The sequence below is a fragment of the Chlorocebus sabaeus genome, chromosome 12 (assembly GCF_047675955.1).
Source record: "Chlorocebus sabaeus isolate Y175 chromosome 12, mChlSab1.0.hap1, whole genome shotgun sequence".
Classification (NCBI taxonomy): Eukaryota; Metazoa; Chordata; class Mammalia; order Primates; family Cercopithecidae; genus Chlorocebus; species Chlorocebus sabaeus.
Window position 1 is genome coordinate 10,084,928 of NC_132915.1, and position 67,737 is coordinate 10,152,664.

At 47.5% G+C, this 67,737-nt stretch overlaps 2 pseudogenes; one reads left to right on the forward strand and one right to left on the reverse strand.

The window, feature by feature from the left end:
- The first annotated feature begins 13,807 nt into the window (after positions 1-13,807).
- LOC103219707 (NUT family member 2A-like) lies at positions 13,808-22,767 on the forward strand (annotated as a pseudogene).
- Positions 22,768-45,695: 22,928 nt separating this feature from the next.
- On the reverse strand, positions 45,696-57,152 carry LOC103219703 (ETS-related transcription factor Elf-2-like; annotated as a pseudogene).
- Between the last annotated feature and the right edge of the window lie 10,585 nt (positions 57,153-67,737).

Below are 67,737 nucleotides of genomic sequence, written 5' to 3' on the forward strand. Positions count from 1 at the left end.
AAATGAAGAAAGGGATTCAAGCTGAACAGAGGCAGACTGCGGTGGACGCGGGCATCAGCCACCTAGATCCCTCCTTGATGAACGACTTGTTTCACCATTTGTTGGGAATACTGTTGGAAGAGACTTGGCTCTCAGGCCCTCTCAGAGTTGCTTCAGCTATGGAGAGCACCCGTGCTGAGTTGTCGCCTCTTTCTGTGGAAGCTTCATATCCAGTGGCTAATTGGAGCAGGTGTAAGGCGGCTGATTAAGGACAGTTCTATTGAGACACTTTAGCACCACAGCAGCATATGGGGTCAGATGAGACTATTTAGGGGCCCGAGTCATGGTTTAACTTCTCCTTCAATGCAACTAGACTCCCTTTCTTCACTTCTTTTAAAAAACAAAACATAAACTCTCAGGGAATGAACTAAGGGCACCCAACATGAGACCACATTCTTTTGATTCCTTCATTCAATGATTATTTATTATTTTATTTTTGAGACGGAGTCTCACTCTGTCCCCAGGCTGGAGTGCAGTGGCACGATCTTGGTTCACTGCAACCTCTGCTTCCCAGGTTCAAGCGATTCTCCTGCCTCAGCCTCCTGAGTAGCTGGGACTACAGGTACGCGCCACCATGCCCAGCTAATTTTTTTGTATTTTTAGTAGAGATGGGCCACCATGTTGGCCAGGATGGTCTCAATCTCCTGACCTCATTATCCACTGCCTCGGCCTCCCAAAGTGCTGGGATTACAGGTGTGAGCCACCAGGCCCGGCCCATTCAATGATTATTTATTAAGCACCAACAAATACAGTGATGACTACTCTTTTATGGAGACTACACCCCATGGAAGTAAACAGATAATAAGTAAATATACTATGAATACAAACACATATACACAGTTTCCTGGAGATGTTCAGTCAGCAATTAGATTAACTGACTGAGGCTCTGTGGAGACAAGTGAGGGGCTAAAAATATAGATTTGAGGAAAAATACAAAGGAGAGAGTACATTCCCTCATATAAAATTGTTTCTGCTGCTGAGGTTTCCTGCTCATGGGGCATCTGCAGTTTTGGCACGAGGCGCACATTCATTTTCAGGTTTATCAGTTATTCACCATGGTAATACTGTAGATCGGCAGATTACTGCAGAATCCAATGGACTGAAGCCATAAGCATTCACATCAGGCCTCTGAGGGTCAGGATCTGGCTTGGCTGTGCTGGGTGGTCCTTCTGCTCCACTCTGTTCCCCTGTTCTTTATTACCTCCTTGGTACAGACACTGTAACAGGTGCCCCAGAGGATTCTAAGGTGAACAGGTCAGCTCCCTGTGTCTGAGGTTTAAATCCTGTAGGAGCAGAGGTTTCCAGCATTAATTTTGCTGTGAGACAGAGGTTGAAGTTGGAGATTTAGGGGCAAGAGAAAGGAGCCCATGCTCCCCTGGGGCCATCAGAAGAGGGGACTCTGAGTGTGGATGGGAGGGGGCCTATACTAGGGAAACGGGCAGTTATGTTCCGTATGGATTAGTAATCACGTTAGCTAACAGTTATGCCATATGTACCTAGATGGGAGGGGGCCTATACTAAGGAAATGGGCAGTATAGACCATGGGAACATGGGAAATGTTCCGTATAGACTAGTAAGCACATTAGCTAACAGTTACGTCATATGCACCTACAATACAGCATTCACTGCTCCAAGCACTTTACATGTATGAATGCCAATCTTTATAACCCTGTGGAGTTAGCACTATTATCCTCGTTTTACAGATAAGTAAGCTGAGGCTCAGAGAGGTTAAAATACTTGCCCAAGGTCACAAAAGTCAGGTATACACTGGGGCTTCTGGGATTTGAGCCAGCAGTCTGGCTCCAGAGCCTGTACCCTTGACCTGACCATGGCTGCCCCTTGAGAAACTTCCCTGCCACTGGGGGAGTGCTGAGTGCAGAGAAGACATTTCATACAGGAAGTGACATTTCAGTTACATCGTCTGGCAGTGAAGCTCCCCCAACATCTTCTGGCAGTGAAGGTCCTCATGGGGGAGGATCACCCAACCACAGCCCCTTTCAGTGCCCGCTGTCAGCACAGCAGCTGTCTCCTCGCTGGGAGAACACCCCATCTCCCACTGCCTGCTTCCCATGCTGGGCCTGGGCTTGTCTCTACTGGGATACCTCCAGCTACATTTGCCTCCACCTTTCATTAGGAACCTGAAGTGACTCCCAAGAGAAGGCCCTGGGCTCCTTAAATACCCCAATTCTAACCTGCAGACACCATGGACATACTTATTACTCAAAGGATGGTTGAATGAAGTCTCGATCTGCAAGAAGGGCCTAGACCACTGAGCCCCAAGCTGACATTCCCCCAGTGTTCCCTACTTACAGCCCCAGGAAATGAGTCTGGGCAAGGAACGAAAGGCTAGGGACTCTTGTGTTGTGGGTAGAGGGACTTCATATGCCCTGACATGCCCCCTCCACCTCTTTGTGCAGCCAAAGACTGCCTCCCACTCCATTCCCGACCCCCAGCTCTCCCTGCTCTGTTCCTAGTGTCTGCTGCGCTGGCCCGTTCTGCCTTCCCTGGTCTTGCCTGCTGAGTATCCTTTCTTTGACCCCAGGCTCCTGCAATGGGCATCAGAACAGCCTCCTTTGAAGGGGCAGTTCCTTCGTGGCCTCACTGTTTCCTTCTGAGTGTCCTCAGACCCACTACTGTGTCACTGTAGGGCACCAGGGCCCTGTGAGGACTGAGACGGGAACAGATCCTTTTTCCTGTCAGCTCCTGGGAAACAGAACAGTCAGGGGCTTCTAAGGGGCTGGACAGAGAGGCCACTCAGCACACAGTTGAGGATATCTTCTGTTCATAGAGAGAAGGGGGTGGTGCAGGATACGTTTCATGACATACACTCCTCAAAAATATTGAGCCCAGAACAAATGGCTCAGGCCGACCTCAGCGATTCTAGCAATTTCCATTCATGCAACCTGCATGGGAGATTTTCTGTGCTGATTCAAGACCAAGAGACACACGTACTTCCCCTCAGAACTCAGGATCCGTGACTTCCCATTTCAAAACAAAGAAATCCAAGAAGATCAACCTGGTATACATTACAGTGCATTTTTATTTAAGACATATTTTATAAAAGCAGACAGAGCTCCATTCTGCCAACAAAACACAATACAACTAGTACAACATACCCTCATTATGTTAGGGCAGGACATGAGGGGGCAGCGAGAGCCACCAGGAATCCATCTGTACCACAGGGAAGTGGCTATTAGAACATTAAAGGAAGTGATGTTGGCACATTTTATTGGCGAGAGGATTCACCACGAGGAAGAAAAGGCCAGAAGGTGACACCTGGTAAGGAGCAAGGCCCACAAATCCTCAGGTAAGTCTGAGGGAGGAGGTGGTAGCTGTGGGGTCAGCAGGTGGGCATGTCCATCACGCCATCACGTGGCTCCCTCTTCTGGGCTTGTGGCCCCATGTGCAATAGAGAAAATATGGAAGGTTGGGTCACCCAATCAGAAACATGAAGCTGGCCAGGCACAGTGGCTCATGCCTATAATCCCAGCACTTTGGGAGGCTGAGGAGGGCAGATCACCTGAGGTCAGGAGTTCGAGACCAGCCTGGCCAACATGGCGAAACCCCATCTTTACTAAAAATACAAAATTAGCTGGGCACGGTGGTGCACGCCTGTAATCCCAGCTACTCCTGAGGCTGAGGCAGGAGAATCACTTAGAACCTGGGAGGCGGAGGTCACAGTGAGCCGAGATCATGCCACTGCACTCCAGCCTGGACAACAGAGGGAGACTCTGTCTCAAAAAAAAAAAAAAAGAAAAGAAAAGAAAAAAAAAAAAAGAAACATGAGGCTGAGACGCACTTGCCACTCCAGGGACATCCTGAGCCTTTGGAAAGAAAGGAGAACCCGTCAACAGGGTTCTCAGAAACATCAGAGCCACGTTTTCTCAGGGGGGTTTCCCTGTCTCTCCAGACCCCAGCTCCCAGCAGCCCTCAGGACAGAGGCTGCCCAGCTCTGCCCACGTCATTTCACTGACTCCAGCCCCTGCCAGGCTTCTCCCACACCCGCAGGGCCAGCACCTAGTGTGCTGAGAGAGTGGGGACCCACAACCAGATGAACACATCAGGGGGAACCGAATCCATTCTCTCTTGGGGTCCTGAGCCTCCCAGTGACAGAAGATCCAGGAGATGTGAGTGGGAGGCTGCCCTAACAGGATGTAACATCATACTCCAGATTGCTTAAGGGACACAGATCGGTGCCTCCTCTCCTTGACTCTACCCTCCTCACTCCTTAGCACCAGGCCCAGCTGTTCATCCCTGCTGAGGTACAACTAAGACCTTCACCTGCAGCTCAGGGGTGCCCCAGACAGGAGCACAAGAGGAGGCTCACTCCCACCCACAACCCAGGCTGGAGCGAATCTGGCTGCCCAGGCTCTGTGTCTGGCTTCTGCCCCAGGACCTAAGCCCATGTAAACTCAGGCTTCCTTGGCCTGCCCTCCCCAGGCCCAGGTTCTCAAAGGTGTGCTCCCCACCACTTCCTTGTTGCTCCTCCACTTTGTCCCTAGAATTACAGCCCAGCTCTAGGCGGGACTGTCAAGCTCTGCCCGATGTCTCCCATGAGAAATCAGATTCAGGCGCTTGTGCCTGAAGACTCCAGATGATACCTTCTCCAAGAGCAGCTAAGGAGTCACCTTGGGCTCCTCAGGCTGAGTATACATTTTCTGTACGGAACTTCAGAAAGAAACGGTCAACATTAATTCCTCACTTTGCCAGAGAAAGAAGAAAATGTCACATGCCTTTGATTCCCTCTTTTTACCATGACTCCACTGAGACAAAACTCCTAACACAGAAACCAACACATATTCTCGACATTGGGTACCTGCTGGAGGTCCTGCCTTAGCCCCGAAGCGTCAGGTTTCCATGGGGACAGGTTGGTTGAGAACCGGCTCAGCTCTCAGCCTGACACCCAACAGTATCCCCACCCAGGGGGTAGATGGTAATGCAGGCACAAGTTCTGCAGGCTTTCATCTTGTGGAAAGTATGTTAGAGGGTGTCCTTGTCACTTGCCATGCCCCAGAGGAATCAGCAGGGACATCAGGACTGAGAGAAGACATGGCACATCTGATCTCCTGTCCTGGAAACCCTACATCTTTCTGACTCTGCCCATCACATGGACAATATCTAGGAAAGTTCTGCTCTGCACAGTGTTATGTCTACCAGGTCCACCCATCTGAGGACCCAGATGCTAGAACACACAGATACTGAAGGAGCAACCACCTGCCTAGGTGCAGGTACCCCTGCATCCATCTGTGGGAAGAGGAGCCAGAAACCACCATTTATAAGGATTCTTTGACCCTAAAGAATGAACCAACTATTTAGGAGTAACACAGTGATGCAGAATGACCCACCCTGGTCATTCTGTAGAATACACGTAGAATCCCAGTATACACACCCATTAAAGTCTCAGTATTCTTGCTTCATACAAACATCTGCTTACAGATTCTGAACACACACACAAACCCCAGTGGTGTGTTGCTAACTGCTTAATAAAATGCTCTCCAGGGGGAAGTAGGAAAGCCTAGATTTCTGATGCTTATGTGGTGTAAATATCTCAGTATGACTAATTTTAAACTACCAACCTAATGCCACTGAACAGAGAGCAGAGAAGAGATGTGCCGTGCCCAGTGGCTACCCCAAGCTAGCACAAGCCAGCTCCAGCACAGCCACATCCTTTCATAGGAATACATGTACACAATGTACCTGCACCCTGAGTAGGACCCTCAACTCTCACCCCAAATATACAAACAAAACCAAACTACATACCTCCAGAACACAACCTCCTCCTGTATCCTGAACAGACATACACAACTGAGACAGGATAGGGTGGTCATGGCCTCCATTAAAGGAGAACAAACTTGCTAAACAGATGAAGAGAACAAACCATCCGGCAGTGCCCAAGGAGGTCCTGCAGTAAGGAGGTGGAAAAGAAGAAGGGAAAATCCTCAAATTCACGCAAGTGCGAAAACCCCATGATTAGTGTCCCTGGGTTGACCAATGCTCATGATAACAGTGAAAAACACACCCTTAGGTAGAGATTTAAGATGTTAATGATTCACATGATATAGGCACTAGCATGTGCAGCAACAGCGCATGCGCGTCCAGAGAACCACGCGGAGACACCCCTTCCCACCCCTTCATGAACAGTCAGAGAATCACCCGGAGTGTGCTTAACAGTGACACCCCTTCCCACCCCTTCATGAACAGTCATGGTAGGCTCCATAAAGGAGCTTTCCCCAGTGTCAGTCAGTGCTGTCTCACCTTTGAGCAGCCCACTCTGATCAACTGTCAGAGCGTACATTCGCTTTGCAATAACCTCTCTTACTTACTTTTACATTAGACTTGCTCTCAAAGTAAGACTTCTTCTGTACGGCAAAGTCAAGAACCTGAAGCAGCCCACCAGCAACACAACTGCTCCCTGTACCCTAAATACACAGATGGACTGCCCAATTACTACTTAAATTTGTAGGCAAAACTCTACCTGCCCCAAATGCTCACATCACTGCTAAAACTATACATGTACATATATATGTGCCCCAATACAAACAGTAACAATGAACACAGTACCCATATATACTATGAACCCTGAAAGGACTAATCTTTCAAGATGGATCAGGAGTGGCTAACTGGGCCTAAACTCAAAATGGAGCCAAGCGGCAATCAGCTGACTGCAGGTCTCACACATGTACCCTGCTTCCTGCAAAAACCACGTACTTGTGTCACCTTGGGACTTTCACAGCTGTCTGTTCCTGTCTATGCCACCTGAATCAAGGGGTACCATTTTGTCATATGGACTTAAGAAATAGATTGTGACTTGCATCAGCCAATCAGAAATAAACAAGCTTGTATCTCTCATTTGCAGAGTGAACCAGATTGGGAATCTGACAACGAAATTTCTCTATAAAAGATAACACTTCTCTTTGTTCTTTCAGAGTGTACCTTTGTTTTGCACTGAAGGCTGGGACTCCTTGATGTGCAAACAGCTCACTGGAATCAAATTTCTAATTTTTTTCTTTTCTTTTTTTTTTTTTTTTTTAAGAAAATCCTTTTTGGTAGATTTGTTAACAGTACATAATGAAAATCCTATAGGCATAGGTGCTAAAAAAAATCACAAGGTATACAACACCTGTGTCATGCATCACCCAGAAAAAGAATCACATACAATCCCACAGCTCTCAACTATAAGAATCCATGATTCTTGAATACAAACACAACCTACACAGCCTCTTTGTTTCCAAATACACGCACTGAACCTCCCACATCTCCCAGAATACAAAATACAGAAGCCACATAAACTGAAATACACAGAGAACAACAAACTATTTTTATCAAGTGCATATACGTCCACCTCACAAACACTGAGAACACACATACGAGTGGCAACACCAAGTTCTGCGAGTATTACATTTCACGACAGGCACAGAGGACCACTAAGTCTCAATATACCCAAAACCCCTAATATACGCACTCACAAACTACCCATGAATACACACCCCACCCTCCCAGACCCAGAGAAAACCCATACAAAAAAAAAAAAAAAAACCATAAAACACCAATACTACTGTAATACACACACACAATTTTCATATACCCATGGGCACATACACACTCACGCAAATATCCCCAATCCCTGAATGTATAAATTCCCCGAAACACTATCCAATCAATATCCTATGTGTCCAGAATACAACCTCCTCACCCCATTTCCCAAACATGCCCAAACACATGTACGAACACCCTAGCATTCTCCAAAGAAATACACTTTAAATACTAACAATCTCATATTTTATAAATAGACTTAGATAATTCATCTATCTGCTGATAAATATACACACAAACCAGAATACACGCTCAAGATGCACAGAAATATCTCCAGCATATCATTTATAAATACCCATAAAAACACTTTCCAATCCCAAATTATCCCAATCTTGTATGAACCACCTCCCACATTGCCATATACTAACCAATAACCACATCACACACCTCTAATACATATAAATTCAACTCTCTTACTTTCCTATATAAAAAGAGAACCCTATCTCTCTGTCAGACACACACATACTAAATTCCCAGAACATATAACCCTAATAACCACTTACTGAAAAATACAAGCACATAGCTCCACAAAACATTCATCCAAACTGCCATCCCCTTGAACACACACACACAAACGCAATACTCATGTAGTTCTCTACATGCCCTAAATATACCCACAATTAACTAATACACCACAAATATACAAACATGCCACCTCATATCCCCAAATACACATACAGTCCCACAATACCTGAACATATGTAATCACACTTCCAAATGCTCATACAGAAATAACTCCTCCATCTTCCAAGACACAGAATCATACAAACTCCACCTCACAACTGCACACATTCACCCTACCAGTCCCCCAATAGACATGGATCTGCCCTCACACATTGAAATAGCCATACACACCCCCTGAAAATCATGAAAAGAAACACACATCACCATGCAACATGTCCTGAGTACTCAAATGGTCTTCCTACATTCCCCAAACATGTAAACTAAACAGAGTGTACATCCACAAAAATAGACACAAGCATTTTCTCTATTATTGCCCATGTGCACAAGGTAATTCTTCCAAATCTGCCCAACATTAGACAAATACAAATCCCCAACATTCATCTGGGAAAACACATGGAAAATACATCTTCACAACCCAAATCCCAAATATCTAACCCCAATTCTTCTGGTATACATATCTTACATCTCATATCCTCTAAATATAAACTCTCTCTCCTACATACTTTCACAAAAACAGTTATGATCTTCTTTTTTGGGGGGCGGGGAATGGAGTCTCACTCTGTCGCCCAGGCTGGAGTGCAGTGGCACAATCTGGGCTCACTGCAACCTCCGCCTCTTGGGTTCAAGTGATTCTTCTGCCTTAGCCTCCCGAGTAGCTGGGATTACAGGCATGCACCACCACACCCAGCTAATTTTTGTATTTTTAGTAGAGAGGGGATTTCACCATGTTGGCCAGGCTGGTCTCGAACTCCTGACCTCGGGTGATCTGTCCGCCTCCGCCTCCCAAAGTGTTGGGATTACAGGCGTGAGCCACCACGCCTGGACCAGTTATGACCTTCTTTAATCTGCAGTCTCCACACAAGACACCACCAACCCACACAAGTGAATACATATCAGATTCTCACCAATTAAATACATATCAAATTCCAAACTAAGAATTCATATAAACACATATTCACATACACAAAACCACCCCCACAGATCTCACCCCCTTCAAAATCCAAAACAAATCTTCCTGACATTCTCAAGTATACACTAACCCAACCACCCAACATACATACGTGTGCAGTAAATTTTAGATACATGTGTAGCCTACAATTTACAAATAATATACCACTACTTTTTATTTGTAAATTCCACATAAGCGATTCTCATAGAAGCTTTTCTTGACTTCGGCCACACTCTTGCATCCACAACCAACTTGTGCTACCAAGTGAACAGACTATGACTAAAGGCCTGTTCTTCAACTTTGCAGCTGCTCATATCATTGACAAATGAGTGTATTGGAGCATGCATGCTGACTGATTATTCTGATTAAGTCAACGAGCTTCACAACTCACTCAATGAGGTCGTCCGTGAGAACTTCATTCATTTTACGAGGACAGGAGCTACTTCTCTGCTGAACTGCATCACGGTTTCAACTGCTGAGGTTTTCCTTAAGCTTTTGCATTGTCTGGAATGTGAGAGGCATGGCGGAGTCACACTTTGGGGTTCCCACTGCCTTGTTAAACCTCCCACCTCACTTCGGGGCCAGGTGAGCAAGGGAAACAAGTGCTGCCTGGGCGTCCCGCAGGGCCTCCAGGAGGAACGCTATGAACTCTCCCGCCTTGAGCGCAGCCACAGGCCTGCTCTGGCCACAATGTGGGGTCGCCCCGGGGACACTGGTGACCAGCGGGAACACGACCAGGAGGCGATTACCTTCTAATCACACTTGGCTTTAGTTTTAGGTAACACCAAGGAGGACGCCATGAAAGCGAAGGCCGTTGGGTAACCGCCCTTTGCCCTCGCGCTAGGCGCTAGGCGTCTCCTCGCCCGGAACCGCCAGCAACCCCCGCTGGGAGCGGTTGAGGGCCGCTGGCCGCACGCGGGAACCTCGCCCGCCGGAACCCCGCCCGCCTCAAGGCTCGTGCGCAGGCGCACGGGGCAGGCCTAGAGCCCGCCTTGGGAGGGCTGTGCAGGAGATGGGGAAATGGAGGGAGGCGGCACCTGGAAACCTCCTGGGGCCGGACGAGGCCTACTCATTGGAACCTCCCTGACTGCGCCTCTGAGAAACCAGCGCATCGGAAACGACCACTCCTAATTTTCCGTAATACAAACCTGCAGTCAGTGCACTTAGGTAACACCCTTGCTGAAAGGTTTACCTTTGGAGGGTTTATCCTAAAGCAAAGTATCCTCGCGTTGCATGTCTTGCATTGCGTTTGGACTGCATTTATTTCATTCCTGCTAATGCCTTTCAAAAAATAATATGCCCTGTTTTCCTACTCAGTCTGGAGATTCCGTCAAAGAACATTTCTGGCAAAGAATTTTAGACCGGAAAACACACTCCGAAAGATACTTTCTTCTGACTCAATTCCCAGAGTTTTTCCTATCGCATTCAAATGATTTCTGGAAATATTTTTGTTATAGCTTTGATCAATTTCTGTCGACAAAGCAGCAGATAGTAGGGGAACAATTCCACACTCCCCAACCCCCGACGCTGCAACACAGTGCAGAATTCCAGTTGGCAATAAAAACTAGTAGAGAAGCAACTCACTGACTTGAGTTTGTAATAGCTTCAGAAGAACTTTAATCATCACATCCTTTCTGCTCATTTGCAGGATTCCTATCGTCTGTCTCCACGTGATAACACTAAAGAGCCTTCACATCTACACGGGCCCAGGGCCTCAAGTGCGGAGACTGAGAGCTCTGCAGGACACAGCATGGAGCCGCCCTTCCTCTACCATTCCGTGATTGAGTGGAAGAGCATGTGTACTCTGAACAGGGGATCCAAGCCCTGAGATGTTCTTTCTCAGCAGTCAGTGCGGCACAGGACTTTCTGTGGGAATGCTGAGACCAGGGGCCAGAGGGCTTTTGGCCACCACCTCCCATGGCCAGTCTTCACAAATTACCTTTGGCTAATTTGATGGTCTCTCCTCTTGAGGTCTAGGACTTCAAACATGTGCAGAAGCGATTGCAGAATTGAGACAAGACATTGTTCCACAGTGTATTTTTTGTATCACTGGCTCAGAAAAAGACTCATTGAAATCCTGTATCAAAGCTGTGTGTGAACATCTTGAGAAAGCATCGGCTCACTGACTTGACAAGGGAGGAAGCAACCAAGAATTCTGCCCTTCTTCAGTGCCTGAGTGTGATATTTTGCCTCAACATCCCTCTTAGATGAAGTTGTTGATTGAAAATCATTTAAGTTTTTGCCCCGTGATAAAAGATCAAGTCCTCAGAAAGATCTCCAAAGCGTTTACTGTTTGTTTGGTTTTGTTTTGTTTTGGGAAGTTTACCGTGATTTTGCTTGAATTGCTGTCTGTTGATCTTCTCAGCTAAGATCGAGGTAGAGTTGCACAGTGGAAGAGCACTGCATGTAAGGAGGCAGCTCTGTCTGAGAGGACAAAAGGCCTGGGAGCACCCAGACAGGCAGTCACTCCCCTCCCAGCGGCCACTGTGGAGGTATTTCATAGAAATGCTTGCTGGACCATTCAGGTTTAGAGTTGGGACAAAACTGAGAACTCATGAGATTATTGGACAGGAGTTAGGAAATGACCTTCTCATGCAGCTGGGGCAAGGAGGGTAGAACCCTGGGATTGAAACTTGCAGTCCACTGCCTGCCCCTGCAGTGTGACCCATGTTACATTTTCCTGCAACTCAGCCTTCTTGAGTGCAAATGTCTTCAAAAGGGGCAAATGCTTCGTAAGTGCCAACAGGGTGTGTTTCAGCGAATGTTCACAGTGTATACCAGTCCTGCTGAAGGCTTCTTCCCTTCCCCAACACGCTCCCATCAGTGCAAAATTACCCTGCCCAGCAGGGAGTGAGGTGTGTATCTCAGAAGATTTCGTTGCTGTGCTCTGAGTACTCACTCCTCATCTCCTTTGACCAGTTTCCTAACACTCCCCTTGTTCACAACACAGAACATGAGTGCTCTTTCCTGTCATTTTGATGCTGATAAGCAGACAGTGATTTCAGTGTGAAAATAAGAATGAAGTTTTTTTTTTTTTTAAAGACAGGCTACAATAATTCCCACGCAGAGAGCCACATACGATGACTGGATTCCAAACAGCAAGAATGTATGGAGAAGATGAGGCCAACAGTGAGCTGAGAGAGGCCAGCCAGGATTCACACATGCGAGGGGATGCATGGGAATGGGGATGGGACGTTGGTGGATAGTATCCTGGCTTGTCTCAGAATGGACATGGGTTGTGGATTTCTAACTCCTGGAGAAACCAGAGTTCTAGGAATTGTAAGCTGCTTTATGTTAGGAAAGAAAAGACGATATTCTGTCCTTCTGTCCCTTACAACTGTGCATACTGCCACCAAATCTGGAAGCTGAGAAGGGTATAATGGCTACTCCTGACTTCTCATCAAATCAGCCTGCTATTGTTTTCTGCAATGGTTGTGTTTTGTGGTGAAGCCAAGATTCACACCTGAGTCTCCTTACTGCAAGTTCTCACTCTCACAGTGAAGGGTTAACAATAATCACTTCGTATGTTGCACTTTTTTGGAAAGAGTTACCAGATAAAGTGCAAGATCCCGGTGAAATGTGAATAATACAGATAAAGGAAAAACAGATTTTTTGTAAAAGTATACTCTAAATATCACATGGATCACAATTATAATAAAAACTAATTCACTGTTTTATCTTGAATTCAAATTCCACTTGGTATTTGTTATTCATACTTGCTAAATCCTGCCACTGTGTTCTTTTGCATAGTTGTGATTTTAAGGAACAGTACAATGTCTTATTCTAGGATTTACCTACAGAAATAGAGAAGCCACATTACTAGGATAAACGCAGTCATTGTAAATATCAGGAAAGCACTGGAACATATTAATATAGTAATTTTTACCCCCCAAAACCTGAAAGCATTTTTAGACAGCAAAAATAGCTTCATTATGCTTTTGATTGCATAATATATCTCTGGAAAGATGAAAAACAATCAGATAACACCTGTTTCCTCCAGGAAAGCAAATGTGGTGGCCAGGGAAAAAAGATGGGAGGAAGGCTGGTCATTGCCTATTCCACTGTGCACAGTTTGAATTTGGAACCATGCAAAAGTATTGCTTGGTTAAATTAAAACCATTCAACAGATAAAAAATAAACATTTAACACCATCACAATATGCTGGGAAACAAAATGAACGGATTTCTGGTCTCGGTACTGTAGGTCGCATAGCCACTCTTTCCTGGACTGAGGCTTCCCAGGAAAGGGGATGGGAAGTAGGGCTGGCCTGCTGGTATGGACAGAGATTCCAGCAACATACATGACCTGGGGGCACAAGGATTGCTTCCTAAACAATGATGAGCACACAGCCAACTAATAGCCTGGATCGGCTGAGACCATCCTGATTTCAAACACCCAGTCCCCTTGCCTTCCTAGGAACTCCTGTGTTTCTCAGACTGAAAACGTTCTGAATTTTGTTCAGGAAGTGCGGCCCCTGTTGAAATTCATCAAGAGTGGGAAAGAGCCAAAGGGGGAAGGAACATGGGTTGCTTGGCACAAAAGTAGGTCTGTTGATAAAGAATGGAAATAAAGGGGACATCATGTAGAAGGTTTTGCTGTGAGTCAGAAGGACAATTTAAAAGTTGCCTAAAGAGGTGCACGCCATCTGTGTTGCTGCCGTCCAGTTGGAAGGGAAACTCAGGTTCTTGCCTAGTGGCTGGAGGCCTTCACAGAATGTCCCCCACCCCTACCAGCTGCCCACTGCCCCTCCCCCTCTGCAGAATGTCTGGGGTCCTATATTCTAAACTTATTTACATTCAAATTTTCCCTGCTCCACTTGGACTCAGGAGCATCTGCTGAGCCAGGTCACTCTCTGTGTCCTACCCTTGACTTTTCTCATTGCGGAAACTGCCAGACAGCAGTGGGCAGTGCCCAGCCTGAGGGGATGGCTTCAAATGGAGGTGAGCCTATAGGGATGGGGGCATTATCCAAGTCTGCCATGCCTCAACTCCTTGGGAATTCAAATTTGAACTGCCCCTGGGGACAGCTGATAGGGCTGATGTTGAAGAGGGAGGGAGCACTGGATGTCCCCAAGGATGTCACACCTGGGGATGGCCATGGCACCCTGAGTCTGTGGTTAGGGAGGACGGCTCCTTAGAGGTGGATCAAGGGATCAAGATGCCTGGGGGAATACACCGTGTAGAGGAAAGGATGGAGTGGATGGATTGATCCTTTCTAGAGGGGGACAGGTCACGTCATTGTGTGTTTGTAGAGAGTGGTGGGATCGTGTTGTGCTGGTGGCCCAGGGAGAATGATGGGCAAGCCTGAGCCCTGTGCCATGTCTTCAGGCACCTGGAAGGTGCCCTTCCATAGTGTTCAGAGGGATTTGGGCTGGAGTTTTCTAGATCTTAGGGAGGAGTGGGGAGAAGTGGTCTCAGCCAGAAAACTGTTGGTTGGGTTGGCTGTGACAGAGCATGTAATGACAACCTCTGGGTGGGCGAGGCTGGGGGCTACTGTAACTGCCACAGCCCAGAGTCTCTCAGCTCCCGCCCCAGAGCTGGCTGCTCTGTCAGTTGAGGTAGCTGTTGGCTTTGATCCAACAGGGGTGGGGACAAATGGGGAAGTTCAGGGGTGGGGACATGGCCTGGACTTCCTGAGATGTTCTGAATTGTTCGCCCTTTTGTGGAAGCTCAGGTCTTCAGACCCACTTCCTCTTGTCAACTAGCTCATGGCCTGTCCTCTGCACTTTGTGTTACTGTGGAGATGAAGAATTTGCTCCTATTCCATTTATACTACCTCATGAAATGGGGACAGGTGTAGATTCTTGCTGGTTCTCAGTGGAAGGGTCTGGAAAGGCTGGTTTTCTTTTCAGTAGAGGAAGGAGAATAGCGCCACAAATAGGAAGATGGTTCTTTTATTATTATTATTATTATTATTATTATTATTAAAGTTAGAATATGCGTCCTGAATGATGAGGTACATGTGCTGTATCCCTTATTCCCCCTGACTAGAGACTGCATGAGGTCGTAGTGAACAGGGATGAGTTCCAGACAACTTTGCCTTACCTGGCCTGTGGCCCAGGAACCCCTGATTCTTGGTTGGTCACTATGTCAGTTATTGGGAGCTCAAAGGAGAAGGATCAGAGATGTTCCTTGTCCCATTACCTATTGTAACATGACCAGCAGCTGCGAAAATCCCTGGGCACCTCCCCTGATAGCCCTGCTGCTCACCAATTGCTGGCTGAGTTCTAATCGTGTGCAGCTGTTGCTGGCTGTGCGGTGACAGTATCTCAGGGGACTCCACCACTGCCTCTCAGACCTGCTCCCTGGTAACACAGCTTCCTGAGTGGCAGCTGGGACCACTGAGCACTGAGCAACGGGTGGCCCGAATCTGACCCCCATTTAGCACTTGCTGTGGGGACAGGACAGCAAGTGCCAGGTCCTGTGTCAGGACACTGTGCCACAAGTGTCCTGTGCCAGGACAATCACTTGCATGCTGGGCGTGATGAGTTATGGATTATCTTCAGGGTTCATAGGGTGCTGGCTTGGGAAAGATTTCCATCCAGTGGTTTTCTTTTGTTGTGTTTGAGCTACGAAAGAAAGGGGTTTAAAAGACCTTCAGGAAAAGGAAGATTGAAGAGAAGATGTGGCCATAATATTCGGAAGCTTCTGGCTTCCTGCCGGCCTTCTCAGTGCCGAGCACTGCCCTGGGGTAGGCCCCTCTCACCTGTTGCTGAGCATGCTGAGGACCGTCAAGCCGCTGAGAGACTCATCCCTGACCCATGGCTTGGGAGATGGCTGTGAGGCTGATGGGGTCTGCCAGGGACACTGAGGGAGACCCTCGGGCAGCGAAGGCTTGGCTGTTGCTTCTTGGGAGACAGGGGTCAGGGAGTCTTGGTGACCGGGGCCCAGCTCTCTAGTGGAGCGACTCTCCCGTGGAGGAACAGAGCATCCCATGCACACTCAGGGACACTTGCAAGCAGCAGAGTTTCCCTGTCACACGCCCTCAGCTGTTGGGACTCCCCTCTGATTCCCCAGTGACTAGTGAGGACCAGGAGACCCCAGCTCATTCATCTCTTTCTTTTGTCTCCACAGCATACCCAGTGCTGGGACCGGGCATGACCGTGAACCCTGGCGCCTCCCTGTCTGTGTTCACGGCTCTGCCCTTTACCACACCCGCTCCCAGCCCAGCACACGGGCCACCCCTCGTGACTGCAGCGGTTCCTCCCGGCGGCCCTCTGGTGCTGTCTGCCTTCCCCAGCACACCTCTGGTGGCAGGACAGGATGGTCACGGCCCGAGTGGGGCCGGGGCTTCTAATGTCTTTGTCCAGATGAGGACAGAAGTGGGGCCTGTGAAGCCCCCTCAGGCACAGACCTTGGTCCTAACTCAGAACCCCCTTGTCTGGCAGGCTCCAAGCGCCCTCTGCGGAGGTGTCGTGTGTCCACCTCCCCTACTCCTGGCAGCTGCTCCTGTGGTGCCTGTTATGGCTGCCCAGCTGGTTGGGGGCACCCAGGCCTGTGAGGGAGGCTGGTCCCAGGGCCATCCTGTTCCACCACCACCACCACCGGCTGCCCAGATGCCCCCCATCGTGTCCCACGCTGGGCCATGGCCACAAGGGGCTCATGGAGAGGGCAGCCTGGCTCCCTCCCAGGCCAAGGCCCCACCAGACGACTCCTGTAATCCCAAGAGTGTCTATGAGAACTTCCGACTCTGGCAGCGCTACAAGCCCCTGGCCCGGAGGCACCTTCCCCAGAGTCCTGACACCGAAGCGCTTTCCTGCTTCCTCATGTGAGTGTCCTCGGGGCACCAGAGCTCGTCCTGCAGCTCACACGTAAAGAGGCTGCTGAATGGACAGGAGGTCACGCTGTTCAGGGGAGCTTGCAGGGCGGTTGTGAGGGTGATGGGTTGCACTATGGGAAGGTACATTTTCAACAACATTAATCTGGCTGTGGCTCAGGACAGACTGTCAGGGGCCTCAACTGCCCGTCACTGTCCCATGAGTCCAGCCAATCCTTACTTTCAATAATTTTCACAACAATGTTTACAGAAGACCTAGGTCAGAGAGGGTTCCTGGTGTGACGTGAACGACGGTTTGGGTTTAGGTCTTTGAGTACACACTCCAGTGCCTCTCCTTGAACCCAGTATTGATGGCCAGGAGCACATCACATGGGTGGGGGAGGAGCTGCAGGGCCCGGCGGGAACCTGACACACGCCCGCAGTTCTGCCCAGGTCCAGCGCCGCGGGGGTGGAGCCTGCACAGGGGGATGGCTTGGGCCCCGCATCAGGGTCGATGCTGGGCAGGTATTTGCATCTTCGCCCTCAATCCCTCCTAGAAAAAGGGACAATGATGCTTCATTCAGAGGATGGCGAAGAGATGACTTGAGCTCACATATGACATGTATAGCACAGTGCCTGGCACATGCTATGACACATTACATGACAGCAATTATGATTACTGTCCCCTTTACTATCATTATCAGGACTAGGCCATCTAGGAGAGTGCTCCCCAAAGCCATAGGCTCCAGTGATAGCTCTGAGTGCACCACGAGCCCAGAAACCCAGGGCTGTGGACTCTGGTGACTGTGAGGCAGCAATGTCAGCATCCGGGAGAGTTTGTGGTTTCATTCCCAGTCCCTGCCTCTCTCCACCCTGCGGCGCCTCTGTCACCCTGTGTTTCCCGCTGATGAGCAAACGGGAGCTTGAGCACATCCACTGTGCAACACACTAACCGTTCCCCTAGGGAAGTCCCCTGCCTGGGGTGTAGGTGGAAGGCTGCCCCATCTTCATCCCCAACAATCTCACTGCCCCTGCACCCTGGAACTGGTTGCATTCCCCCTTGGAGCGGAGTCCCGGTGCACTGGGGACCCTGATTCTTGGAGTGGAGCTGCCCCAGGCTCACAGGCCTTTGCCATGGCTCCTGTGGGAATGTGGGAAGCTGTACCTGGCTGCTTGCAGTGAGCTTGACACTGCTTTGCTTTGGTTCTGGACGTGTGCTCCTGCTCCTCATGCTTCAGGACCCTGAAGCTGCATCCCCAGGGGCTGCCTTGCTCCAGAGTCCCCAGGAAGCTGGTTAAATCTCAGTCCTGGGGCCCAGGAACCTGCACTTTAACCCTCGCTCCCAGGTCATTCTGTGTGCACACTGTCTCAGTCAGCTCAGGCTCGGCTGTAACAAATCCCATAGACTGGGTGCTTTATCAAGACACATTCATGTCTCCCAGTTCCAGAGGCCAGAAATCCCAGATCAAGGTGACAGCAGATTGGGTGTCTGGTCAGGGCCCTCTTCGTGGCTGGAGAGAGCTGCCTCGGCTGTGTCCTCTTGTGGCTGAGAGGAAAAGCCCTGGTGTCTCCTCCTGCCCTTATCAGGGCTCGGATTCCATGACTGGGACCCACGCTCATGACCTGCTATAACCATGACTGCCTCCAAATACCGACACGCCGGCGCTGAGGGCTTCAGCACAGGAATGTTGGGGACACATATGTTCCACCCATAGTACTGAGTTCACTTGTCAACATCATAACACCGAGGACTTGAGGGGCAGTCAGAGAGGTCACTCCGTAGCTTGTGTTGATGTTTGATCTTGGGGGCATGTCCTGGGGCCTGAGGAGCCCACGTGGGGGAGAACAGGACATGGACAGATGGCAGGACAGGTGTGGGGAGGACAGGGGCCAGGTGTTGGGACCAGGTGGGCTCGGGATGAAGGGTGGGCTTACAGACTGGGGCTGACTGCACTGGTTTACAGCCCAGTTCTCCGATCCCTGGCCCGGCGGAAGCCCACCATGACGCTGGAGGAGGGACTGTGCCGGGCCATGCACGAATGGCAGCACACAAGCAACTTTGACCGGATGATCTTCTATGAGATGGCGGAAAAGTGAGTCTGGGGTCCTGGGGGCAGAGCCCGCGTGGCAGAGTGAGACTGAATGACGGAGGCCTGGTGGCCGTGGTGGCTTCTCAGTGTGGAGCATGAGGAGGATGTGGACAAACACAGGACGCCCTGGGCCCCTGGCTCCCTCAGGAAGCTGCTCCTGCCACCTAGAGTGCTCTGGGGTCTCTGTCCTGCCCTCTTGGGAAGCACCCCCTGCCTGGCCTGGGCCAACCCCTGCCTTGACACTGGAGGTCATGGCGGGAGCAGCCAGCGTTGCAGCCCAGAGGGGGTCACCTCCAGCTGTGGGGATGGGGAGAAGGGGTACTAGTGACTATAGACAGAGTGGGGTGCAGGCTCCTCACAGCAGTGGCCAGAAGTCGGTTTTCTGCCATCCCAGCCTGGCCAGGGAGTTTGGGCAGGGGAGACCTGTACCCGGGACACCATGAGACCCATCTCTGGCCTGACCGCCTTTGCTCCTGGGCAGTCCCCTTTGTGCAGACAGACAGACAGACAGCAGCCCCAGGGGAAAGGGGCCCTGTCCTCCGGGCTCAGCTTTTGCTTCCTCCCGACCAGGGGTCTCCCGGGCCTCGCGCCCCTGGGTTATCTTTCAGGGACCTGCAGTCCCAGCCTCAGGACTCCTGCATCTGGGCATCATCCCTGATGCCGTCTGCCATCAACCCCACCCCTGGGCAGCTGAAACCTGGAGGAGGAGTCCCCCGGGACCCTCCTGGACCTCGTGGCCCTGACTGGAGTCAGGAAGCCCCTTTGATGCCATGGGCTCTGCAGGGGCCGGGTGAGGGAGGGTGAGCCCAGAACTCTGGGAGTAGCTCCCTCCTCGGACTGAGGGATGAGACCCAGTGAGGGCCCAGACAGCCCACCCGAGGCATTGCCTCCCATCCCTGCCCTCGGCCCCTGCCTGGTCCTGGGGACAGGGGGCCTGGACCCTCTCCGCCCAGCCTGGGCCTCCTTCACCCCCAGGTTCCTGGAGTTCGAGGCTGAGGAGGAGATGCAGATTCAGAAAGCGCAGTGGATGAAGGAGCCCCAGAGCCTGCCTCCTCCAGCCCCGCCGAGGCTTGAACCTCAAGGACCCCCAGCCCCTGAGGTGGCCAAGCAGCCAGGTACAGCTTCCCACATTCCCACAGGAGCCATGGCAAAAGCCAAAGGGGCCAAGGGAGACCACTGTCCTCACACCCCATGCTTCCCTTCAAGTGGGGGATTTGCTCCCTCCAACAGGACAGCTTCCGGGAGCATATGTTGGGTACTGGAGCAAGTTTCCTAGCTACTCTCTCCCCTCGCCCATCCAAAACTCCACATATGCTCTGCCCAGGAAGCAGGGATTAGCGGGGAGAGTACATGGCATATTGGTGGCTGCAAACTTCCTCCCAAGCGATGCTGTCTCAGATGTGCCCCTCCTGCGCGTCTCCTCCAGGGGCGCTGTGGTTCAGGTGGTCCTGACCCAACTGGGACCCACTTCACATCCCCAAACTCTGCCCTCCCCTGTGTGGAGCAGGCAGGAGGAGCGGCCCTCACCACGCCTGGCCTCCTCCTTCTCTGCCTCAGTGTACCTTCCCAGCAAGGCCGGCTCCAAGGCCCCGACTGCCTCCCTGCCACCACTCAGGCCCCAGAGGCCAGCAGAGACCAAGGCCCGCCTGCCACCACCCAGGCCCCACCGGCGAGCAGAGACCAAGGCCCGCCTGCCACCACCCAGGCCCCAGAGGCCAGCAGAGACCAAGGTCCCCGAGGAGATCCCCCCAGAAGTGGTGCAGGAGTATGTGGACATCATGGAGGAGCTGCTGGGGCCTCCCCTCGGGGCCACGGGGCAGCCCGAAAAACAACGGGAAGAGGGTGAAGTGGAGCAGTCACAGGAAGAGGATTGGACACCCCCAGACCCAGGCCTCCTGAGCTACATTGACAAGCTGTGTTCCCAGAAAGACTTTGTCACCAAGGTGGGCTGGCCTGGAGTGCTGGGGTCTGCAGGATTCCGGGGGGTGGCACTCTCAGGTCCTTGGAATTAAGCTCTCTTCCTTAGCTATTCAGCAGCGTGTGTATTTCCATGGATTTGAGTGTCTGTGTATGTGATTGTGTGTATCTGTGTGTTGCTGTGTGTTTGTGTCTGTGATTTGTTACTGTGTGTCTTTGTGGGTGTGAGTGTGGAGTGTGTAGGTTACGTGTGTCTGTGTCTTTTCCTGTGTCATATGTGGGTCTGTTTGTGTGTCTGTGTGTGCTTTGTGTGTCTCTGTCTGTATGTGTGTATGCTACCAGGTCTGTGGTCTGTGTGTGTAGCTGGTGGTTGCCATGATATTAGACAGCCCCAGGAAGGTGGGTACGGGGCGCTCGCTGCTTTCTGCATCTCCTCCAGGTGTCCTTGCCTCCAGGTTACTTCCTGCGCAGGAAACTCACACCTTCTTCCTTCTGTTCCCAGGTGGAGGCCGTCATTCATCCCCGATTCCTGGAAGAATTGCTTTCCCCAGATCCACAGATGGATTTCTTGGCCCTAAGCCAGGAGCTGGAGCAGGAGGAAGGACTCACCCTTGCCCAGGTGAGCAGGAGGGGCAGGAGGGACCCAGCACACAAGGCCCACCTGAATGTCTATCCCCACCCAGCTGGGGATGCTCGGCTTCTTGAGGAGCCACTCCGGGGTGGGAAGATGCAGGTTCAGAGGGAGTGGGATGGAGAGGAACCAGGGAGAGGAGTCAGGATGCAAGCTGCAGTGAGGCCCAAGGGGACGCCCAGCAGACTACACCCTCTCTCTTTGACATAAAGCCCAGCTGCCTCAGGCTTCCCTGCCTCCCGCCCAAGTGCCCTGTTCTCCACCACCCTGGGCCCTGCTCACATCTGGGGCAGCGCCAGTAAGTGCCCCATTTCCTCCTGCAGTTGGTGGAGAAGCGCCTCCTACCTTTGAAGGAGAAACAGCGTGCAAGGGCAGCCCCTAGTCATGGCGTGGCCCAGTTGGACTCAAGTCCTTCTAAGTTTGCAGCTGGTCAAGGAACAGAGAGAGACATCCCTGACCCCCAACAAGGGGTTGGCATGGAAACCTGCCCACCCCAGACGGCTGCCCGGGACCCTCAGGGACGAGGCAGAGCACGCACTGGCATGGCCAGGTCCAAAGACCCTGCGGTGCCTTTGGGATGTCAGGATTCCTCCGGGCTGAGGGCTGCTCGGTCAACCTCTCCTCCCCAGGACCACAGACCCACCTGCCCTGGCCTGGGGACCAAGGACGCCTTGGATCTCCCTGGAGGGTCTCCTGTCAGGGAGTCACACGGACTGGTTCAGGGGTCAAGTGAGGAGGAGGAGCTCCCCAGCCTGGCCTTCCTCTTGGGTTCCCAGCACAAGTTGCTGCCCTGGAGGCTACCCCAGAGCCCTGTCCCTGCCTTGGGCCTTCTCAGCCCAGAAAAGTGGGGACCCCAGGGAGTTCTTCAGTCCCCATCTGCTCGAAGAAGAGGCCTCAGCCTAGCACCCTCTCTTGCTACCAAGTCCAAGAAGCGACCTCTCTTCGAAAGCCCATCCCCTGTGGAAAAGACACCCCACCCAGGGCCTGGGCTCAGGGTCTCTGGGGAGCAATCCCTGGCTGGGGGGCTCGGTGGCCCCTCACAGTCTCAAAAGAGAAAGGGTGACCTCTTGGTCTCCAGGAAGAAGAAGAAACGGCATTGTAGCCAGTAGGGGCTTCCGGGCAGACTCTTGGTGCCAGTCTCCAAGGGTGGGGCTCTGGCATCCGATGCCCCAAAGCAGTCAAAAGCTTCTCCCCCAGTGCTGATCTTGCTGGGCCTTAGCTTTGGAGGGTAGGGGAGGGAGGGGAGGGAGAGGGTGGCTGAATAGGGAGGGCAGGAAGGGAGGAGGGTAGGGGATGGAGGGGAGGGAGAGGGTGGCTGAATAGGGAGGGCAGGAAGGGAGGAGGGTAGGGGATAGAGGGGAGGGAGAGGGTGGCTGAATGGGGAGAGCAGGAAGGGAGGTCCTGGGGGGAAGGGGCGGGGGGTGGGAAGCAGTGCCTTGCGGACCTCGTGTGTAAATGTAAATAAATGTAGTTGTGTTGGAAAATGCTCTCAGGGCTGCTGCCTCTGTCCTGGGGCTGTGCTGCTCCGTGGAGGGCGTCTGTGAGGGAGGGCAGAGGAACTGGGAGATGCCAGGCACTGGGAACCCACAGGGGCAGGCCCCACTCTTTCCTCCTGGTGTAAGGGGCCCCTTCAGATGCTCCAGGGACTGACAGATGCTGAGGAAGCCCTGATCCCTCCCACCACCCACTCACAAGGCCCCACCTGCTTTAGGGAGTCTTCTCAGGGCCTCCCATCATTATCAGTATCCCTGGAAAATCCTGGGATAGAGAGAGCTGGCTGGCTTTTGTTGTGCTCAGTGGGAGCTGAGGAGAAGGCAGCTGCCTAAAACATGGACACGGGGAGAGGTGGCCGCTCCTGCTTTACCCTCATCAGGAAGAGCACGGGCACTGGTCTGAGGGGAGACGTTGAGGTGACCGTCCACACGGGTGTGTTTGGGATACAACGGGAGTGGGGGATGTCCCTTTGCCTGTTTCTGGGCAGGAGAGAGTCTTGTCCAACTAGCTGAAGCAGATGCTCCTTGCTGTGGCCACAGGGACTGGCTTCAGGGGCCCTTGGGGTGCTACATGGAGCCCCCCACAGCTATGATTGCCTTCCCATATGATGACGGAACTCGTGTGGAATTGATGTGGACAGAGATTTACACTGGTATCTAAAACAGTTCCCTCCCAACACACCATCACCTATGGGAACAAGCATGACCAGCCCATCAGGCACAGGGTGGGTGTGTCTGCTCGTCCCAGGGCCAGGAGGAGCTGTGGCCCAGGCTGAGAGGGGCCGAGGGTCAGCCACCCTTCTGCCAGGCACAGACCCCAAGAGCAGAGCAGGGGCTGCCTGGGATGCAGCACCGGCTGTTCCGGAAGTGCCCTGGGAGTCGGGGGCCAGGTGTTTGCCGAAGGGAGACTTCCAGAGTCTATGAGTGAGATGAGGACTGCATCAGGAGAGGGACTGAGGCTGGGGAGAATGCTCTGCTCTTTTCCAGGTTGTCCTGTCCTCCCCATCTCTGCTGAACTCCCCTCACCCCATGGGCCAACCTCTGCCCCCCTTACCCCTAACTCACCTGTTAGAATCTCAGATCCCAGCATGGACAGGACCTGGCACCCGCCCTGGTTCCCTCCTGGCCAACACCTTCTTCTCCACCGTCTGAGTTCTGATTCCTCCCCCTCAGACAACAAGGGAGGAGGGGCCCTTGTTGGCTCAGGACCCCTGTGACTGCCAGGGCACAGGTCCCAGCACTGCCTGCATGCAGAGCTGTGGTCATGGCATTGGGGTCTGGCCCAGCAGCAGAGGCTTGTGGGGCAAAGTTGCCTGGTACACAGTGGCCTGGCCCCTTGGCCAAGTGACAAAGGGAGCCATGTTTGGGTCCTCTCTGGCCCCATCTGCCCACAAAGCATAGCAGTCAGCCAGACAGGTGCCCCTCTGCCCCGTCCCTTCTGCTCGATGTGGGCAGTGTTGCAGGCCTTCTGCCCTCTGTGGCCTTTGGGAAGGAGAGTTTATCTTGGCAGGGCTTCCCCAGCTCAGTGCACATCAGGCGCGAGGGGAAAATGTGGGGAGTGAAGAGTCACTGGTGGGTGAAGTGGGCAGCTCCCGTGACTCCTCTACATTCAGGGCCATCCTCAGGAGATAAGGTAGCACTGCCCCTTTGCAGAGTTTAGGAATGTTAAGTGAGCCGCGTTTGAAGGGAACATGGTCTATACTCTGCCGTGTGTGGGTGCTCAGCCAACTTCCTCACCTAAGGGTGAAAGTGACACCTTGGGGTTCCTGCTGGTTACCACACTGGTTGTTGTCTACCCCGCTGTCCTGTCCTTGTTTTGGCTGAGCTATTCCCAGGAGGCAGAACCTGTGCTTCCTCCACCACTGTGTCCCGCCTGAGCCCTACAATCTGCCCCTAAATGGGCAGAGTGGGGCTGACTAGGGGGATCTGATAGACTGAACACACGTTCCCCTCCTCCCCGCCCCATTCCTATGTTGAAGCCCTAACACGCAACTTGATGGTATTTGGAGATAGACCTTTGGGAATTATTCAGGGTTAGAAGAGACCATGAGGGTGGGGCCCTACTGATGGGATTAGGGCCCTGGTAAGAAGCAGAGACCCCAGAGCTCTCTCTCCCTGACACGAGGACATAGTGAGAAGGCGGCCATCTGCAAGCCAGGAGAGAGCCCTCACCAGAACCTCGCCACACTGGGATGCTACCCTCGGACTTCCAGCCTCCAGACTGTAACAAATACATTTCTTTTTTTAATACATGCCACTACCCCCAAGTCTATGGCACTTTGTCCCAGTAGCCCTATGTGACTAGGACAAGGTCCATAATCTCAAGAACTTCCTTCGTGACTGGTATCTGGAAACCGTGCATCAGGGCCATGGGAAAGAAAGGCTCGGCCCTTTGTGACTGTCACCACACCTCCACCCCAAGTGCAGCGTATCACACATGAACCAGGAGAGCCTGGGATGCAGTGAAAGGGAATCTGTAATTACCCATGGTATTGTCGCATCCACACTTGGGGAAGCCATGCAGCTTGCTCGCAGCAGGTGCTGGGGGTGTGCTGAGGCTCTTGGTGGGCTTGGCCTCCCTGCTCACACAGCCAGGTCACTCTCTGGGAGCCACTGCAGCTGGGGCAGCCCCAGGCAGGTTTGCCTCCAGAGACCACTCCCTTCACTACTGGATGACAAATCCCTGAAGAAGCCATGGCCTCTTGGGAAATTCCATCTGACAACGGGAGCAAGGCTGGCCCCCGTTACTGAACATGCTGTGCTTTCTGACAGCTACCAGGATGGACTTGATGCAGGTGATTGCCCTTTTGTAGCTGCACTTTGATTCTAACTTCAGCGTCAGCATGCAGGGTCACATATGATGCACTATGAATGGAACATACAACGTGCGTCTTTCACATCTGTCTTCTTTCACTTAGAATAATATTTCCAAGGTCATCCATGTTTTTAGTATGTACCATTATATCAAACCTTTTTATTGCTGAATAATATTCCATTAATGGATATGCTAAAAATTTTCCATTTGTCAGTTAAGAACATTTGGGTTGTTTTCACTTTTTGGCTATTGTGAATAATACTTCGAAGAACATTTGTGTACAAGGTTTTCTGGGGATGTATGTTTCCATTTCTCATGGCTATATACCTAAGAGTGAAATTGATGGGCCATATGGAAACTGGATGTTTAACCATTTCAGAAGGTGCCAGACTGTTTCCAGTGTAGATGAACCATTTTATGTACCCACTAGCTGTGTGAGGGTCCCAGCATCTCTCCACATTCCAGCCAACATTTGTTATCAACTCTTTTTTTGATAAAGTCATCCTAGTGGTTCTGAAGTTGCATCTCATTGTAGTTTGCCTTTGCATTTCCCTGATGTTGAACCTGTTTCATGTACCTATTCGCCACTTGTGTATCTTCTTTGGAGCAATGTGTACTCAACATTTACTAATTTTTAACTGGTTTGTGTTTTGCCATTGAGTTATAATAATTCTTTAAATATTCCAGATAAAAATGCTTGACAAGATATAATTTGCAGAAATATTCTCCCATTCTGTGGATTGTCCTTTACTTTTTTGATGGTACTCTTTGAAGCACAAAAGTTTTTACTTTGAATGAAGTCCAATTTGTCTATTTTTTCTTTTGTTACGGGTGGTTTTAATATCATGTTTATGAAACCATTAATTAGTCCTAGGTCATGAAAATTTATTCCTATGCTTTTTCCTTTTCTAAAAACCATCTTAAACATTTTAAAGTGTACAATTTATATTCACATCATTGTGAAATTAGAAATTTTTTATCTTTCACAACGGAAATTTTGTACACATTAAATACGAATTTCTCCCCTACTCCCATCCCCAGCCCTTGGCAACCACTACTTTATGTTTCTGTGATTTTGACTACCGTAAATACTTCATATAAAGGAAAGTATTTGTCCTTTTGTGATTGGCTTCTTTCACTTAGCATAATGTTCTTGAGATTGATCCATGTTCTAGCATGTGACATGATTCCCTTCTTTCCGTAGGCTGCTTAGTCTTCCATTGTATGTATATACCATATTTTATCCTTTCATCCACCAATGGACATTTGGATTGGATCTCTTGGCTATTGTGAATAATGCTGCAATAGGGATTGTATTGAATTTGTAAATCGTTTTAGGTAATATGGAATTTTAACAATATTAAGTCTTTAAATCCACATGCGTGGAGATGTCTTTTCATTTATTTATATACTCTTTGGTGTCTTGTAGCATTGTTGTTTTGTAGTTTTTAGTGTCCAAGTTGTTTGCTTCCTTGGTTAAGTTTATTTCTAAGAATTTTATTCTTTTTCATGCTATTATAAATAAAATTGTTTTGTTTTGTTTTGTTTTTCAGTAGAGACAGGGTTTCACTACGTTGGCCAGGCTGGTCTCAAACTCCTGGCCTCAAGTGATCCGCCTGCCTCAGCCTCCCAACATGTTGGGATTACAAGTGTAAGCTGCCACACCTGGCCTGAAATTTTATTCTTAATTTCCTTTCCATATTGGTCAATGCTAATGTATAGAACTGCGATGGATTTTTGTGTGTTAATGTTGCATTTTGTAACTTTGCTGAAATCATTTATTAGTTTTTACAGTTTTTTTGGTGGAATTTTTAGGGTTTTCTACATATAAAACCATATAATCTGTAAACAGAAACAATTTTACTTCTTCCTTTCCAATTGGAGCGCCTTTTATATATCTTTTCCTTGTCTAATTGCCCTGGCCCAGTACTATGTTGAATAGAAGTGGCAAGATTGTGCATCCTTGACTTTCTCCTCTACTTTGAGGAATAGCTTTGCCTTCCACTAGTAAACATAATGTTAGTTGTGGGCATTTCACGTAAGGCCTCTATGATGTGGTAGTATTTTCCTCTTATTCCTAGTTTAATCATAAAATGGTGTTGAATTTTGTAGAAAGCTTTGTCTGAATCGTGTGGTGTCTGTCTTTCATTATATTAATGTGGTATGACTTGATTGATTTTTGTATCTTGAATCATCCTTGCATTCTAAGTATAAATCCAACTTGGTCATGATGTATAATACTTTTTTTTTCCTTTGAGACAGAATCTCACTCTGTCACCCAGGCTGGAGTGCAGTGGCGCAATCTCAGCTCACTGCAACCTCCGCCTCCTGGGTTCAAGCGATTCTCCTGCCTCAGCCTCCCGAGTAGCTGGGATTACAGGTGCCTGCCACCACGCCCAGCTAATTTTTGTATTTTTGGTAGAGACAGGCACTGGAAGAGATGGGGGCAGAGAACAGCCCTCACTGACAGCACAGAGCCTCACCTCTTCACACAGTCTCTTTCTCCTCTCCTCCTCTGCCCACACAGTGACTCCCAGCCTCTAAGATTCCTGCTTTCAGCAATGCCCCTGATAGCATACCAATTAACTGAGGAGTTCTCAAACACCAACTCTTCACTGCCCATTAGCACAATGAAGAAAGTGAGGAAAATGTATATGTCCCTGAATGTTGCTAATGGTCTTAGGGCAAATTGCTGTTTATTCTGTGTTATGTACGCCTTAGTTTATTGGGGTTAGGATGTCATTTTTTAATGAAATCATGTTAATAGTGTTTGTAAAATGAATGATGTGCAACCCCATGAAAAATTGTATGTTTTTTGAAGGAGTAGAGGAAGCAAGGAGGAGTGATAAAAATTTTGACTGTTGAAGTGGCATGGGGGCAGGTTGAACTTGTCCAAGACTGCTTCCCTGCAGGCCAGCCTCCTTCAAGGCTTCATGAATGCTCTCCATTGCTGGGCGTAAGGTCATCAAAGCTGAGTTCTAGTAGAAGAGACATTCTAGAGGTCTAGAATGCCTGATGCACACACACTTAGAGGTCTAGAGACACCTGTTCTAGAAGTCCACCATTATGCCTCCACTCCTTAGGTCTTGAAGAGAAATCACATTCATTCATTCTACAAGTATCTACTCAGGACATGATATTTGTCCAGTGAGTGATGAGCACAGTGGTTGATAGGCAGAGACAAACAATAATCAAAAAATAAGTCATAAAGGGTAATGAAAGCTGGGCGCAGTGGCCCATGCCTGTAATCCCAGCACTTTGGGAGGCGGAAGCAGATGGATCACCTGAGGTCAGGAGTTTGGGACCAGTGTGGCCAACATGGTGAAACCTTGTCTTTACTAAACATATGAAAATTAGCTGTGCGTGGTGGCCTCCGCTGAGCTCTCTTTTGTGTTTTAATGTAAGGTTAAGGAGCTCCTGGGCCTCTGGGGATTCTCCGCCAAACCAGGTCCCATCATCATGGCTTTCTCCCCTCTCTGCACTGGCGGACAGATAATCTGCAGCTGCACACAGGACACACAGAGCTCACCCCTGCTCACTCAGGCTCACCTCCTAGGATGCCTCCTAGGCAGGCAGAAATCGAGGCTGATTTGCCACACTCACATTCTGGGACCAGGGACCTGCACCTGCCCTTGCTACACTAAACTGTCTCCCGGGCTGTCACCACTGCCCTCAGAAGAGCTCACACTGCTGGTGTGCCCAACCGTTTCTCAGTTTCTCAGGCTCTTGCCAAGAGGCGGCAAGAGAGTTTCCCCTACTCACCTGCCCACTGGGAACAAAACTTTATTTGCTTTTTATTGAGGTAAAACGGATTTAACATAAACTACCATTTTAATCATTTTTGAGTACAGGATTTATTGGCATTAAGCTTATTCACATTGTTCTCTCACCATCACCACCAATCCATCTCCAGAACTTTCTCATCACCCCAATATCAGACTGTGAACCCATTAATCATCCAGCTCCCTGCTCCCCTTTCTCCAAGTCCCTTAATTTGAAGTGGAATGAGGAGACTATGTTTGAAATTACAATGTTCACTTTTTGTTGACTTTCTCCTTGACAACCTTCCCTTGATTTAGTCAGATGTCCCCACCCCCTGGTTTCTGGGACAGATTCCTCCCAGGCCTCAGGAGACTGTGCCCCATTTGCTGATGATGCCATAGTGGGACCCCAACAGGGAAACCAGGATGTCTAATGTGCAAGGGCAGGGTTTTCAGGGGAGAGGAGGGGGTTTCCTGAGAATTCTGGAAGCATGTCTGGAACTAGAGCCTTGTGTGGGAAGTACAGCATTTTTCTATCAGCAAAGCACTGAGAATGGGGAGACACCTTGTGAGGGGGCATCACAGGCAGGGGAGAGGAGAGGCAGACAAGCACTGGCTGCTTATACTCAGGTCTTTGAGCAGCGGAAACAGTCCGGAGTGTGTGGTACCACTTTCCCATTGGGATGCTGTGCCTTTTCTTACCAATTTTTGAGAATCTTTGGAATATTATGGATAATACTATGGATAATAACCCTTTATCTGCCAAATGTATTGGGAAGTTATTTTCCCAGTCGATTTCACTTTTCAACTTTTTAAATTTAATTTATTTGCCAGAGTGAATGTATAACTTCTTATGTTGTCAAATAATAACATAGTCCTTGAAAACTTCTGGAGATTTCTTTTTTTTTTTTTTTTTTTTTAGACGGAGTCTTGCTCTGTAGCCCGGGCTGGACTGCAGTGGCCGGATCTCAGCTCACTGCAAGCTCCGCCTCCCGGGTTTACGCCATTCTCCTGCCTCAGCCTCCGGAGTAGCTGGGACTACAGGCGCCCGCCACCTCGCCCGGCTAGTTTTTTGTATTTTTAGTAGAGACGGGGTTTCACCGTGTTAGCCAGGATGGTCTCGATCTCCTGACCTCGTGATCCGCCCGTCTCGGCCTCCCAAAGTGCTGGGATTACAGGCTTGAGCCACCGCGCCCGGCCGTTACTTCTGGAGATTTCTATTTTGGTTTAAAAGGTATCCTTAGTCCCAAGTTATTTTAAAAATACATTCTTTCAAGTTTTCATCTTAGATATATACTTTTGTTTTGTTTTGTTTTACACTTAGAAGTTCTTACCCATTTATTTTGGGGTAAGATAGGGGATAGGAGGCCAACATTATTTGTTTCCAGAAAAATAACCAATTCTGCCAAGCTCATTTACTACATAAACTTTCCTCCACTTAAAATAAAATCAGTAATATCTTTGTTTACTATCAAATTGTGATAAATATTGTGATTTACTTTGATACCTTCTAACTTATACCTCTTATTTGATTGTATTGATTATATAGCCTTAATAATGTTTTATTTAGTCTTCCATCAACATTTTAAAATAAAAATTTTATTCTCCTTCATCTCATTCAGTTGCTTACAGTAATTATACTAAATTTGTATAACTTGAGGAACAAGAAATCTTTAGTCATATTCCGCCATCCAAGAACACAGTCTCATTCCATAGGAACATCTATTATTTTATATACTGCAATACATTTTGATAGTGTCTGATTTTTCAGTTTTCTGAAGTTCACAAATATTCCATAATAAGTCACTTTTGAATTGCTTTTGCAATGTGTACAACAAAATTTTATTTTAAGCAAATCATTGAAATAGTAAGAATTTCATGAAATCAAGGTGGTCCACCTTTGCTCATAACAACCCTTCATCTCCTGCCTTCTCCTGGTTTCTCTACTCCTCCTTCCTCGTCCTAGAGCACTAGGATCAAAACATGTCCATGCAGCCACCTTGTATTGGGTCCCACCACAAAGTAGTCCCCTGAAACTCAAGCCAAATGCCACAGGCAACACAAAGAGACTCACTGGGTGGTGTTGGCAAAGTCTGGGTCCAGGCCCTGTCCCGGATGTACTTACTGAAGCAATCTGGCTCCACATGTCTTGCAAATGATTTCAAAGCAGCTACAAATGCCTAGACCCAGGAGCCCCAACATCTGGAACAAATAGCTTATTTGAAATGTGAAAATTATTCCCTGACCTAAGGGAAGAGCAGCAGCCTCCTCAGCAGTGAGTCAATCTCTCCGGGTCTTTCCATGGAAGGCCCAGGCTCTTCCTGGCCCTACAGGCAGGGAAAGTTCTAGTGATCTTGCAAAAGTCCCTTCATCCCTGCTGTTTGGTGGGCTTTGCTTTACCAAACTGGCTACAAAGGTTTGAGGAAATTAGCACATGATCAAACCATGAGAACTGGAGCTTCAGGTTTGCAAAAACCGGCATGAGCGCAGCCTGGAAAGATGTCAGCTTCTCCTGATGCAGGAAAGGTGAGGCCTAAAGCTCTGACCCCACATGTGAGGACAAGAGATACTGTGGAAAGTGGAGGGATTAAGAATATTGGCATGAATATAAAAGTTACACCATTGATCTAAATATGTTAATAGAAGTCCCATTTGTATATCAAAAAGGCAACAGATAACTCCCTCACATTGGTATTTCAACAGGTATCTTCAGTAGAGCTGCTATTAACGTATTATACATGCCTGCAAATTCAAACTTTTTGACTCTAAGTAAAAATAGAAAATTTATATTGTGACTCTGAGTACCCCCATATCTATAAATGAAAACAAAAGTTTTATGAAATAATGCTTGATGCACTCTCATATATTCAATTCTATTCCACACTATTCCATTCTCTTCCATTTCATCTCATCCCACTTTTGAAAAAGGTCATGGAAGGCCGAGCAAGACGGCACATGAGAGGAGGTTAATGCCTGTGCCCTCCAGAATAAAGGACAAAAGCAGAGACTAAACAAGTTCATTTTGACTGGAGTGTTTGGGAGAGAACCCTGGACAGCAGGGAAGAGACAGAAAATCTGTGGGTCAAGGAGAGACTAGGAAATTTCCTGGTCATTCCTAATACTTGTTTGTGAGACCAGAGAGCCTGAAAGCCTAGTTTCAGGAGCCAACGCCATCATCAGAAACCACGAAGGACCTCTGTCCCAGGGAGGGCACCCAGGGATAGGGGTGTCTTGCAGAGTCAGTTGCATCAACTCAAGCCCAGTCCTTAAGGAGTTCATTTTTCACAAATGCACTCGATTTCTTTGGTGTATGAGAACTCCACAACTTAAGAATCGTGATGCTGCGAATTTCCAGACAGAAGCATGAATTCTTTAGAGTAGCACCATCTGGTAGAATGCTCTGTGAGTTTTGCTTTCAAATGCTGGATGTCTTGTTTATCGCTTGTGAAATGCTTTACCAGGTATACTGAGGTCTTGTGAAAACACAGATAATGTTGACCAATGATGACTTCAAAACCTCTTGTGTTGACTCTGAGGAAAGGTAAGTATTTAAATTTAATTTAGATTTACAGATGTTATTGAGCATCTACTATGTCCCAAAGCACCATATCAGGCAGTGGAGACACAGCACTGATCAAACACACAGGCCAGCCCTCGTGGAGTTCACATGTCAGTTTGTATGTGGAGAGAGGGGGATTGCAAATTGCAAAATGAAACAGAGTTAACTAACAAAACAGGGTTTTCAGTATGGAAATCCAGAAACTTTTCAAATGGAATTTTTTCACCTATAAACCCATTAGACCAAGGCCCACTGCTGTGTCATTTTGCTAATGCCACAGTTTTCCTTTATTTTCAAAGAAGCCGGCAAACTCTGAGAAATTCTATGGCTTACACGTATTACTCTCAGACAAGAAATTGCCCTTTCTACAGTTGCTGTAGAGTAACAGCTAACAGATAATTCTTAATAAGTTGTAGGAATGTAGGTACCTGTCCCAGGGAATTTACATCTATTAATGCACTTAAACATCGCAGCAGGCCGGGTGCGATGGTGCACACCTGTAATCCCAGCACTTTGGGAGGCTGAGGCGGGTGGATCACGAGGTCAAGAGATCAAGACCATCCTGGCCGACATGGTGAAACCCTGTCTCTACCAAAAATACAAAAATTAGCTGGGCGTGGTAGCGGGTGCCTGTAATCCCAGCTATTTCGGAGGCTGAGGCGGGAGAATCACTTGAACCCAGGAGGCGGAGGTTGTAGTGAGCTGAGATCGCGCCACTGTACTCCAGTCTGGCGACAGAGTCAGACTCTGTCTCCAAAAAAAAAAAAAAATCACAGCAGCCCTGTGAGGTAGGTCCTACTACTATTCCCATTTTCAGATGGGGAAAGTGAGGCACATAGAGGGTGAGTAACTTGCCTGAGGTCAAGCTAGTGACTGGCGGTGTCAGGAGTCACACTCCAGCAATCTATGCTTTAACTACTAAACCAGACCGAATTTCAAAAACCACTGCTCTTAAGTACAAGTAAAGTATCTCCAAGAACATTCTGAGCAGTTCTAAAGACAGTGGGAGGTGCTTTGACTTGGGTACTCAAGGGCTCCCAGGCACAGACAGAGCCTCTGCTTTCTGCCCTCAGTCATGACAGCAGGGCCTAGTCTGGACATAGGTGGGCACCAGAACTTGTCAGCATGACAGAAGGAAGAGACGAACCATAGCATAATCTTTCCTGATCTCTGTGTATTGTCCTGAAACCCCTTTGGATCACATCACCCTACTATGAAGGACATTTGAGCAAAGAACCAGTGCACAAAGCTTAGCGCCTGTTTGGGATGTTGACGTCCAGCAGAGATAGCTTGTAGCAGTTGTCACAGATAGAAATGCCATGGAGGGCAGTCAGCAGTGACGGAGGCAGCATTCCCTGGTGGGTCAAACCCAGCCTGTAAGGTCTGTGGGTTTGCAGACCTGATGATTTGATTTTGTCAGAACACACATATTGTTCAGGCACAGAGAGACCACCTCCTGTTAACCGAGTCCCCATTGTGGGATAAAGCTCAATGTCAAGGCATTCATTTACAAATAGGAGCCTTTGTTTCTCAGTGACAAGGATCTGGTGCCTGATCATCAGGGACCCTCTTACCAGAGTGTATGAGATTCCATATTAAAAATCAGCGGTTGTTGGTGGCCACACAATCAGAACAAAGGGGCATATTTTCCAGGTTAATAAAATTGTGGAAATAACATTCAAGGGGCCTGAGAGTCCCTGACCCAGACCCAGGAGTGGATCAACCCAAGGCGTTTTCACCCACCCTGATGCAGAATGAACTCCTTTGTTCAGGTGGAGAGTGAGTGCCACTGTTTAAATGACAGCTGTGCCTCTCCACGCTCTTTGCTGAAAAGCAAGAGCAAAATCGACCCCAGCTCAACTGAGAGGAGTTACTGCATTGATGGTGATATGAGAAGGGGGCAGGGAAGTGCTGGGAGGAGAGAGCAGGGTCCTCGGCGAGGGCTCCACCCTCGGGTCTGTGCCCACGGACCTAGGTTTGGAGAGGCATTTCTGTTTCAGTGCCCAAATGTATTTCCCAAGACCACCCTGGCCTGCCACGCCCCCATCCTGTGCCTAGAAAAACCCCGAGACCCTGGCGGGCAGGCACATAAGCGGCTGGACGTCAAGAGGAACATGCTGGTGGAACACACCGGCATCTGCCATCAGGCCATTGACCAGTGGATGGCGGAAGACAAGGCAGGGGGTCTAATTGAGCTGACTAACACAAGCCGCCTATGGACAGATGGTTAAACTGAAAGAGCACACTGTAACCCATGCCCACTGGCGCTTCAGCTGTAAACATTCACACCTAGATGCTGCCACGGGGTCGGAGCCCCACAGCCTGCCTGTCTGCATGCTCCCCCTAGAGGTTTGAGCAGCGGCGCTCGCAAACAGTAAGCCACACCCCCTTCACATGCCCTGTGAGGCGGATAAGGGAACTTTTCTCCTTTCATTGGGAAAGCAAAAGACCTTGGCTAGGAACGGGCAGGGCTGGAGGACCAGGAAGCAGAAAGCACGGCAGTAGTCCTGCAACACGGCCAGTCTGTCCTGGACACCAACCCCAGTGCTGTGCCTCTCGCTCAGGTTTCAAATCCCAGGGAGGGGTATCTAATTTTTTAAGCTAAGGCACGTGCCTGGCCTTGACCTAAAAGAGACCCAGATACGGATCTTTCTAGACTGACATCCCACTCTTTAAGGGATGTCAGGGCACTTTTCAGAAGTGGAACTCAAGGCTGGTCTGCTCCAAAGCAACAGATGCCCACAGCGACAAAACGCATCACGTGCACGCCTGTAACAAAAAGAAGTTGGATTTACCGGGCAGGGGGAGTGTACTGCAGAGGAACCCTGAGGTTTTGCTTGGTGATTCTAAAGAGGGTTTGAGTAACAGAGGGTCAGTCTGGATTGGATATTGCCTGGAAGTGGGTGCAATTAATGATTCGTTTTCTTGATAATTTTTAATTAGGAGCCAGGGAGATTAAAGTGAAGTCGTTGGTAAAGAAGCAGTTGTCAGTCTTGTTAGCAGAAGAGAGCAATGTGTAGTTGTTCAGTCTCCTAGTCACCGTCTTATTTCAGACATGGACAGCGTGGCCTTCCCTCTTTATATTCTGGGAATATCTCTGATGTTCCTTGGGAACCTCTGGGCTAGCTGTTAGCTGTGAGCTGTCACTTTGGAGTTTCTCACTTTCTCAAAATTTTGAACATTAATCAAAATGAATCTGGTTTCCAGGCCCTGACTTTCCCCCTAGTGTCTTAGAGAGACGTCAGCATTTAAGGTGGTGTCTGCTGAGAGCTGATCACATTTTTAGTGACTGATGTCACCAGAACTAGATAAAGGGGTGTCTGAGGGATGCCCTGCAGCTGTGGACCACGGTGGCTATAAGGGGAGAGGGAGTGGGCACAATTTTATTAATAAGTCTGAGGATTCCTTTAGATTTTACCAACTTTTTCCTTATGCCAGGTGAACACAGTTTCCAACTGAAAGAACTTCTTTTCCCCAGATAAGATTAGTTGGGATACCAGAAACTTTTAATGGTTTCTGAGATTGAGTCATTAACATAAACAAAATAACTGGATCACAAACTGTCAAAATGCATCCCTCACACATCAGTGCAACTTCTCCTCTAACTGTTGATGGCTCAAGTCTTTCTGAACACATTAATCTTGGGGTGAGAACTTGGGAGATAAACACAGTCATGTTCTTTATAAATAAGGAACCTCCCTGACAGTAGAAGTCACAAAGAAAGAAGACCCTGGGCCTCTTCCCTTTGAATTGTTTTCCCTCTTGCTATGTTACTGCTTGAGCTTCCTTTGTGGGCTCCATATTATCTCTGTTCTTTCCACCACAAATAAAAACACCACAGGGTAGGCTCCAGAGTGACCACAGCCAAGCCCCAGCTCTGCCAGCAGGCCCCCATCTTCTCATGATTCTGTGGGCTTCTGTTTCCTGGTGTCTCTCCTCTTCCTGGCATCTCTCTTCGTCTCTCTAGGCTCTTGGTGAATTTGTACTGGTGGAAAAAGATGTCAACATTAGTAAGAAAGGAAAGATTTACAGCCTGAATGAGGGCAATGCTAAGTATTTTGACAGTGCCGCCACTTAATATGTGCAGAAAAAGAAATTCCCTGAGGTGAGTGAAGAAAGCCCAGGTGGGTCGTAGGGAGAATGTTGTCTCCATGGGGTCCTGTTTGGGTGGTGGCTTCAGGGGGCCTTGCCGAAAGAGGCTGGAGCCACTGTTCATAGCTCTGGTCAGTATGAGAATGGCAGACTCTGCCTTTCTTCATAAGCAATCAGTATCTTTTATAGCTAAAATTTACCTTCTAAAGATAATACTTCCCTTTACATTTACGTTGTTCCAGGAGAAATTGTTTATAACAAAAGTTAGGAATAACACTTGCAAAACTCAGAGCTCAGGCCAGAATCGCTCTTAAGTCATTTATTTAAGCTCCAGCCTATAGGTTCACTCACTCAGTTGCATTTGCTTTTCGAAGGAATAATTAATTGCACAAGAGAACTTCAAAAAGCTCATGGAAAAAAATGAAATTAAAAGATAAAAATAAAAAATATAAAATTTATTTCTCAACATAAGCTCCATTGAGCTCAAGACACTTTTGTAAGGGTTTATACCAACCATTTAGTCCAACCCTAAACCCAAGGTCCTGGGAATTTAACCCTGCCAAGGCGGTCTTTTTTATGTTATTTGCTCAAGAAAAATGGATGCCCTTTAAAGGTTTTTTAATATTAGAAAACAAGAAGAAGCCAGAAGGAGCCAAATCAGGGCTGTAGTTATATTCCATTAAAACTCTTGCAAAATTCCCTTGTTTATTAAATTAATGAGAGGAATGAGCAGAGCATTGCTGTGGTGGAGAACTCTCTGGTGAAGCCTTCCTGGGCTTTGTCTGCTAAAACTGTGGCTTTCTCAGAACACTCTCTTAATAAGCATATGTGGGCCAAGGAGCCCCAGTGATGTGAAAATGAATGGCCATGATTAGTCAAGGCCAAATTGTATCCTGCACCTTCAGAGGCTCTTGCTGTCCTCCCCCAAGTTATGCCCATCTCTAGTTACCCATCCATCCGTCCATCCATCCATCCATTCTTATATCCCTTCCTCCCTCCCTCCTATCTATCTATCTATCTATCTATCTATCTATCTATCTATCTATCCATCCATCCATTCTCCTTCCTATCTATCTATCTATCTATCTATCTATCTATCTATCTATCTATCTATCTATCTATCTATCTATGCATCCTCCTTCCTATCTATCTATCTATGCATCCTCCTTCCTATCTATCTATCTATCTATCTATCTATCTATCTATCTATCCATCCATCCTTAACTGAGAGATTTCTCACAGCTTTTCTGTCCAGAGCAAAGGTAAGTTGAAGAGTAGCAACACCTCCCTCTGTTATGTGAAGTCATTCTGGGCTTGAAAACTAGGACTTTAGGGATGTAAATTCTCTCTCTAGTTCCTGGTAGTTCACTGTGTGTCTTCTGAAAGATTCTTTATATATTTAAATGTTTTGGTTTCATGATTTAACATTTTCTCCAAATATAAAAATTGTGTGTGTTCATGTGTAACACATGAAAGGCAACAAAAAAATAAAATGTAAACAAAAACCACGTGTAAGTGTCTTCACTCTCAGTAACCCCACGGTGAACATCATCATACATCTCTCTACGTTTTGTTTTCTTGCAAATGTGCTTACATAGTTATCAAATGTAATCCAATCTACTTCACGATTATTTCCTAGTTATTAAAAATTCTTCAAAAGCACGTTGCTGTACCATAACGTATTTAATCATTCTCAGGTTGTTCCACACTTAGCCTGTGTCCAGCTTTTCACTCCATAAAAAAATGTTGCAGTGAGCCCGTTTGTGCCTCATCTTTGCTGATCTGAAAATTGCCTTAGAAGGTATTCCTAGAAGTAGGATTTCTGGTAAAATAGAATTGTGGATCCTCACCTTAGACTTCACTGTTAATTCAGTCCAAGGTGTTTCATCTTGGATCCAATAAAGTGCTAAGTAACTAAAATACCAGAAGACTTGGTAATTTCTTGCCTGTAGTATGGTTTCAAGAGATGCAACTAGAGGATAATATAATATAATGATGTTCACTATAATTATGAGTTGGAGATAATAATAATAACAGTTAACACTTGCTGGGTGAGTAATAGGTGGTAAGCCCTGTTTTAAGTGTTTTACACGTATTAACTCCTTTATTCTCATAACAACTCTTGGAGGCAGGTACAGATGGGGAAGATGAGGCACAGAGGGGTTCAATTACTTATCCAAGGTAAGTGGCTGAGCCAGGATTCAAACCCAAGCATTCTGGCTGCCAATCCATACCCTTAACCACAACATGACCCTGCTTGGAAACAGTCAAGTGGGGAAGAACCCTCACCTCCCACACACTGGGTTGCATGACTTAGGGCTTCCTAACCTGCAGGGAGATAGCGCCTCCTCCTTGCTGGCTGCGGAGTTTCTGCCTCCTTCAGCTTGGTTCCTTTTCCTGCTTTACGGGCTGTGCGCCTGCTGGGTGTGGGCAGGACAAAAGCCCAGATGAAGAACACCCAATTCTGTATCTGGAAGGGAAGAGGAATACGTATTAGGTTGTTCTCAGGAATCTGCTGGAAGGGGGATGGAGGGAGGAAATGAGTGAGAAAACACTGCTTCAGGGGTTTGGTATTTTGTGTTCTCATTTTCGTTTTTGACAATTAGAGCATGAGGCTTGCCTAATTAGCAGTAATAGTTCCTTACATTTTTCACGATTTCCACCTGGTGCAAGGCCAGATGTGATCTATAAAATCAGAGTTCCTAGAGATGACAGGTCTAATGGTAACGAATTCCCTCAGTATTTGCTTTTCTGCAAAAGATCTTATTCTCCTTTGCCGATGAAGCTTAGTTTGGCTAGATATGAAAGTCTTGGTTGGAGTTTCTTTTAAGAATGTTGATCATTCCCTGTGACCCATGGGGAATGGACCTCTGCTGAGAGGTCCACTGTTAGTTTAATGGGCTTTCCTTTGTAGGTGACCTGACCCTTCTCTCTAGCTGCTTTTGACATTTTTCTTTCATTTCAAGCTTGGAGAATCTGACGATTATGTGTCTTGTGGATGATATTCTTGTGAAGTATCTTACGAGGGTTCTCTGCATTTCCCGAATTTTCTTTTTTTTTCTTTATTTTTCTTTTTTTAGCTGGCAAAGCCGAATTTTCTGTTGGCCTCTCTAGCTGAGTTGGTGAAGTTTTCATGGGTGATAACCCGAAGTATGTTTTCCAAGTTGTTTCCATTCTCTCCATCGCTTTCAGAGACACCAATGAGTCATAGATTGGGTCTTTTTACAGAATCCCATATTTGTCAGAGGTTTTTTTTTCATTCCTTTTTATTCTTTTTTCTTTATTCTTGTCTGTCTGATTTCAGAAAGCCAGTCTTCAAGCTCTAGGATTCTTTCTTCAGCTTCATCTGTTGTGCTATTAATACTTGCGATTGCATTATGAAATTCCTGTAGTGTGTTTTTCAGCTCTATCAGGTTGATTACATTCTTTTTCATATTGGCTATTTGGTCTGTCAGCTCCTGTATTGTTTTATTGTGATTCTTAGCATCCTTGGATTGGGTTTCAGCATTCTCCTTAATCTTGATGATCTTCATTCCTGTTCGCATTCTGAATTCTGTTTCTGTCATGTCAGTCATCTCAGCCCAGTTCAGAACCCTTGCTGGAGAGGTGATGAAGAAAGAAGGCACACAGGCTTTCCGAGCTGTCAGTGTTCTTGCACTCATTCTTTTTCATCTGTGTGGGCTGATGTTCCTTCAGTCTTTGAAGTTCTGTCCTTTGGATGGGTTTTTTTTCTTTTATCCTATTTGATAACCTTGGGGGTTTGATTGTGGTACAAGGTGGGTTCCGCGGACTGGCTTTGTTTCTGGAAGATTGTAGGGGGGTCAATCTTCTGGACTGCGTGCTCTAATACTGGACTTCTACTGGGCCGACTTTGTTCCCAGTCTCCTTGAGGTTAGGAATCCACTGTGCGGGGGCTACGGAGGTTCTCCCAGATAGCTGGTCACAACACTTGTATGGGTGGTGCCAGCCAAAGCGCTTCATAGGGTGGTGGCAGTGGAATCTGTCCTCGTTTGCATGTGCCAGCAGCAGTGGCAGTGGCACTGTGGAGGGGTGCATGCTTGTCCATTGTGGTGGGGTGCCAGTGGATGCTGGGTTGCCGGCCTCTGTGCAGGTGTTCACAGCAGTGGCAGAGGCAGCATGGTGTCATGAGGAAGGGCACCCCAGCTGGTGTCTTACATGTGTTTGCACTGGTGATGGTGTTAGCATGTGGATGGGGTGCTGGTGGGTGCAGGAGTGTGTGTGTCCTCTGTGTGTGTTCCTGTGGGTGGCAGTGACCACTCAGGGTGGACGTGTGTCCATTATTCTCCATGCCTAGTTTCAGGCTGGTGGTAGCTTGGTGCAGAGGTGGGACATTAGTGGGGGCAAGGTCTACCCATACACACATGCTCTGGCAAAGCCATATGGAGGGAGTGGCTGTGGGCAAGTGTATGCAGGCAAAGCAGCACAGGGGAGGCTGCAATCGGGGGAGGGCATGGGCAGGCTGGTGTGTCTGTGGGGCTACTCTGCTGGAGCTCTTTGCTGGTCAGGTATGGTCTGCCAGCACAGGAGCTATGATGTGGAGCCCCAGGAGGTACCCTCTGTGGGCACCCAAGGCTGCACTACAAGAAGGCGTGGCCAGACTAGGGCCCTGGGAGAGACCAAGAGACTGAGGGATGCTCTGGTCAGACTGGCCCTGTCTCATGGACCACCCTGCAGAGTTCAGGTCCCACAGTTCTCCTAGGCCTTAAGACTCTTACAGGAGCAAGTTGAACTTTAGCGGGATGGGTGTCCCTGGCCATGCTCCACTAGAGAAGTTCCTGCAACAAACTCTCTGGGCTCCACACTGGCTGGAGTTCTGCCCCTACCCCTTCTCTAAGGAGCTTTTCCTGCCAACTCAAGTGTCCACGGTGGTTGAGGGACCTCCTCCTGTCAGGGTTCCAGATGCCCATGACAATATTGGGATACTTCTTGCCAGTTCAGCTTGCCCCTTCTCCAGGAACCAGAGATGGGGTTTCAAGAAGGAGCTCATAGTCAATAGTAGATAGTGCTGCTTAGAAGTTAAGTATAGTGTCCATAGGCTATGGTGGTGCATTGGTGACCTTGGGGGAAGTGTGTTCCACTGGAGTGATGGGATGGAAGTCGAGGAGCAGTGGGCAGAAGAATTGGGGGAGGTGGTGATGTGGAGGTGGTGATGTGCACACCTCCACCTCTCTATGAAATGTGGCAGTGGGGAATCCCAAGATGGAACTAGAGTCTGATATGGGGCCTTTGGATGAATTTCTAATCAAATGGGAGATCGTTGAGCTGATGGACTGAGGCTGAAAGAGAAGTTGAAGTACGTCAAAAGAAGAGAAGGGGGAAGATGGATGTCACTGAGTCTGTGAGAGGCAGAAGGGGGAGGAATCAGAAGACAAGAAGAGGATGGGCTTTGGGTAGGAGTTGGACACCACTTCCGTTATAACAGGAGGAAAGGCAGGATATTTACTCAACACCTGTGACTGGCAAATAAGGAACATGGTCCCATCTCCAGGAAGCTGCAGTCTAGTTGGAGTGGCAAGACATTACAACAAAAAAAGAATAATTCAGTGTGTGATAAGCCTACAGGGCCCAAGTACTATAGAACTGTGTAAGCATTTACAAGAAATACTTCAAGTTAGGTTTTACTTATGTGAAACCTCACTGCAAATCAAGGAAGGTTGAGGTCCCTTATGAGGCCTCATTGGCTTTGTTCAGCGATTTCTCAGGCTTGGTTTCCATCTTAACTTACTTTAATGGTTTGTTGGTAACACACACATACACACACACACACACACACAGTTTCTAACCAAAACACCTTGAGAAGACATCAGTTCACATTTGATCTTATTGGCATTTACTCAGTTCTTGATCCATTACTCACTCTAGTTTGTGTTCAAGTCTTTAAAGTCTGGACATGTTATTTTACTAAAGTATTAGTTTTGCAGCTTGCTTTGCTTGTCATTACTCATTAACCCCAAGCATTTTTGGAACACAAAACACTTGATGGCTGCCCTGAGGAATTTGCTGTCTCCCTGTGCACTGTCAGAGAATTATTAGATTAGAGAAAGAAATCATAGATGGATCACTGAATGGGGAAAACCAAAGCTGCCTCAGGGAGCAATGTAATCATATTGTCATGCCTTACCTGTTATGCCTACTCTAAGGAACATCATGACCTTTCACTTATTTCTTTCTGGTCAAACATCCTTTTTATTACACGTTTGAGTAGTGGAATCGAGGTTTACAAATAAGTTGTTTTATTTCTTTAAATAATTGCTAAAGGTGTTTAAGATTTTGCCACGGATAAACACTGCATGCAGTAAGAGCAGAGTAGTCATTATTTAAGGAAGTCTGCTTCTCAGAAAGCTAAAACGATTGTGAACCACAGTGATTCAAGCACGAGCTTCAAGGAGCTACCAAAGAACTGTTGTTCATGTAGACTTCCTCCTTCCTTCCTTCCTTCCTTCCTTCCTTCCTTTCTTTTCTTTCTTTCTTTCTTTCTTTCTTTCTTTCTTTCTTTCTTTCTTTCTTTCTTTCTTTCTTTCTTTTTCTTTCTTTCTTTTTCTTTCTTTTCTTTCCTTCTCTCTTTCTCTTTCCTTCTTTCTCTTTCCTTTCTCTCCCTTCCTTCCTTCCTTTCCTTTCCTTTCCTTTCTCTCCTTCCTTTTTTTCTTTCTCTTTATTTGTTTAGCTGCTCTCTTAAGATTGCTACAGGATATTGTCTCTTACTTTAAGTAGTCCTACATTTAATAAGTCCAATCACATGTTGACATTTAAGGGGCTCATAATGAATGAAATGCACAATTGTATAATTGTTTCAATTTCTACACTAGTGGCTGGAGGATAGGGGGTCAGGAATGTAGAGGTCACCCCAACTGGATGTGTGATCCCAGAGCAGGTACTGACTAATCACAAAGGCCACTGAGTTTTGTCTCTTCTCTTTCTGCCTTCTAGGACAGCAGTGCTCCCTATGGGGTCAGGAATGTGAGCTCCATAGTGGTGGATATGCACCACATCTTGGTCTATAGAGAAATCTTCACATACCCAGGCGACCAGAAGAGCCCTCAGGGCAAGAGAATTCTCCTTTGTCCACCAGCTGTGCATCCAGTCAGGGAGCAGGAGGAGCTCTCTCCTGTCACACCTGGTGTTTGGCTACTGCGCTGCTGCTCCTTGGCATGTCTGTGTGGTGGGCAGGGGAAGAGAAACCAGCTCTATTTCCCTTGAATGAGCCTCCAGGCTGTGGTAGGTTTGAAGGAGAAGGCCGAAATTACGTGACTGGTGATTCTTACTGTCCTTCCCCTTCGGCCTCACACTCATCATTCACCATGAGCCAGCTGTGTGTCTTATTTACCACAGGCTGCGTCTGACTTTTAGCTTCAGCACCAGCTGATTTGGGGTCATAGACCACATAAGAAATCTAATGAAATTTACCAACACACTTCCCAGAAAAATGCATATAAGCATACACATTACATGTTTAGAGGGTTTACAGATGCCCTGAAATCTACCCAAGAATCCCCTAGAGAAGTCCCACACCCCAGAATAGGAACTTCTGCTCAGAGCTCATCAAATATGAGTGTAAATGTTGTTCCTGGAAGGTCTAACTGCAACTCAGCTCTATCCCATATCCATTAATTGCAGGGCAGAGGCCAGGCGGCAGAAGTTGTAACTGACAATTTTCTTTTGCGGGGCCTGTGGCTGGCAGCTCTGGGTGGAGAAGATCTCCTTGATGCAAGAGCTGAAGGCTCTTCCCCAACATCAGCAAGCCTGGGGAGCTGAGCAGGTGGTCTTCATCCTGCACGTCCTGGGCCACCTTCTCTGGCAGCAGGGAGCAGCCCCGGGCGGGATCAAGGAGCACTCTGGCAGATGGGTCAGGCTTCTTTTTTTTTTTTTTTGAGATAGAGTCTCGCCCTATCACCCAGGCTGGAGTGCAGTGGCACAATCTCGGCTCACTGCAAGCTCCGCCTCCCGGGTTCACGCCATTCTCCTGCCTCAGCCTTCCCAGTAGCTGGGACTACAGGCGCCCGCCCCTACGCCCTGCTAATTTTTTGTATTTTTAGTGGAGACGGGGTCTCACCGTGTTAGCCAGGATGGTCTCGATCTCCTGACCTTGTGATCCGCCCGCCTCAGCCTCCTAGAGTGCTGGGACTAGAGGCGTAAGCCACCGCACCCGGCCGGGTCAGGCTGCTTAAGGGGAAGGACCCCTCCAGCAGGGCTGTGTGAGCTGGGGACAACATGGCCCTCCCAGCAGGAACTCACTGGAGACACCTGGGTCTTGTCAATCAAGTTATTTTCTGTCAAACACTTGGGATAAACATTTCCCTCAAGGTGCCCCGGACTGCACCTGAAGGAACTGAGGTCTCCCTGGGTCTCCAGGGTCCTGGATGTGGATGTCCTGCGGAGAGGAGGGGGCTTTTCTTGTCCTCCTGCTCCTGCGTCTCTCTACCTGACCCTCCTCCTCTATCACTGCTCTGGGCTTTCCTTGGGTCCTCACCTTGGTCTTATTCGGCAGCCTGGCTGGGATGGGAATCAGCTTCCCGGCCCCGGCCACCTGCTCACGTGGTGAAGGCAGTTGGAGAGGGAACTGGCTGCTGGGAGGAGGTATCCTCACCGAGCTGGGGTGTCCCAACATCATGGAGTTGCGAGCCGACAGCACGGGTTTCTTCCTTGAGGGGAGCCCGCCGCCCACAGCAGGCAGGACCCCCAGGGGGACGTCCGTGTCTGGCGGGAGAGGACACGGTTTCCTAGGGGCGCTGTAGAAGCTGACTGGAGAAGGCCCGCGGCTCTGCTGAGGGCTGAAGAGGAATCGGAAAGGGCCCGGGGTAGGCGCGGGCGCCGCAGGCTGAGCCGGGCCAGGCTGAGGGGACTCACGGGCTATGGGAGCTTGTGAGCGACGGCCCGGCAGGGGTCTGCGGCGGGACCGGGGACGAAATATACTTAATAAATTGCCCATTCAGAGCAAGTTGTGCGGGTACAATGGCGAGAAAACGGTCAGTAATGGAGACGCTGCTCCGTAGTCGCCCACTTCTCTTTCGCCAGGCGCGCACTGGGCAGCTGAGCGCTTGTGACGTCCCAGTGGGGCTGGTGACAGAACCAGGGCGCGCAGAAGCGCGCGGGAGCACCCCCGTCCTAGGGCGCCTACCAGAGGGGTCAAAGGGCAAACGGGAGAGCCCCACCCCCACCACTCCCGCCTCCGCAGGACCCAGCAGGTCTCTCTCACACCTGGGGACATTCTGCTCCTGGGGACAGGCATGTGGCCTCTGATGGGCCCCTCTGTGGGGCTGTGGAGGATGCGGGGCTAACATATCAGAGCCCTTTCCGCCTGGCGCCTGGCCTGGGCACTGTCTTGGCATCCAGTGGCCCTGTATTGCCCGGCCCTGTCCCCTGGGTTACAGGGCCAGAATCTGCTGGAAGCCCAGCACGGGGCCACCCGCATCCTGCCAGGTTCCCCGAGGGCTGCTCCAGCGCCTCTGTGCCGCCTGGAGCCAGGCCCGCCTTCTCCATGGCCACCCTGGCCGCTAGGGCCACCAGTTTCCAGGGAGAGGATGCGGTGCCCTGACCTGACTGGATGCTGCGCCTTACCACATCCCTTCCTGGCAGGCAGGGTCTCCGCTTCTTTTCACAAATTTACCTAAGACCTTCCCGGAGGTCCTTCAGGTGGTCATGGCCCAGCTGGGCTTTGAACCCGGGCTGTGCGATTCCATAGCTGGCACTCTGGCCTGTGTGCTGCCCGATCATGGATACAGCATATATTCTTATTTTTTCCTGTAGTCCTGGGGTACTTAGCACCGTGGCATATCTGTAATAAGCACATGCACACCTAGAAGGAGGCCTTCACCTCAACAGGTAAGTTGACCATGGCCCACTCTGGGCTCCAGTCCTCTACAAACATGTAGGGCAGGGACTACCCATTGTCAGCACAGCACCATCCCACATTGCTCTTCTAATGGAGCGTCCAGCCCAGATGTTCTTTCTTATCTAGTGGGAAGGATCCAAGTGTGTAAAGCTTACGTTCTACATCAGCTTTGGTCTATCCTGAAAGAAATTCACCAGGGGAATTATTCCATATTGATAAGAAGCCAGTTTCTTTGGCCTTCCTGGAATATGTCTTGAAAGCAAATGTGTCATTTATTTGCAAGTTAATAGTGGAGCAATGTATTGGATTAAAATATGATCAACGAAATTTGGTCATTGTGAGCATGCCAGCTGGATCCACTCTTCACCACACATTAACACCTAAATATAATTTCAGATCTTATGCCCAAGAGAAGGACATACTCTTGGGTGTCTGGACAAGGAGAACATGCATGAAAAATCAACGATTCTTCTTACCCATCAGGCAAGTGAAGTCATGGAGCAAACCACGACCCCATAACTGGAGAGACAGAATAATACCAAAAGCCACAACTTGCAGCCTCAGAAACCCACAGGTAGAGACCTCCACAGGAACAAGCAACTGGGTGGGGAAAACAAAGTGCAACTGACAAATTGCTGGAGGCCCAGTGTGAACAAGGCTGAGAGTTAAAACTCTAGGAGTTTCTAGTCATAGAGAGACCCCGTGAGCTGTAAAGCTTCAATAGCTCTACTGGGTTCTGAAAGTGAAAAGGTGTGAAATATTGCATTTCTCTAATGATTAGTAATGTTGCATTACTCTGGTGGTTAGTAATTTTTTCCTTTTTTCTGGACACTTGTATGTCTTTTTTTTGAGAAGTGTCTGTTAATGTGTTTTGCCCATTTCTTGATGAGGCTATTTGGTTTTTAATTTTGTCTTGTTCAATTGTTTATGTTCCTTATAGATTCTGGATATTAGGGCTTTGTCAGATGCTTAGTTTGCAAATATTTTCTCCCCTTCTGTAGGTTGTCTGCTTACTCTGTTGATAGTTCCTTTACTGTGCAGAAGCTCTTTCATTTAATTAGGTCCCACTTGTCAATTTTTGTATTTGTTGCAATTGCTTTTGAGGATATAGTCATAAATTCTTTGCCAATGCTGATGTGCAGAATGCTGTTTTCTAGGTTTTCTTCTAGGGTTCTTATATTCTGAGGTCTTACATTTGAATCTCTAATCCATCATGGTTACTTTTTGTATATGGTGAAAGGTAGGGGCCCAGTTTCAGTCTTCAGCATATGGCTAGCCAGATATCTCGGGAACATTTATTGACTAGGGAGTCCTTTCCTCTTTGTTTATTTTTGTCAACTTTGTTGAAGATCATATGGCTATAGGTGTTCGGCTTTATTCTTGGGTTCTCTATTCTGTTCCATTGGTCTGCATGTTTGTTTTTGTACCAGTACCATGCTGTTTTGGTTACTGTAGCCTTAGAATATAATTTGAAGTCTGGTAGCATGATGCCTCTGGCTTTGTTCTTTTTGCTCAGGATTGCTTTAGCTATTCAGACCCTTTATTAGTTCCACATAAATTTTAGAATAGTTTTTTCTAGTTCTTTGAAAAATGATGTTGGTAGCTTGATAGAAATCATATTGAATCCATAGATTGCTTTGGGCAGTATGGCCATTTTATCAATATTGATTCTTCAAATTAATGAGCATGGAATGTTTTTCCATTTGTTTGTGTCATCTCTGATTTCTTTCAGCAGTGTTTTGTAGTTCTTGTAGAGATCTTTTACCTCCTTGGTTAGATGTATTCTTACATATTTATTTATTTATTTGTTTTTGACTATTGTAAATGGGATTGCTTGCTTTATTGGGTTTTCAGCTTGATTGTTATTGTTATATAGAAAGGCTACTTATTTTGTACATTTGTATTATGTCCTTAAACTATATCGAAAGCATTTATTAGTTCCAGGATTCTCTTGGTGGAGTCCTTAGGATTTTCTAGGTGTAGAATCATATAGTTTAACTTCTTTTCTTATTTGGATGCCTATTATTTCTTTCTCTTGTTTGATTGCTCTGGCTTGGACTTCTTGTTATGTCAATTTTATCTGAATTTTTAAAACAATGTATTAGAGATAAAAATAAACATATCTACAACATGAGTAATAATTGCCGACCAGGGGTTACGAACCTTGAGAATCGTCATTTGAATCTTTTTTTTGGGGGGCGGGGGGAGGTCACTAACTGACTTTTTCTCATCCATGCTCAGGATACGCATTGAGCACTCTTCACCTAACAGCCCTGACCCATGCAGAACCTGCACCCAAGAATCAAGCTCAGGCTTTTTGGCCACTTCTGGTTTAACCTCTGGCCCCTTTATGACTGCACTGATAACTTGAGGAGGAGTCTGGCCAGATGCCTGCTGAGTAGGCACTGAGAGTCTCATTACAGGTGTACCATGGGCTACTGAAAAAGGGGTAAGTGCTCTCACAGCCATTGGTGTTCCAACAATGTTAATGCTTCCTGATCCAGTTAAATTTGACTTTGTCTATAGTCGACACTGTGCAAGCTGTGTAGCCCAGATGGTAATAATTTTGACAGGTTGCATGGTGATTTTGTCTCGGTTTTCAGTAGAAGCTGGCATCATAGTAGGGATTATCTGAATGACTACCTTTGGAGAGGTCCCTGTTGTTGGACTAGTGCTGGTTATTAATGATGCACCTGCATTGACTGACTGAACTGCCACAGTTGAAATGTTCTGACCCAGTGATGTCATTACAACAGTACTTGCATTGCCACACTAACTGTCCTTGGAGCTGCTATTGCTGATAGAGATTCAGTGGTAGCTGGAAACCTGCATGAAGCATCGTGACCAGGGGAAGTGATATTCACGACTTTAGCTACAGCCTTCTCTGCTCTGGGTAGCCTTCTCCACCTCAAATCAGCTAGGCTTAATAAGAGTTACAATTGGCATTAATCAGCTGCACCTAGCACTTCTACATGTCTGCACCCACGCTTTCTTTAAAGTGTTTATAAGGGATGAATTTTTTCCCCCACCAACAGAGGATGTTGCTTTCAGGAGACTTTCTGCAGACAGTGACACTTATTCCAGTGATTTTTCATCAGTAGCTCCTGCTAAATCTTCATTACAGGTTTCACGTCATCATCTATGACCACTATGTTTTTGGGCATATCCTTGAACTGATTTACAAGCCTCTGTCCTTCGACTTTTGCAAGAATTCCCCTTTGGTAGCTTTGCAAGAATACCCCTTTGGTAATAGTATCTCAAAGCTTGTTCCGTAGTTTCATAGTTCATGTCTGGTTTGTTCTTATGCTTTCCCCAAAGCTTACAGACAGCCTTTGAATCCACCAGCCTGAATATGCCTTTTTCTCTCTGAATCCATTTAATATACTGGGGACAAGTATTTTTATCTTTAAGTAGATGTAAAAGAAACTCCTACAAATATATTATGTTTCCTTTTCCTTCTCTCGGTTTTTCTTTATACCTGACTCAGGAGACCCGCTCGAAATTGGTGGTTGTTGGGTCTTTGGTTTATGGCCAATTTTTTTCCTTTTCATTGGTTTGTGGTTATCTGGTGAGGTAGGAATAGGAGAGGTATCCACTGGTTCAGATCCCTCAGTTGACACCTCCACTACAGTTTCTGTAATGACATCTGGCCTCACAGCAACATGGATAAATTCAGGACTTCTTGAATCCCTCAAGTAGGTAGGAGATTCCATAGGAAGCAGGGCTTCAGCAGCTTCAATTCTCTTTTGGAGTCATATTCAAAATAATCTTGCTCAGGCGAATGGCTTAAAGCATTTCTGCTGTTTTCCGCTAGTAGCTTCATATTTTGGGGTCTTATATTTATGTCTTTAATTCATTTGAGTTTATTTTCCTATCTGGTGGAGGATAGAAATCCAGTTTTATTCTGTGTGTGCACATCCCATTTTCCAAGCACCATTTGTTGAAGAGTCTGTCCTGTTTGCAATGTGTGCTCTGGCCTTGGCACTTTGTCAAAAATCAGTTGGCTGTAGATGCATGGAATTATTTCTGGGATTTCTGTTCTGTCCCTTTGGTCTATTTGTCTTTATGCTAATGCCATCCTGTTTAGGTTATTATAACTTTGTAGTGTATTGTGTGTTTTGAATTCAGGCAATATGATGTTTGGAGCTTACTTTCTTTTTTTTCTTCTCCAGATTGCTTTGGCTATTTGGGGTCTTTTCTGGTTCCATATGAGTTTTAGGATTGTTTTTCCTATCTCTGTTAAGAGTGTCACTGGTATTTTGATAGCGATTTCATTGAATCTATAGATAGCTTTGGGTAAGACTGGCGTCTTAAAAATATTAGTTTTTCTAATGCAAGAACACGGGACATCTTTCCATTTATTTGCATGTCTTAATTTCTTTCATCAATGTTTTATACCTTTCAAAGCAGAAGTCTTTCAGCTGCTGGTTAAATTTATTTTTAGGTATCTCATTTTTTGTGGCTATTTTCTATGGAATCATTTTCTACATTTTCTTTTCAGATAGTCCATTATTAGTGTACAAGTGCTACTAATTTCTGTATTTTGTCTTTGTATCCTGCAACTTTACTGAATTCATTTATGTTAACGGGTTTTTTTCGGTGGAATCTTCAGCATTTTCTGTATATGCAAGTATAAATCTAGAGAAAAGTAAACTCTCATACACTGTTGGTGGAAATATAAATTAATAAAGCCACTGTGGAGAACAGTTAGGAGGTTCCTCATAAAACTACAAATAGAGCTACCATACAAATCAGTGATCCCACTGCTGGGTATATACACAAAAGAAAGGAAATCAGTATATTGAAGAGAAGTCTGCACTCCCCTGTGTACTGCAGCACTGTTCCCAATAACTAAGATTTGGAGGAACCCTAAGTGTCCATCACTAGATGAAGGGGTAAAGAGGATGTGGTGTATATACACAATGGAGGACTATTCAGTCATAAAAAGGAATGAGATTCTGTCATTTGCAACAATATGGATGGGATGGAACTGGAGGTCATTATGTTAAGTGCAACAAGCCAGGCGCAGAAAGACAAACATGGCATTTTCTCACTTATTCATGGGATCTAAAAATCAAAACAATTGAGCTAATGGGCATAGAGAGCAGAAGAATGGTTGCCAGAGGCTGGGAAAGGTAGTGGAAGGGGATTGGTAGGGGTGGGTGGGGATAGTTAATGGGTATAAAAAAAATTACAAAGAATTAATAAGACCTACTATTTGATAGCACAGTAGAGTGACTATAGTCAAAAATAAAGTAATTGTACATTTAAAAATAACTTAAGTATACTTGGATTTTTGTAACAGAAAGGATAAATGCTTGAGGAAATAGATCCCACATTCTTCATGATGTGATTATTATCCATTGCATGCCTGCATCAAAACATCTGATGTACCCCATAAATATATGTACCTACTATGCACCCACAAACATTAAAAAACTAAAAATAAAAGAAAAATAAAAAGAGATGCATCCTTTGGTTCCTGAAGCATGGAGGTGCTGCTATGAGGTGCAGGAACTCCTTGTGGCAGCCACAGCTAGAGTGAGGTGGGTGGAGATGCTGGTGATGGAGAGTGGAGTCTTGGTGAGCTGCAGAGAAGGCCGCTGGCACCCGTGCTGGCGAGATGCCTTATGCTGGGGTCAGGGTGGCCTTAGGCCAGGCTCTGCCTCTACCCATTCTGGCTGGGTGAGAGGCTGGTGGAGATCAGCCTCCTCACACCCATTTCTCTTCCTGGGCCCGTAGGAAGACTACATTTCCCAGCCTCTCTTGCTTTTAGATGAGGGCCAGGGGTTTTGTCAAATGGGGTGGGGGTAGAATTACATCTAGGTTGACCCCTAATGCTCAATCCTTCATCCTCTCTCTTCCCTTCTGAGCCACCTCTGAAGCCATGCATTTTAGAGACAGAGTCATGACTCGGCAGGAGCCTGGAGGCCTGAGCCATTTACCTTGTTGCTATCAGCCTGGCATGGGAAGGAGAAACAAACTTTTGCTGTATTAAGTCACTGGGGTTTCAGGCTTATTTATTGCTGCAGCATAACCTATGCTATCCTGACTAGGGTAGACTGAGCTTGGCAACATTTTTAACCTCTCTGAGTCTCCCTTTCTTCATTTGCAAAATGTTAATTGTAATATCTGTTGTACTCAAGGCCATCTTTGCTACAGGTAACAGAAACCCATTCATTCTGGCTAAAGCAGAAAGGGAATTTGTTGGAATACTTCAGGGGACTTTTATGAAATCCAGCACTCACTGCCTTCCTAGCCTCAAGGACATATCCTTTACGTCCCAGCATTGTCATCCAATCCACTGTGTCTCTGTGTCTCACAGCAAGTTCCAGGAGAAAAAATCAGATTGTCTTAGTTCGTGTCAAGTCAGCTGTAGCCAGAGACCAGGGTCACATAAGACAAATGTGGCCTTGGGATTTCTTATGAGCAGGGTGCACTTTTCTGTTAGGTGGGTATCAGGAGGGAGAGGGATTACTAGTGCCATTTGTAAGGAGTCATCTCTGCCCTGTAAAGAGATCCAAGGGAAGGCTTGCTACTTCGGCTTGCATCCAGACCAGCTGTCGACCCCTTTCAGCCACATTTAAATGTTAGACATTTGAGTTACCCACATGGTCTGAAATTGCAGCTGGTGACCTTTCAGCAAATCTCAAAGTTCTTTCAGGGCGCACAACAGTGTGGACACACAGAGCAGCCCAGCCCAGAGGGAGGGAGAGTGGTGTCCACTTCACAGTTACTTCAGCGCCACTGATGCATCCGTGAGCACAAAGCTATTTATTTATGGGCTTACTCTGCTTGGTAGAGACCCTTACAAGCCTGAGACGAAGTAGTAAGGACGAAAGGAGTCTCTGAACAATAGGATAGTCTGATGGTAGTTCACAGGGCGGGACCTCCACCCGAAGGCTAGGATCTGGGCTGTGACTCTAGAGTACTAGCGGAGGTCACATTCTCTGTTAGCAAAACTCTGCTAGGATACTTTCCATGCACCCTGTCAAGTGATCCCAACATACACTTTTGCATGAAACCTCAGCATTCCTGCACACAGCATGGCAGACACCTTTGGGGCATCTGCTCAGCTCATGATCTGCCCATCTCACACAAAAGAAAAAGGACGAGATCATCATCGCCAAGAAGGTGCCTCCAGGGGCTGCAGTGCCCCTGCTCGCCATTAGATGATGCTACTGAGCCAGGAACAATCTGCTTTTCTTTAATTTCTGGGATTTTCCTCTATTTCTTAACATTGGTTTTCTAGAAACAATGGATTGCCACCTTTCTAGTTGGAAATCTTGAGCTGTCTAATGAAAGAAGACTCTACAGTAGGACAGTGATTCATTCAGGAAATAGTTCAGAGTGATGTACGGAACCACCTCAGTGGGCGGTTATTCACAGCTGTTCACTATCTGTCAGTGAAAAGTGACACATCTTTTGGGGCTTGAATTTGTGGAGTCCAGTAAAAACCAGAGTTCCTGGGAAGAGCTGTAAAATGCAGCCTAGTACTCTCACTCCCTCCTTCTTGTTTCCATCCCCACCCTCACCCCACACTTTGCAAGGGGGTTATTGTTCCAGCAGAAATTTCTTCATGCCTGATGAGCTGTTAGACCAGTCTAGAAAGGAAATCATGAGGAGCCTGTGCTCTTGTCTAACACGATGGTAAAGTTGGTTAGTGCAGGGCATGGCTAGGGAGGGACCATATTCACTATGGGTCCACGAATAGCTTTTTATAGAGAGAGGTTTGCTGGCGGTCAAAAGGTTCAACCAATGTTCAGCAGCAATACAGTGACATAGAATAGATGCTATTCTATCTGACCCAAAAAGTTGGCTGAACTCCTCAGGAGTCACAAGCACACTGGCCCTGATATTTCAATGAACTCTGAAACAAAGCACTGACCCGCCTCTCTCTCAAATGGAATAGCATCTATTGGGCTATTTGCCATTTGACACATTGGAAATTGTGGACAAGAGGCTATTTCTTTGTAGATTGGCTGGAAGAATGGAAAAGGTAAAGTAAAGCCAAATGTATTTAACCTCTGCTATACGCCAGGTACTGTGCAAGACACTTTTACACTTGTCTCACATAATTTAAGCCACATCACCCCTATTATTTTAAACTTTCAACTTCAGTTGATATGACCCTCGTTTCTGTCTCCTGTCTAATCTGCCATTGTCTTCTACCACTGGTGTGAGCTACACAGGTTTTCATGCAGCTCTTGAACACCCCACACCTGCTGATCTCTCTGCCTAGAACTCTCCTCTCTAAGATGAGCATGGTGGCTAATGCCTGCAGTCCCAGCGCTTTGGCAGACTGAAGTAGGAGGATCACTTGAGCTCAGGAATTTGAGACCCGCCTGGGCAACATAAATCAAAATACAAAAAATAGAAAAATTAGCTGGGCATAGTGACATGCTCCTATAGTCCCAGTTATTCAGGAGGCTGAGGTGGGAGGATTGCTTGAGCCCAGAAGTTCTAGGCTGCAGTGAGCTGTAACCACACCACTGCACTCCATCTTGGGCAACAGAATGAGACTCTGTCTCAAAAAAAAAAAAAATCTGTTCTCTGGGTCTCGCTGTGTGTCTTCATTCCTTAATTCTAGTCAAGCCTGTCATCAAATGTGACCCCCTTCATGGGTCTCCAGCCCCTCCACTGCGTAGGTTTTCTTTAGGGCACACACCACAACCTACTCGTGTGTGTGTGCTGACCTGTGTGCTGCCTGTTCTCACACTGGAATGTCAGTTCCAAGAAATCCAGCCTTGCTACCAGTATCGCCACCGCCCTGAAATCCCAGTGCCCTGAACGGTTCCCAGCATACGCTAGAAGCTCAACAAGTATCTGCTGAATGAAAGCATGCATGAATGGGCTAAATTGGATCACTATGGGATACACTGAATTATTGTAGAGATGTTGGGGAATTTCTAAGTTTATAGATTATCAAACTTTTTTTGTCTGCCTCTGACTGAGCATGGAAAAAAAAAAACAGAAACAAAGCTCAAATGAAGCTAGGCTAATACTCATTGGAAAGTCAGGGAAAACTAATTTGGGTGGAAGGAGAAATGACCCTCATCTCACTTGAAGTTTTGTTACCAGTGTCTAATGAGCCAGGGACTCCAGTCCCCATCACTAAGGGCTCTCTCAGGACCTTGCACACAGGTGACTGTACAAAGGACCCAGGGACTTCCCTCCACGGCTGGAGCTGTCTGTGACAGCAGAGCGGCTGGGTGTAGGGATGTGGGTCTTTCAAGACCCCACCCGCTTTATCTTCTCATCTTCACATTGGACAGGCGAGTTGTCCAATACAAAACCCAAAGGAGTATTTTTATATAAGCTGACACACCCTGCCCTCTGTAAGTCATGGTGTTTTTTGATAAGGATATGGTGGTTCTCTTATCTTTTTTCCATGTGGTGTTCTCTGCTGCACACAGCCCTGACGTAGCGCAATTGTGCTAATGGGAAGATGCGCTGACTGGGTGGTGCTTCCCTCTCTGATTTAGAGGAAATACGTGGTCTGCTCTGACCCACTGGATGGATCTCCCAACATTGACTGCCTAGCCTCCATTGGAACCATCTTTGCCATCTACAGAAAGGTGAGTAGACAGGCAAAATGTGAAGAGGGCTGACGTTTCATGCGTCCCTCCTGGGGTTGTCCCTGGAAGGTTCCCAGGCTGAGAGTCATGAGTTTGGAGTCCTAATCTCTGTCCCCCCACTAACTAGAAAAGCCACTGCAAGCAAACCACAAACTTCTCTCTTCCTAAGCTCCTCATTCGAAGAACTAAATTGGTGATTCTCCCCGTGACTACTTTCTGTTGTTCCTAGGGCAGTAATGTAGAAGGACAGCCGGGATCTTGTTTTGAAATCTGGAACACCAATGTCAGACATAGTATTAGGTTCCAGGTGGCATCCGAAGACCCACTCTGTTTCTTCTTTCTGCATCTCACCTCTTATGACATTCATTTTCTTTTACTGCCAGAACAAATCACAACACACTTAGAGGAAGCAAACAACATCTGTTGATTGCCTCCCACTTCTGTAGGTCAGAAGTCCAGTTGACTTGGCTTGGTTTTCTGCTTAGGGTCTCCTGGGGACAAAATTGAGATGACAGCCAGTGTGGCTCCTTATCATGAGGTTCCAGGGAAGAATTTGTCTCTAGGCTCATTAAGGTAGTCAGTGGAATTCAGTTCTTTTCTGTGGTGGGATCAAGGTCCTCGTTTCATTGCTAGCTGATGGCCAGGGTCCTTCTTGGCTGCTGAACGCTGCCCATGTTCTTTGACTTGGAAGCCCTTCATTTTCAAAAGCAGCAACAGTTAGTCGACGTTTTGAATCTCTGACACCACCTCCCTGTCTTGTCTTATCTTCCCTGTCCCTAGCCACAGGAAGTTCTATGCTTGTAAAAGCCAGTTTTATTAGATTGAACTAATCTAACCAGGATGACCCAAGGTGATCTTCCTATTTGAATCTGTACCCTGATTACATCTGAAAACTCCTTGTTGCCATGTAATGCTCAGTATTCACAGATTCTGGGGATTGGGGTATCTTTGGGGCCATTCCCCCTACCTGGAAACCCTAGCAAACAAAGCAATGAAAGAATGAAGCCACAAAAGCATGGATTTATTGAAACCAAAGTACGCTCCACAAAGTGGGAGTGGGCTTGAGCAAGCAGCTCAAGAGTGCTGATTGCAGAATTTTCTGGGGTTTAAGTACTCTCTGGAAGTTTCCTATTGGTTACTTGGTTTACACTCTATGTAAATGAAGGAGTGGCCCACAACCAGTCTGATTGGTTGTGGAAGGCAACCAATCAGAGGCTGAAGTGAAGTTACAAAGTTACATCCTATGCAAATATCTGATTGGTTTCACTTCAGCCTCTGATTAGTCCCCTCCTGAAACCAATCAGCATGCCTGTGGTCTCAGCTACTTGGGAGGCTGAGGCAGGAGAATTGCTTGAACCTGGGAGCGGGAGGATGCAGTGAGCTGAGATTGTGCCACTGCACTCCAGCCTCGGTGACAGAGGGAGACCCTGCCTCAAAAAAAAAAAAAAAAAAAAAAAGAAGGAGAAGGAGGAAGAAGGAGGAAAAAGAAAGAAGAAGAAGAAGAAGAGCTGGATGCAGTGGCTCGCTCCTGTAATCCCAGCTCTTTGGGAAGCCAAAGTGTGTGGATCACTTGAGCCAGGAATTCGAGACCAGCCTGGGCAATGTGGCAAGCCCTGTCTCTACACACACACACACACACACACACACACACACAAATACAAAAATACAAAAATTAGGCATGGTGGCATGCACCTGTGATCCCAGCTACTCAGGAGGCTGAGGTGGGAGGATGGCTGGAGTCAGGGAGGTCAAGGCTACAGTGAACCGTGATCACTCCATTGCACTCCAGGCGGGGGCAACAGAGCAAGATCATGTCTTGAAAAAAAAAAGAAGAACAAGAAGAGTATCTCTATGCTGGGAAGTGTTTGTTAATTACATAACTTATCACTTTAATCCTTACAATACAGAGGTAAGCATTTTTAATTCTCCTTTCACAGGTGAGGAAATGGAGGCTCTACAAATTTATGTTTCTGGCCCATAGTTACATGACTGTGAAGAAGCAGAACCATGTTTTGAACCTAAAACCATTTAATTCCAAAATTAGTGGCCTTCATTACTCTTTACTCATGTGTTTATTGTCTGTGTCTGCCAGCCAAACATTGTGCTCACCACTCACCTGACAAGCAGTACATCCTAAATAAATATCTGTAGAATGAGTGAATACTATCTCCCCTCACAATCTCAGACTGGAAGCATAATGGTAGTAGAGCAGTTCAGTGCTTTGTTTCACAGTTAATTGAAATATCAAGGCCAGTGTGCTTGTGACTCATAAGGAGTTCAGCCAACTTTTTGGGTCAACAATAAACAAGGGAGAATTTTATGTTTTAGCTTAGAAACACATCATCTGGAGACTTTTGTAGAATGTAAAAAATGTTCCTGCCTGTGGCTGGGTGTGGTGTCTCATGCCTGTAATCCCAGCCCTTTGGGAGGCCAAGGTGGGCAGTTCTCTTGAGTTTGAGACCAGCCTGGGCAGCGTGACAATACCACATGTCTACAAAACATACAAAAATTAGCTGGGCATGGTGGCACACACCTGTAGTCCCAGCTACTGGGGAGGCTGAGGTGGGAGGATCACCTGAATCTGGAGAGGTTGACACTGCAGTGAGCTGTGGTCATGCCACTGAACTCCAGCCTGGACAACAGAGCAAGAATTCATCAAAAAAAAAAAAAAAAAAAAATCCTATATGCTAGATCAACCTCCTCAAGTTGTTACAAAGCTCACAAATTTGAGTTAAATAGAATTCTTGAACATAATGTTTTTCAGAGGGAGCTAACCAATCAAGCCACAAATGGGAAATTTTCCCCAAAATATCAATACTCTAAACACGATGGCAAATATTGTTCCTCCTATCAACAAACCCAAATCATATCTACAGGTGTCTGATTTTCATTGACTTCAAATGATTTCGGACCTAGTGGCATTCCTCAGCGTCCAACTTTCTTTCTCCTCTTCTTCTCTTGGATTCAGTCCTTCAGACATAGAAATTTTTCTCCTTAGTTCAGCTAAAACGCAGGTACTTGGCTCATGACCAGGAAAAATTAGGCACACAGACACATTGAAAGATGAGGAGAGCAGAATGTATCAAAAGAAAGCCTCAGTGAAGAAAAACAAACAAAAAAAACCCGGGGATCTTGCCAACAGGTGGATCACAGACTGAACACCGAATACCAGGCCCCCACACATGAGATGAAGAGGCCAGGATCCTCCCCACTGCATAAGGCGTGAATTCCTGGCAGCTCCACCCCCATTCCCCCAGTGCGCAGGCGGGCCCTTAGTCTGAGCCACTCCACATTGCTTTATTTTCCTTACTGCACATGTGTTAAGGGAAGGAATTTTTCACCGTGGGCATCTTTAGGCAAGCCCCCTGTGCATGACCTGGGCGGCATTTGGTTGTCTCCTGTCTCTATTATTTTCTCCCAAGTTAGCAGTTTTATCTGAGCGGTGTCCTTTCCATCTGCCTTGATCCTTTCCTTACCACCCACTTGCATTTGTCCCCTCTGTCGCTCAGTGCATTTTCTCCCAGGATGCTCTGGCCACACTGACCAGGTGTCTCTATCTCTGCTGTTTCTCTTGTTTTGTTTTGTTTTGTTTTGAGATGGAGTCTCATTCTTGTCCCTCAGGCTGGAGTGCCGTGGCACGATCTTGGCTCACTGCAACCTCCACCTCCTAGGTTCAAGAGATTCTCTTTCCTCAGCCTCCCAAGTAGCTGGGATTACAGGCGCCTGCCACCATGCCCAGATAATTTTTGTATTATTAGTAGAGATGGGGTTTCACCATGTTGGCCAGGCTGGTCTGGAACTCCTGACCTCAGTTGATCTGCCCACCTCAGCTTCCCAAAGTGCTGGGATTACAGATGTGAGCCTTTACACCCAGCGAATCTCTGCTGCTTCTCTTTACCCTGGATATCGTTCTATGTTTTCTTGAACCTGTGAACTTCTTGTGAATGTTAAATACTAAGAGCTTCTCAAAATGAGACCCCACATTCTAAACAGAATTTATAGTCAGGATTCCAGGGAAGGTCAGCTGGCTCCCACCCCCAGAAGCACTTTGCTGTTGAAGGTGTTGTCTATGGAGCATCGAGGTCACTTGGGGCATTAGAAAGACATTCAGGAAGGGAGTTACTAAGTCTGAATTTCTGGAGATTATTTTAGTAGAGGAGAATGATGGGTCTCTGGCCATCCTTCTTCCTTTTTTTCCCTCCTGTCTAACAATTGTGTATCTTACGATCAACATCTCCCAAACCATCACCTAATCTCAGGGTTAGCACCATTCTACTCTCTACTTCTATGAGTTCAACTCTACTAGATTCCACGTAGAAGGGAGACATTTAGTATTAATATTTCTCTTTCTGTGTCTGGCCTATTTCACTCAATGTGATGCCCTCCAGGCTTACCTATCTTGTGGAAAATCACAGGATTTCCTTCTTCTTTTTTAAGGCTAAACAGTATTCCACTGTGAATATATGCGACATATAAAAATTCATTCATCCCCTGATGGGCATGTGAAGTACACGTGAATGCTTCCAGCATCTGTGGAGCCGTAAGGACTTGGTATCCCTGTTCCCTTCAGCAGAATCTTCTAGACTCCATGTTCAGGGAGCCCCTTGAGGCTGTTTACCCTCGTCATCCCTCAGTGGGCTCTTGACTTTAGCTTCTGGATTAGCCAAAATGGGATGAGTTGTTTGCCAAGCATTGCTAACCATAGTCTATCTTTCTTGTGGGTGAACATAAATCCCTACACAAATAACTGGTTGGCACCTGAGCACACTCGGTACTGGAATTTGGTTTTTGAAAATGACAGCTGTCACAATGGCTTCCTTGGAGAATGCATCACTGAGGATTGTGGTGGGAGCTCAGGAGCAGGCAGTGCCTGTGGAGGAAGCCAGGAAGGGGCTGACCTGCAGTTCTAACTCGAGTCACCTTGAGCAGGAGATAATGGACACGTGATGTGGGAGGGGGGAAGGGGAAGAAGAGGTCATTCACCCTTTGGAGCATCTTAGGACCTTTTGCTTCCTTTCCGTGTCCTTTCTCTTGATATTTCCCAGTGTTTCTCACTGGGTGCCTTTGGGGATTTGGGTGAGTGGGAACTCCTGTCCTTGCAGGATATTTCTTGTCCGTGCCTTCCAAGCATCTAACATGCTAGCATCCCCTACAGCCCCATAATGTGAAAAACCTAAACAATATCTACACACATTGCCTGATGTCCCCTGGGTTGCTGCCATACTCTGCAAGAACCACTGTGGAGCTGGATCACAGGAGATCTCACACAGTGGTGGGGAAAGGTCTGTATCTGGAACAGCTGAGGTGGCCATGTTATTTGGTTTCCAAATGGGCCAAATGAGCAAAAGAAATGCTTTCTGTGTTCCTAGCTCTCGTCAGTTGACTTTGCCTAGGAATGTGTTTTTAAACTACATTTGCTAGAGAATCAATGGGACTGGGCATCTGGAAATAAAACCAAAGTCCTCTTGTTTCCCTGGACCAATGCAGGATGGGCAGAGGAGAGTGAGTGGCTGTTTTGTGCAGGAGGCTGCCCCATCGAAATAGGACCTTGCAGACAGGGCATTCCAGGGGCCCAAGTGAGCTCCCCAACTGGGCGGGGCAGGACAGGGTTGAAGGTGACTGAGGCCAAGGCTGGAGTTCCTGGGGAAAGAAAGAACATGGGCCAGGGGCTGATCTGTGTGGGATCTACTCTGAAAGTTCACAGGAAATGAACTAGGGCAGTGGTGTGTGGGAGCCTCCAGTGCTGTCCCTGAGAGCTGTGCATGTCTTCCCAACTCAGTGACATCACATGGGGTACTTGAAATCAGCCAGGGTGGGAGCATTTACACCACAGGAATCAACAAATGCTACAGATCGGTGCCTACCAGAGGTAGCTGACCAGCTCACCGTTGTTTTAGAGGTCTCTAATAGCCCCCACAGCTCCACCCTGGCTGTAGGTACCCCTTATTACAGAAGGAGGTTGCACCTTCTACTCCTCTGTGCTCACTGCTACCAATAAAACAAAGCCCAGTGCAGCTGAGGCAGGATAGGTAGTCAAGGAAATGACCATGTTTTCGGGATGCAGCAACCATGGTGACCAGTGACTGTACAGCCAACACAGTAAGTCTTAGCATTTGCATTGTAATTGAGCTTATGCAAGCAAAGCTATCTTCAGTAGGGACTTTCCCTTCTAGAGAACATACACATTTTGATTTTACCTCTCCTCAGAATGACCCTTTGCTCATCATTGTAAAAAACATGGCCAGGTGTGGTGGCTCACACCTGAAATCCTAGCACTTTGGGAGGCCAAGGCAGGTGGCTTGCCTGAGCTCAGGAGTTCAAGACCAGCCCGGGCAACATGGTGAAACCCTGTCTCTACTAAAACTACAAAAAATTAGCCAGGCATGGTGGCGCGCACCTGTAATCTCAGCTACTCAGGAGGTTGAGGTAGGAGAATTGCTTGAACCCCGGAGGCGGAAGTCGTAGTGAGCCAAGACTGTGCCACTGCACTCCAACCTGGGCAATAGAGCAAGACTCCATCTCCAAAAAAAACCCAAAAAACCAAAAAAACAAAAAACAACAAGAAAAACACTGGGTAGAGATTTAAGATGTTAATGAGACATGCAACATATGAAGAAGTATGTACAGTTACTGCACATGTGCACCCAGAAGACTCCCCAGAACATGCTTATTAGCAAAACCTCTTCCCACCTCCTTATTAATAATCATGTAAGACTCCCATAAAGGGGGTTTCTCCAACAACAATCAACGCTGTCTCACCCTCTCACCCTAAGGAGAAGCCGTGCTGAACTCTCTCTCTCTCAGGGTGTACTGTCTCTTTTGCACCTAACTTTCAAAATATTCTTTTTCCTTTGCAATGAAATCACTCTATGCTGCATCTCCTTTGCTGTGTGCCTTTTGTTTAAATTCTTTTAAACTAAGAAGACAAGAACCGAGGTGTCGCATCAGCCATCAACACAGCCGTCCAAATCTGCCTGAGGATGCTGGTGTTGCTTAGCCAAACCCAATTCTCCTTCTAAAAGAAAGGAGGGACTCCTTCTATGACAGGTAGTGACAGGGGATGCATCTGTATTTTACATCAGCATCCATTTTTACTACAATCACTGCAAGTCCCATTCTTATCTGATTTTAAAATAAGAGTTTCAGGAGTTGGCATATTTTTATTTTGTTTGATTCTTCTTCGAATCAGATTTTCCGTGAACTGATATTAAAAGTAGTTTGCTTTTACTTCATCAGACAGTGAAGAAAGGTGCCCAGGAATATTTTGAAAAATGAAAAAAAAAAGGGGGGGGAGTTTGCCCAGAATGAAAAAATCACCAGCTGCAAGCTGCATTTGCATAATTAAGAGTTGCTGCTCCACCCATGGGCTCTCACTACACCCTGCCACGTGGGCAGGGCCACATCGCCTCTCAGCGCTCTTGTCTGACCTTCCCAGACGGCAGATGGTCTCCTCATTAGCTTGCAGATGTTTAGTCCTCTTTTCTGATGAGAAAAATGAAAATAAATTGCCAGGGTTGGTGCTGGAATAGAGGAAACTAGAAACTAGGAGATTCACCAGGGCTTCAAAGAGCAATGCTGTTACCAAATAACATTGATTCACTCACCCACTGAAAACACATTCCAAATGTCTACCGTATGCCAAGAGCTGTTCTGGGCACGGCAGAGACCACAGTGAACAAAATCGGCAGCACCCAGCCAGGAAACAAATAAGAAAAATGCCAGATAGCATAAGTTGAATCAATGGGTGATAAATAACAGCCTACAACTCACCACCTGCTTCCGTAAATAAAGTTTTATTGAGACACAGCCACACACTCTTGTTTGTGGCTGGTGTTCATACATGGCGGAGTTGAGTTGCCACAGCGACCATCCGGCCCTCTACAGAAAGGGTTGCTGCCTCCTGGGGTAGGTGCCGTGCAGGGAACTGAAACAGGATGAAGTCAGATGAGAGGATGGTGGAGTCTGCTTTCACTTGGCTGATGAGGACCTCTCTGATGTGACACTGAAACCAAGACCTGAAAGGCAAGAAGAAGGAAGCAGCCCGAGGAAGGGTTGGAGGAAGGCAGAGGAATAGGGAGTGCAAGGGGCTGGGGCAGTGGAGTTGAGTGAGCTCAAGCATAAAACAGCGAAGAAGGAGGGTAACTGGGCTAGGGCCAGAGGATGGGCCCGGGGGTGCAGGCAGAGAACAATGCATGAGCAATGTGACCCCCACAATGTGACCCCGATGACATGACCTGAGAGGCAGCACAGCTTTATAGACCTTACCCAGGGGGTGAGGAGGTTGGGTTTGGGTCAAGTGTGTTAAGCTGGCAGGTACAAGATCTGCCTTAGGTTTAGGAATTACCCTGCCTGCTCAGACTGGAACCTCGGGGTCAGGAGGCGGAGCAGAGGGACCTCATAGGAGGTGGTCTTGGCAACCAGGGAAGATGTGACAATGCTTGGACTAGGGCTGTCCAGGCTCCATTACTTAGTGAGCCTTGGGCAAGAATACATGTGGGACCCTCCATAGGAGCCAGGCCCGGTGGGAAGGACCTGGGGAGTCCCGTAGCTGATGCTCACCCAGGTTGCAGACGCTGCCCACACAGCCTGTCATTTGACTGCCAGGATCTGTGCGGTCCTCTCATGAATCCATTTCAGAGGAAAGTAACCCAAAGCTCAGAAGTATGAGGTGGGTCTTCCCGGGTGAGGGGGACGTAGCAGACGGGGGCATCCCCCACAAGCTACAGTGCTCTGTTGAATATGAGGAGGGGATGGGGGACATTGACCATCATTTAAAAATCAGGAGATCAGACTTAAAAATGTGGATATTTGGCTTCTTGTAGGAAGCCTGTTCCACACTGGACACACCTTCTGCATGGTGCTGGGTAGTGGGGAGGGGGAGGTTGCCCCACTTAGAGGGAAACGGGCTCTGATTTCATGATGTTCTCCACCTGCAGCCCAACTTCAAGAGTCAAGAGTCCCTTAGAACAGGAGAGAGAGCTCAGAAGCAGGTCCTGCCCCTGGTGTGAAATTCTGCTCTGTGATGACATTTCCAACCAGGGGAGAAGGACAGTACCCCGCACAGGAATGCATTGGAGTGTGTGGGCCCTGGTAAGGTCACGCCTAGTGAATGTCAGAGGCAACATTCAGTCTCAGAGCTCTCTGGCCAAAGCCAGGCAGCCTCTGGGAGGATCTGGCAAGAACAGGAGTGTGCAACCCCATGGAGGCCCCCATTGCTTAATGCTCAGGTGGTCCACTGGCTCCAGAGGGGTGAGCAGAGTATTATCCAATACCCGGAAGTAAGGAGCTTCACCTACAGTTAAACCAGCATCTGCCTGAGGCTATAAAGAGGCAGGAGGCTGTGCCCACAGGCCCCATAGCACCTTTTCCTCCTGCCTGGTGTGGGGAAAGCTTGACTTGGGGTGTGCACCTGCAGCCATGAGTCTGAGGGAGCCCTGGGTAGGAAGCACAGCTCAGCAGCTGGACCAAGAGTGGATGGGAAGATGCCGCCAGAGAAGATGCCACCAGCCCTGGGCCAGGCAGGTCAACAGTCACTTGATGCTCTTACAGCGTGTGCATCAGCACCAGACCACACCCCACAGGCAGGGGACTCCTGTTCAGGTGGCATGGGACCAGCTAGGGTCCTGCACTGAGCACACCATGGGTGCTGGATGGAGTAGTGCTGGGAAGATTTAAAGCTTCACCTTTCAGAAATATTTGAGTTCAAAGAACACACTGAAACATTAAAAGAAAACATTCGCTACATCTGTATCTCAGCATTAACTATGACTTTCTGGCTCTAATGAATAGAATCGGAGTCCGTGTGCATTCTGTTCTCTGGAAAGCTGGTGTCCCCTGAGCTCCCTGGAGCAGAGCTGGCTGTGACAGCACAGAGGCAGGAGAAGTTTGTCCTGGGCCCGCAGACCCTGCCCTTGAATTACAAAAGTAATTCCAAAGCGACATCGTGGAATATCCAGAAAACTCAGAGAAGTAGAAAAAGAGTCACTAACAAAATTACTGAAGGACATAAAATAGATGAACAAATGGAAAGAGATTGCTGTCCCTGATAGCAAGACAGGACTGCATATTTCAATTTCTCTGAGTTATATACATTTAATAGAGTTCCAGTTAGCATCTGAATGGGACTAAGGAGACTGAGTTTCCTATCTTATAACTTCAATAGAAGAATAAATAAAACATTATAAAGGCTCTATAATCAATACGATTAAATAAGTTATAGGAACAGCCTAGAGAGTACAGAAGTCAATCACATCATCTACAGAAATTTAATAGAAAGTAAAAGATGTTATTTCAATTTAATGGGGAAAAAGTTTGTTTAATAAGCGCTCTTGACACAGCTGGCTACTTGCCTGAGGGCAAACGATGCTGAACTCTCGCTCACTACAGAGCACAAAGGTAAATGGATTAGAGCTTTTCACTGTGAAATGATAAACAATATCTTGAATGGAAATTTGGGAAAACATGTTTTTAAAATAACTTGGAAATTTAGAAACCATTTAAAACCCTAGATGTGTTTAAAGAAAATGTACATATTTGACATACTTTAAAAAAAGACTTCTGGCAAATAGATTCCACAAAGTTACAAAGTGAAATAGACCTGGAAAAAAATATTCTCAATGCATTTCACAGATAGAGGGTTACTACTACCCATAATCTTCAAAAAGCTCTCCAGAATTAGTAAGACAAGGGCAGATATCCCAGTGGAAAGTGCTAACGCGTTCTCAGAAGGTTCCTACCGTCCAAGGCTGAGTGTCAGCTCTGGGCCCCTCTCCTGTCCAGCAGGGGCCACCTCCTGTTCTGGGCTCCCCCTTCCAAAACCCTGTGCTCCCAACAGCAGGCGCCAGATCCGGACATGCTTTTGGAATTCTCAGGAAACACAGAGGGAGTAGTCCGGTGAGACCTGGGAGGAATCTGTCACAGAAACCGGGGCG